Here is a 72089-nt window from a genome sequence, read left to right as displayed (position 1 = left end):
TGTGTCCCTTCTTGGCTGAGACTTTATTTTGATTTATTTTATGTTTTTCTTTCCAGTTTTATTGAGATGTAATTGACATATAGCACTGTATAAGTTCAAGGTGTACAGCATAATGATTTGACTTAGGTACACATGAAATGTTAATCATCATACATGTGGTGAACACCCATCACTTCCTATAGAGGCAAAATGAAAGAATTAGGGAAAAAAAAAAGACAACACCATGTATGAAAGCCCCTAGACTAAGAAAAATGTATGGCATTTAGTAACCAAAAGAAGATAATGACTAATATGTTATTTCATTTATAGTATTCTTTAGCAGCCAAGCAGATGAAAGTACGAACATTTTCAGCACTGTTTGACAAGATGGCTCTTTCAAGTCAAACACTGGCTTCAGTATCATCTGAAAGGTGGAGTTAATAAGGCAGTGAGTATAACCTGATTAGCTATGTCTTCCTTTTGTAAGCTGTCCTGTTGTTATATCAGACTAGGAATAAGCCAGCTAATTATGAAAGACTTTCAGCAGCTGTCCTTTATTGGTGTGGCAATAGTGCATCTCTGATTCCATGGCAGTATCTGTTTTTAAATATTTTGTCCTATTATTTTTTTTTGCATAAATGCACCTCCAAATCAGAACCAGATCTGTTTGGGTCATGTTGACCCCACCTTATTCTTTTTCCCTCTCACCTTTCCCTTTTCATCCTCCTCCTTCTGAAAGATAGTTATTACATTTCTTTGGGTAAAAATTACTGTAGTCAAAGAAGATATTGAATTACTGCATTGTACCTCTATAGGAACTCGTGAAGAAAAAAACCCGGTTAACAATGAATCATGGAAGTCCCTTAGTCACCTGGTATCCAGCAGCCTTGGATAATCATATATTTTGAGATACTTCTATCAAAAATACTCCTTGAGATCTGCCCCCCCACTCTCTCCTGGTCGTTGAGTTTCTTCCATAGAAAACAGGCATAAAACTCAAGGGGAAAGCAAATTGGAAAACATCTGTGCTGAATCACACAGTAGTTTTGAAACCTATAAAAGCACAAAGCAGCTGAAATATTTGTCTCTTAAGAGAGTGTCAAGATAACTTTCATTAGAACAGGTTTAGTTAATTGGGAGAAACCAGTTGAATACCTCTGAGAGAATTACTAGAGAAATCTCCTTTATTTCCTCCTGGTCCTTTGTGTATAACAAAAATAATAGTGATAATAGCTACTAGTGATTACATTCCTATTATGTTCCTGGCCTTATTAAATTTATTTCCCCCAACAAAGCAGTTGTTTAGATAACATTGTTTTGCTACAGCCCTGGTCAGGAACAGGTGGAGGGTCAGTGACTGGATGAGATTTGTGGCTCTGATTACTACTTTACAATAGGATGATTATTTTATTTATTTATTTTATCTTCTCTGTCTTTTTAGGGTCACACCACGGCATATGGGTGTTCCCAGGCTAGGGGTCAAATCGGAGCTACAGCTGCCGGCCTGCAACACAGGCACAGCAATGCCAGATCCGAGCTATGTCTGTGACCTATACCACAGCTCATGGCAACGCCAGATCCTTAACCCACTGAGGGAAGCCAGGGATCGAACCTGCAACCTCATGGTTCCTAGTCAGATTTGTTTCTGCTGTGCCACGACAGGATCTCCACAAGGTGATTAGTTTATATTGAATGAAAAATGACCTGCTTGGTTTTTATTATTTCCATTTTATAAGATGAAGAAACTAAAGCTCGGGAAGGTCAAATGGCTTTCCTCAAAGTCACACCTCTAACGAGTGACAGAGCCTAGAAAGTTCCTAAGCCCTGCTCTTCCTTGCTCTTTGCTTCCTAGAGCTGCCTTTTATCTTTCCAGAATCCCACTTGTTAATTTGTAAAAAGGCAATAATGATGGCCCCTTTACAAGATTATTTTGAAAATTGAAGAGGTAATAATTTAAAATGGATGCAGTACATAGTAGGCATTCAATAAATATTATTAATAGAATCACATTAAAGGAGTTTACCATTTTAAAGTTCTTAGAACTGTGCCTGACATATATTAAACTTGACACAGAAGTGAGCTATTAATCAAACTTTGGGGCTAAAAGATTTTTTTTTTGTCTTTTTTGTTGTTGTTGCTATTTCTTGGGCCGCTCCCGCGGCATATGGAGGTTCCCAGGCTAGGGGTCTAATCGGAGCTGTAGCCACCAGCCTACGCCAGAGCCACAGCAACGCAGGATCCGAGCCGCATCTGCAACCTACACCACAGCTTACGGCAACGCCGGATCGTTAACCCACTGAGCAAGGGCAGGGACTGAACCCGCAACCTCATGGTTCCTAGTCGGATTCGTTAACCACTGCTCCACGACGGGAACTCCGGGGCTAAAAGATTTTTGAGGCCACCAAGTTCAATGCTGTTTTATTATACTGAGAAATATTCTTTTATTTAAATCTAACCACACCTTTTACATTCCTGTTTTTATTTAGTAATTATAGTAAGAAAATGAATTTCTTACTATATGAAATGAAAGTAAACTATTGAGTAGTATACACTTCATAGGAAAAAAAAAAAGTCAGAGTTCCAGTCTTGGCTCAGTGGTTAACAAACCCAACTAGCATCCATGAGGACATGGGTCGATCCCTGGGCTTATTTAGTGGGTTAAGGATCTGGCATTGCCGTGAGCTGTGGTGTAGGTCATAGAGGCAGCTCAGATCCTGAATTGCTGTGGCTGTGGTGTAGGCCAGTGGCTATACCTCTGATTGGACCCCTAGACCGGGAACAGCCATATGCCGTGGCCATAGCCCTAAAAAGATGGAAGACAAAAACAAGCAAAAAAAAAACCCCAAAACCCCCCACCAACTTGTGGGATGTGCATTTATACTAAATGCAATAAAACTCTGTCATTTCATTAGTTTCTACTTTCAATATCACTTTACTATACCATTAATAATTCAAATTACATGAAATTTCACACTGGTGTGTTCTTTTCCTTTAAGTACAACATGTCATATTTATAATAAGCCCTCTTTTATTTAGTCTAGTTAAATTTGGAGAACAGATCGATGTTAGTAAAAAAATTTTTTTTTTGGTCTTTTTTGCCATTTCTTGGGCCGCTCCTGCGGCATATGGAGGTTCCTGGGCTAGGGGTCGAATCGGAGCTGTAGCTGCTAGCCTACACCAGAGCCACAGCAACGCAGGATCTGAGCCACGTCTGCGACCTACACCACAGCTCACGGCAACACCGGAACCTTGACCCACTGAGCAAGGGCAGGGATCGAACCCGCAACCTCATGGTTCCTAGTCGGATTCGCTAACCACTGCGCCACAACGGGACCTCCTATGTTAGTAAAAATTATGATTAATGGCTTGTTTGAAAAGCAGAGTTTTGGGCATCATCAGGACTCAACATACATTGTTCCCAGCTTGAAGACCAACTAGCAACTCCTCCTAGACAAGATATGTGAAAATCCTAGGAAGCGGTGATGAGAATGTGGCACCCTCTTGGACCACAGGGACAAAGAAGGACAGTATTAGAGGGTAAGAGGAACAGCTCCATTCTGACAATATTGCCCCTACCCCAGGATGGCTTATTTCCACACTGATAGGGTCTCCTGGGGCCTATGGTTCTTCTAGTGGAATAAAGAAAGACCAGGGTGAACATCCAGATCTCCCAAGCCTGAAGGCTTGATTCCGTAGAGGCCCACTCAGGTCTTGTTTCACAGAGATCATGGGGAATTAGGCTTGATCACTGAAGATCTAAATGAGATGGGGAAGGGGGTGGGGCTTACTGCAATAAAGGCTGTATGTGACGAGCCCACAACTAACATCATCATTAGCCCTAAAGATTCCACCAAAAACCTGTTAGATGTAATCAATTAATTTGGTCATTGCAGAACACAAAATCAATAAACAAAAATCAGCAGCATTTCTGCACACTAACGACAAAGTATCTGAAAAAGAGATAAAGAAAACAATCCCACTTATAATAGTATCGGAGACAATAAAATACTTAGTAATAAATTTAACCAAGGAGATGAAAGAAGTCTACACTGAAAACTATAAGATGTTGATTAGAGAACTTGAGGAAGACACAAGTCAATGAGTGATATTCCATGTTCATGGGTTGGAAGAATCAATGTGATTAAAATGTCCCAAAGCTATCTATAGATTCAATGGAATCCTGGTTAAGATTTCAACGGTACATTTTTTACGGAAATAGAAAAAACTATCTTAAAATTTGTTTGGAATCACAAAAGATACCAAAAGCCAAAGCAGTCTTGAGAAAGAATAAAGGAGAGGCATTACATGTCCTGATTTCAAACTATGTTACAGAGCTGAAGTAATCCTAACATTATGGTACTGGCATAAAAGCATGAAGGTGGAGCCCTCATGCTTGGGATTAGTGCTCTTATAACAGGGACCCTGGAGAGCTCTCTCCCCTCTTCCATCATGTGAGGACATCTATGAACTAGGGCACAGGCCCTGACCAGATAGCAAGTCTGCTGGTGCTCTAATTTGGACTTTTTGGCCTCTACAACAGTAAGAAAAAGTATCTCCTGTTTGCAAGCCACCAGTCTATGGTCTTTTGTTATAACAGTCTGAACAGATGAAGACACTGTGGAACAATACATTCTTTTCAAAGGAAAATAGATACTTAGGCTCCAAGACACCAAATGTACAAATGAACAATGGCCAGAACCTATTGTGACAATGGACACAACCTCTGCAGCAACCAGTCCACAATGGGCAATATTTGGTCAAATACTGCCAACTTCCCTATTTTTTGCCCTGAGTTCCAACTCAGGCGCAACCAAAAAAAGCCGACATGTTCCCTAAACCAGTCAAACCCGATGACTCACTTCTAGGTAGCCTCCCTCTCGTTTCCCCATCCAGCAGCCTCCAGACATATCATACCTGAGGCCATTCTCTTTTTTGCTACTATAAAACTTTCACATTCCCTTGCCTGTCTTCAAGTGCCTTCTAAACACAAGTGATGGTGTTGACGCCCTTGCTAGAGCAAACTTCGAAAAAATAGCCTATGTTGGCTCTCATTTGGGTGGTCTTTGTTTACTTGTTGGCTCCTTTTTTTTTTTTTTTTTTTTTTGAAGTCCCACCAAGCTACAGTGTGCACTGCTTAATGCTGTAGACCCTGGCTTTGAACCTGGTGCAGTACCCACAGAGGATTCTCGTGCCTTGCTGCTCACAGCTTGTCTGGTCCATGCTGACACCCTAAGTCAGCACCCGGTCTGAACACTGCTGACTTTGCATTGCATTCTTGGCTATTTATTCAGTGTGATACCCAGGTTTTGTTATTGGTTTCCACTTGTTTGTCATGCTTGGTAGAGTCGAGCCATTCCTTTGCAACCTTTTCTGCTCTCTTTGTGCTTCCCTTGTGTGTTCTCTGATAGTGTTCCTTGTCATAAGAAGGAGAGGCAGAGGGTGGAATACAAACCTAGGCTCTATAGCCTGTTATTCCAGCTGGCCTCACACGTAGTTCAGTTTGAAGTTCTCACTGGACTGGTGTCCGCTTAGATGAATTTCATTGTGGGTTACCAATAAAACTTGATAAGGTTCTCCTTTTGTCTTGATTTCTGTCCAGAGAACTTTCGATCAGAGAGAGTGTTCTATCTAGTTTTCCACCTGCCAGTGGAGGGTGGAGGAAACGCACATTGTCAGATCTGCATTCAGACAAAACCCAGCAAGTTAGAGACTCAAGACACATCACACAAGGGTTCGTTTTGACTGACTGCCTCCAGCTCTCATTGCGTCGTCGGAGTCTACATTTTCTGCTCTTTCGGGGGACACTCCTGTGTCTTCTTTGTACTCTCATTGCCATTATCGTTCATGCTACTACATTGCTAAATGGCATAACTTCACCGAGGATGATTTGGGCCTTTAGTGATCACTCTGGGGAACATTTGACATGAACAAAATTGTTCAAGAGACACCCTAGAAAAAAAGAGAATAAGATCTCTTAGACCTGGTGGGCAGTGTTTTTCATTTTTGTACAGGGGCTTCCTAATCAAATTCTTTTCTTTAAAAACGAAATAAAATCTATTTTTAAATAAATCGTCCCTGAGGTTAGTCATGAAAGCGTAACCCTAAAATCCACAAATCAGAGGGCCGAATCCTCTGGAGACTCAGCTTACCTTCCCTCTTACATAGTTTGCCACAGGTCACTAGGCTGTTATCCTTAAAACCCTTGCTGAAGACTCACACCGCCTCCACGTGTTCTGATCTCTTTGTGAGCATTCTTCTTTATCCCAAACACCAACTTTATAACAAAAAAACAGATTCTGGCATTGTAGATAAAAATACTTTAGTGGTGCACAATAACGCTGTCAATCAAAACACGCTGAAAAGAAAAAGGTAAGTTATGGGGGATTCAAATTTAGGCAAAATACATCTTCCTTCAAATCCCAATATGCTATTATTTCTATGTGTCCATTTTCAGGAGAGGTTGAAACACTTCCTTGCCCCAAAGTTGAAAAAGCCCTTACTGTTGCTAAAAGGCTGCTAAAGTGGACCAAACACTTGCCATCTGTAAGCGAGTAGGAGAGATTCAACCTTGGTTCTGACCTCCTTTTTTCCCCTGCTCTCCATATGCCCTTACTTGGATACTGCTTCTTTTGTATCCAAAATGCCTAGTCCTGTTGGCCTCAGACCAACAACTCATAAACTTTAGGAGGATGCTCTGGGACTTGTCTGTACATAGAGACCCTAATTCTATAAATCCGCAAGGCTGGAAATTCGGATTCAGACACAAACTCCCAAACAATGCCATCCTTGATGATTCACGTATTCTACCTGGGGGAATTACTGTCTCATTGTTTAGGCAAACAATCAGAGCAGTGTTCCCACCTGTGGGAATCATACAAATGGAAAAGATCATAAGACACTTATCACTAGCTTTGGCAGTGGTATTAATGATACTACCTGTGCTTTAGATGGAATAGAGATTAGTCTCCACGCATTCCCATGAGTCGTGATGGACAAGTGCATCGCTCTGGGTTTCTTATTGGCTGGTCATGGTGTCATCTTTGCCATTGCTCGTTCTGGCTTTATTTGTATCAGTGACAGAGCATGATGGAACGGGTTATACATCACCATAACAAAAAAGATGCTCATTACTTTAAGGTTGACACTCATGGTGTAAGAAATTTGCTCCTGGCCTGAGTTGAGTGATGGGAATTCCTGGTTCAAGCCTTTTACAGGAACTGTTAATTATTGTTTTTGTCATAATGGTCATTATGTTGGTCCATTGCCTAGAAAAACTGCTTTCTCATCATATGATAATCATGATTATATAATACAAAATTCAATTCAAGACAATCTTGCTATGCAACTGATTATGCTGTTGGCCAGATGATCTCTGAGAAATGAAGGTTGGATCTTCTGCCTTCCATGAACTAGTTAACCTCTCACAAGTAAGATACCAACCAAGAAGGAGATGAGAAACTGAGTATATGACAATGACCAGACCGTACCATATATGACAATAGAATGCTGACCCACAATCTCTGCAGCAACCATGTTAGGAAGTCAAACTACAGCTTCTCAAGCAATTGTTCCACAGTGGGCTAGGCATGGTCAGTTGCTGTCCGCTTCTGTATTTTTTACCTCTGCTTCCAACTTAGGATCAACCAGAAAAGGCCAAATGTACTCCCCAAACCAATTACATTTGATGCCTTGCTTTTAGTTTTCCCTTCTCCAGCGTCCTGATGCCAACATCTCCCATCAGATCATACTTGAAGCTCCCCTCGCCCCCAACTATCATGCTACCTCAGTTCCCTGTCCATCATCTTGGAGTCTCTGCTAAATGCAAGTGACAGTGGCTGACGTCCTTGCTATTCTAAGCTGTGACTCAATAGCCTCGTCTGTCCTGATTTCAGCAGTCTTTGTTTCTTTGTACAGTTTCCAATCAATGGTTTATTTTTGCTTTAGGATCTCTAAACCAAAGAGCATGAGGATAGTAAAATTACAAAATCAGTCTCAGACATGAAAGGTAGCCACGAGGGATTGTGAGGGAAGGTTCTTTTCTTAAAATGAAGGAAAAGTGGTTTCTGAAAAATTGCCTAGAAATCTGAAAAATATGAAGGGAAAGAAAAGAAGTGATTTGTTTGGCTGTGTAAATGGCTTGATGGGCTGAATGGAGTCCTTATTTTTTACAATAAGGGGAAAAAAAGGGAAAAAATGCTCAGTGCTTTGTATCTCAGAACAATCGTACCCAGATTCTAAAGGCACTTTGCAAAAAATCATCTGGTGTCGAGTATTATAAATCCTTTTTCAAAAATGAGAAGTGAAAACGCTGTGGCCTTTTCCAGGAGAGGAGAATAAAGATTTTGTACTTTCTCATTAAATATTCTAATAATTATCTCAGTGCCATATTGTTCCATAAACTGGTCTGTACGGCCAGCTTTTATATATTATGTATGTTGGTCAGCTCCTAACAATACAGCAAAACGTTTAACAGCTTTTTGACTTGTAAATTTAGTCTGTTTCTCCCCACCATGTAAAGAAAGCTGGCATGAGAGTTACATATTTATATGGAGTGTTTTCATGGCTTCAAGTAATTCGCACCTCTCACCTCTACTCTGTCTACAACCCTTTCTATCATCGTGGATTTACTCTCCTTGCCTTTATTCTCTAAATAAAGAAAATGAGACCTTTGCTTTAATCTTCATTTTTCTGCTTTAGTCTGAAGAGTGCTAAATCAAATTCTTTGAAGTGAGGTTTATTGCTTTAGACTCCACCAGGGTGATATGGAAAAAATGATTTAGGTGTATGAAATGCAAATTGATATATATTATTTTTAAATCACAATTTACTGCTAATATAGTGGCTCTTAATTTCTTAGAATGCCTCCAGGGTTATCTGAAAATTTCCAAAAGCTTAATGTTAAAGCAATAGCAGATGTGCGCCAGGTGTGGTTCTTGCCACAGAGAGATGGGTAGTGAAGTGAAATACCCACAGGGCTTTGCACTTCCAGGAAAGTTGGCAGAGGATCATCTGAGTTTTAAAAGCAGTCTTTCCTCTGTACTCTTGGTTTTCTCACTGTTAGCCTGAGAGTAGCAAACGGGGCTTGGACACTGTCACTGGCTTATGGAACGCTACAGACCAGCACAATTTGTATGTGTGTGTATATGTGTGCATGCCTCTGTGTGTGTGTGTGTGTGCGCGCGCGCATGTGCATGCACGCACCTCTGGCTTGCTCTTGTCGAGGTGTTGCTACTTTTTGCCTTACTGAGATACTATAAGAATAAATAACACACTGTATTGTGGGGGCTAAGCTTGTCAGTCTGGTCCTTATTTCTTTCCAATGATCTTTGCTCACTTCTATTCTTTCATAAGAATTTCATTTCCCCTCTGTTTTAGCTTCTTTCAATAACTGCATGTTATTCCCCAGCTTTACTATTCATACTTTTTTTTTGTCATTTTTGCTATTTCTTGGGCCACTCCCGCGGCATATGGAGGTTCCCAGGCTAGGGGTCGAATCGGAGCTGTAGCCACTGGCCTACGCCAGAGCCACAGCAATGCAGGATCCGAGCCGCGTCTGCAACCTACACCACAGCTCACGGCAACGCCGGCTCGTTAACCCACTGAGCAAGGGCAGGGACCGAACCTGCAACCTCATGGTTCCTAGTCGGATTTGTTAACCACTGCGCCACGACGGGAACTCCCTACTCACACTTTTTAAGAGTAGTGCCTGACATAGAAGTTTATGAGTCGCTCTCTTGTTATAGGTCTTTGACCATGCAATTTAAGATTTGCTCTGCTGCTTTTTGATGCTTTCTCACACCAAGAAACTATCTGATCTTCCTGCCCTAATTAAATAGAGTTGTTTTTTTCTACATGAATTTATTTTTTTTTAATTTTATTGAGGTTGGAGTTCCCGTCATGGCGCGGTGGTTAACGAATCTGACTAGGAAACATGAGGTTGCAGGTTTGATCCCTGGCCTTGCTCAGTGGGTTAAGGATCTGGCATTGCCATGAGTTGAGGTGTAGGTCACAGATGCGGCTTGGATCCTGCGTTGCTGTGGCTTTGGTGTTAGGCTGGTAGCTACAGCTCCGATTAGACCCCTAGCCTGGGAACCTCCGTATGCCGCGGGAGCAGCCCTAGAAAAGACAAAAAAAAAATTATTGAGGTAGAGTTCATTTACAGTGTTGTATCAGTGTCATGTTCACAGCAGAGTGGATCGGGTATACATATACATATATCCATTCTCCCCCACCCCGAATAGGGTATTACAGAACATTGAGTAAACCTCCCTGCACTAAACAACTAAACAGTAGGTCCTTGTTAGTTATCTGTTTTATAGATAGTAGTGTGTGTGTGATAATCCCAGCCTCCCCATTTATCCCTCTCCCATGTATTTAAAAGATACTTACAACTTACTATATATGAAAAGTAGGATGGATATATAATCATATGTGCATTCCACGTAGCAGCTGGAATCCCCTTTCCTTGACTATCTAGAAAAAAATGTTCACTTACTGCACATCTTAGAGGAAGCAAATTTTTGTTGCTCTGCTGTTGGATTTCATGGGCTTATATCTCACTGTCGCCCTGCTCTAATTCCCTGATGATTCCAATGACTTGATTTCCCTTGTGTTCCACCTTCCATGGCTATTCTGCTTCCTATGCCGTGAATGGACCCAGATGTGGAAGTGAGAACTTTCCCCCTAATTTCCTGCAAAACATAAGGCATTCTTGCGTGTAGTGTACTTCAGTAAAGGTTTGGGGTGGTATAATGACAAAGGACCAAATAGGAAATAATTGAATGTGAATGCTACCTTAGTCTTTTTAGAATTTCTTTCTCTTGTTCTTTTTGTTTTGTTTTGTTTTGTTTTGTTTTTAGGGCTGCACTCGTGGCATATGGAGGCTCCCAGGCTAGGGGTTGAATCAGAGCTGTAGCTGCAGGTCTACACCAGAGTCACAGCAGTGCCAGATCTCAGCTGCCTCTGTGACCTACACCATAGCTCACGGCAACACCGGATGCTTAACCCACTGAGCAAGGCAAGGGATCAGAAACCGCAACCTCATGGTTCCTAGTTGGATTCATTTGCACTGCACCACAACAGGAACTCCTTCTTAGAATCTCTTAGGCCACCATCACTTTTGGGCACCAGACAATTTCACTCTACCAGCCCGCCGTTTATGGAGGTGGCTCGTTCTTTTGCTCTCTTAATAGTCTCCTTACATTTTCCCCTTGTTCTTCTTAGATCTCCCCAAATTCCTGCTCATTTGAAATGCAAGGCGGCTTTATTCTCTCCTTGTTTGCCCAGACCATTCCATACTGAATTGTGGAGGTCACGGCCACAATGGACTATGTCCCTGTTTTGTTTAATAGAAGATTCACTACCCTATAGAGGAAAGCTGCCACTTCCTTAGGGCAGAAGTGGCTGCAGGTAGTTTTAAAAAGCGACGTCGTTCTCCCTTTCCTGACTTGTGTAAACTACATACTGTGAGAGCGATTGCTCTGGAGATCTAGGTGGAACATGGTGTCATGGTCCAGAGGAGACACATTGGAGAAAGACTAGAAATCTTCACAGAGATGTGAGCTGGTTTAAAGTATGAGAACAAATGTATCCGTCAGAAAAATTGGGAACACCGGTGTGCCCATCGTGGCTCAGTGGTTAACGAATCCGACTAGGAACCATGAGGTTGTGGGTTCGATCCCTGGCCTTGCTCAGTGGGTTAATGATCCGCCGTTGCCGTGAGCTGTGGTGTAGGTCACAGACGTGGCTCGGATCCTATGTGGTTGTGGCTCTGGTGTAGGCTGGCGGCTACAGCTCTGATTCAGCCCCTAGCCTGGGAACTTCCATATGCTGGGGGAGCGGCCCAAGAAATGGCAAAAAGACAAAAAAAGAAAAAAAGAAAAATTGGGAACAGGGACAAGGGAACCACTTATTCCAGGTTATTATATAAATATTAGTATAATTAAGGGAACCTATTCCTTGTCATCAGCAAAAGTATGATGTCATTTTTTTCACCCCTCATATTTAAAATATTTTGTCCCCCTTGTCTCAGCTCACCCTCCTATCATTTAACCTTTTGGAACCCTCACTCTCACTGAGTCTACTCTTTACTTCTCTCCCCCTCCTTTCCTTCTTTTAGTCTGTGCATCTTTTCTGTCTTGATCTGCCTTCTTATCCTACCATCTCCTATTTCAACTGTGTTCTCTTGAACAGGCTTGCCTGTGTCACCTCCCTCATCAGGGCTTGTTGTTCTTAGCTCTAGATAAGCCCATACTTCCTCTTTCACTCCTGCCTCTTTCTTGCCATCCCCAGAGAAAATTAGAAATGAGAGCTGAAGCCCAAACAATTTCCTGTCTCTATGCTAAATAATAACTGGGGATACTTTCCTGTCACTATGTTAAATACTACTGAGAAAAACCACAGAATAACTTAGCCTCTTGTTCCAGGAACTCTTTGCTCCTGAGAAATAAGATTGGCAGGTTTGGAGTTCCCATTGTGGCTCCCCAGTAACGAACCCTAGTATCCATGAGGATGCAGGTTTGATCCCTGGCCTCGCTCAGTGGGTTAAGGATGAGGCATTGCCCTGAGCTGTACTGTGGGTGGAAGACTCAGCTCTGATCCAGTGTTGCTGTGGCTGTGGCATAGATTGGCAGCAGCAGCTCTGATTTGACCCCTAGCCTGGGAACTTCCATATGCTGTAGGTGTGGCCCTAAGAAGCAAAAAAAAACAAAACAAAACAAAACAAAAAACTGGGACTGGCAGGTTGATCACCAAGATTCCCTTCAAGACTCGTGCCTCTGGGTCCACATCATCCATAACACTGCACAATGCCAAGCAACTTCTTGCCTTGCAAGACTTGCCTAAAAAATCATCCATGCAGGTTCTAAGGCCTACAAACATCCTTCTCTGACTTCACTTCCCTCTTTCAAGATGTTACCAAGACTCTATCCAGGCACTCTTCTCTTTTATTGAAGTCTGATAAACTTAGCTTTGCTTGATGAAGACATTTTCCTGATGATCTTTCAGAGAATCAACAAGGATCTTTCCCGTTTGATGTTCCATAACTGCTGTTATTTCTGCTCCAGCCTGCCCACTGTCCAGCAATCCTTTCATTTACCCAGATTCTTTTTTAAACTTTTTTCCCTCTAGATGTTCATAGCAACACTATGTCTCAGTTTCAGCAAGTGATCTGATTTCATCTTCTCTGTCCCCGGGAAGATAGTAATGAGCTATAAGGACCATTGCAATGCAGTCTTTTCTCTCCAAACTACCTTCTCTACTGGTTTCTATAGGTGGTCTTCACCTCACCACTGCTCTTGATCCACTTTCTAACTTGTCTTTCATCCTTAAGTAAAAGTATCCCACAAAGGTTTCTTTATGTTCTCTCTTTGAGGCCAATCGCATTCAGTTTCATAGCTTCAACCATGACATTTCTGCAGGGAGTTTGACTAATCTGTGTTTCTAGCTCTAACCTCTTATCTAAACTTCAGGCATAAAACGGTGACAAGAGCACACTTCAGTTTCAACACCGCTCACAATCTACCCCTCTTATTCCTTCATCTCGCTTTCTTCTTCCTGCCCTGCAAGACTTGCCTAAAAAATCATCCATGCAGGTTCTAAGTCCTATAAACATCCTTCCCATCTCAGTTGATGACCAACTTACTGGCCATCCTGATGGCCGTTCTCTGACAAGGAGAGTGTCAGAGAGATGGTCTCTGGAGTGAAGTGAGAACACTTGCGCATGTCCCCTGGTGGAGCAGGAAGAGACAGAGATGGCCAACAGGAAGTTCCCTCCATCCCAGTTTCTCAGCTTTTCCTCCTTTGGCCTCTTTCTCCTGGTTTTCAGAGAAGTGACTACAACCTTAGCCTGTGGCTCAGCAGTTCCTCACAGATGCTCAGTCCAGAACAGTGCTTAAGGGTGGGCACAGACCCAGATTAAAAAGACATAAACCAACTTGCTCTGTTATCATGGTTTATCTTCCCCAGAAGGAGTTTTTCAGGAGTCTAAATTGTGAAATAAAATGTCATCATTCACTGCCCTCAATATCTAACCAAACTGATTTGTTCGGTTCAGGTAGCTTCCTGGCCATCAGTCAGTGTCATTCCATTCTCTGGCTGGAAGGTACTCTCTGCTATCTGGTCCTGCCCTGTTCCCTGAGCCCGGGGACACTAGGCTGGCACAGACCTTTGGGTTCTCTGAAATCGATGCTGTGGAAATTATCAGTGGAACTTAGGAAATTTGCCAGGCTTTAAAACCTTTTCTTTGGACAGCTTGGCTAACCATAAGTTTCTCACCTTATCTGATTACTGGGTGCCTGGTAACTCTGTTGTTGGGATTTTAGAAATGTAGTTGTCTTCCAAAGAGGAGTTGAAAGGCCCTGCTCCTTGGTCAGGCTGTCAGATTTCATTATAAAATATGGTCAGTGCAGCTTCCGATGTGGTAGGGCAATGGCATACTAACAGAATGTAGTGTTTTTGCTGTATTACCATATTTAACTTATTCTAAGACTTACTATCAACCTAATAACACATTTTTAGAAAGAAAATAAAAAGATCACACTGTTCCCATCATGTTAAAGCTGCGAATTAATTGCAGGGCGTTTCCTCATTTCAGAAGCATCCTACGGACAGGGAAAACATTTATTTACTAATCAAGGCAAAGAAAGACCTCCTAGATATATAATCGTCCATTAGCCAAGCTGAACTCATGGAGTATGATTGAGAAAACAATTTTATTTCCCTTCTGTGCAGCTCATTCAAGCCCATTTCGAAGTTTTTAGGGGGAAGCTCTTTCCCAGCCACTAAAATAAAACAAACCAACACTCATGAATTTTGGGCTCACCCTTTTGTTCCTAAACACAGTTTCATTTCAGGATTTAATATGTCCAAACCAAGGGAAGGGGGAGAAGCATTGGGCATTTCCATTAAATGGGATGTCTTGTCTGAAGTCCGTTTGGCATAAGGAAGGTGACTCCTCTCTGGATCCTAATGACCTCAAGGCACCCTTCTAGATTCTTTGGCCTCAAGTCCCCTGAAACGTTCAGGCAGTCTCTTAGACAAGCTCTGTGAAGACTTGGCACCAGCTTTCTGTGCATGAGCCGTGTCTCATCTACAGGAGTCATTCCAGCTTTTGGTACCCCCAAAACTCTGGGAACCCAAGCCAATGCCATTGCAGCCCCAGCACCCCCACGTCCCCCTCAGAGCAGTAAGCAGCCACAGTCTCATGCCCAGTGGATTTCTCAGCGGTGATTCCGACAGCTGTCCACAGAGTCCACCCTCTGGTGCCTGATTTGAGGAAAGCAAGGTTGACTTTTCCTCCATGAGATGGGGGCTCTCGGCACAGAGGTGGGGAGTCTCTCATGTGGCGGTCCTCCAATACCTCCTTCTCTCAGCCTCTCCAACCTCTTAAAATAGGTTAGAGCTAATGGTCAGCTGAGAGTCACAGAATAGGTTTTCGGAATTGCCTTGTTAGCCTTTAATTTTTTTTTTTAATTTTTCTTTTTTTTTAATTAGAGTATAATTGATTTACAATGTTTCGTCAAGTTCTGTTGTATAACAAAGTGACCCAGTCACACATATTTCCCTGGGCTGTACGGTAGGTTCCCATTGCCCAGCCATTCCCAAGACAACAGTTTGCATCCCCCAAAAACCCCAGAATGCACATACATCCCACTCCTCCCTTTGCCCCCTTGGGAACCCCAAGCCTGCTCTCCTTGGCCATGATCTATTTCTTTTTCTTTTTTTTCTTTTCTTTTTTTAAGATAGGATCATCCTTGTTAACCTTCATGGTGTTACACTGTGGTAGCGCTACACAGCTTTCATTGTTTTGAGGACCTTGACTGAAATCAAGACTGAAAAAATTCTGTTTTAAAGTGTAATTTGCATTTCCTGGGTCTCACCAGGCTGTATAGTTAAACTGGTATCAAACTATATTGTCCTGGCTCTAGAGCTTTTAGCTATTTATCACCACGGCTATAGATACAAAGGATAGAAAACCATCTCACACTGGTTGGCCAAATTATGGAATTTGGCTCATGGCATGGAACAGCTCATGAACGGGAGTAGCACGGTCCAGGTCCTGACATGCAGGAGTCAGGACTTGTTTTCTATTTCCTTTTTCCCTCTTCAGCTTTTGTGTTCAAGTCCAGTCTTTTAAAACGGAAAGTCAAAAAAAAAAAAAAAAAAAAAGGAGTTCCCGCCGTGGCTCAGTGGTTAATGAATCCGACTAGGAACCATGAGGTTGAGGGTTTGATCCCTGGCCTTGCTCAGTGGGTTAAGGATCTGGCATTGCCGTGAGCTGTGGTATAGGTCTCAGCCACAGATGCGGCTCGGACCCTGTGTTGCTGCGGCTCTGGTGTAGGCTGGGGGCTACAGCTCCGATTAGACCCCTAGCCTGGGAACCTCCATGTGCCACAGGTGCGGCTGTAGAAAAGACAATAAATAAATAAATAAATAAAGTCATGACTCAGGCAAGTATAAAACAAACCCATATCAAAGAGTTTATTGAATTCATTAAGGAACTAAAGAAACATAAAGATATTAAAAGAGGTCCGAAAGTCATTTGAGAATCTAAGTGTTTATGGGTAAGTTAATAAAGGCATACTAAGATTGCCGGATGGATATGTAAACTGGCTAAATCCAATAGGGCCATATACTATAAGATTTAGGATGATCTGCTCCATCAGACAGACATTATCTGCATTTCTGAGACAAAGACCTACCAGTTAACATGGGACTTTACTACTTCCGGATCTTTCATCAATAGTGAAGAGTCAAACTCAGCTCATTTCTCTAGGTAATCCTTGGGAAGATCTTTATTCCTGAAAGGGCATGTTACTTAACATTTTTGCCCTGTCTCCAAATATTATGTAATTTTTCATCACACTTGGCTCTCCTTCTGTCTACATCCATCTCTTTCCCAGGCAAGTTTTTGCCAAGTATCAATCTCTGGCAGCTCGAGGCATCTGTTTTCCTTATTGTTTACAATCCCAGTGGAAAAAAAGAGTATTTCTTTTCCAAAAATTTCATAGAAGTCCTGTACTTTTGTTTCACAGCCTGATTTTGGTTGGGTTCCAGTCCATGATACAATCACAACAGCTGAAAGGATGGGATATATCAATTTTCCTTTCCTGGGGCACGCTCATCCATGGAGCTGGAAAATGGTTCATTTGCTTCCAGACCACAAAGACCAAGAGTGAGATAGGAGTGGTTTCCTGAAGAAAAATTAGGATAGGATTCCATTAGTTGGAGAAGGGCAAATGCATGTCGTGTGGTCCATCAGAAGTGACATTTGTGCACGTGGTTTGTGCCCACTCAGGTCCCGCAGGCTTTGTCTGAGTCTTTCAGAGGTCAGCGGGGATCCTTGGAGATATTTCGTTAACAGCTCATGAACTCCCGGGAACTGCCAAGTTCAGGGGCCATTTACTGGGCAATGCCATGTGTTCTGCCTGCTGCAACCATTACTGCACCCTCTCTGAGTGCACCTGCGGCTCCACAGTGCAAAGCCTCAGAGGCCTCTAGGGGGGATGCTTCCTTGGCTGTGACAAAGTCAAGAAATGCCTACTTCCCTTTTGTGACAATTTGTTAGAAAGGTCATAACATTCTGTGTTTTGACCTTTTTTTTGGTGTTTTTTTGTTTTGTTTTGTTTTTAGTGAATCCAGTCTTTCAGTTTTTGTTAATTTATTAATAATTCATTAGCTCTCCACTGAACTTATGTGGAGTTAGGAGACAAATGAGAATAATAAACACAGTTACACGTTCAAAATAACCATTTTTGTTCCATTGAGGCTTGGTTTCCTGTCAGTCCAGTGTTTTCTCGGGGTTGAGTTCTCCCAAGTTCTCCCACTGAGTCGGCTTGCAGAAGCCAGCAGGCTGGCACCGCAGTCATCTTCCAGACACGTCCACACACGGCCGCACAGTCAGGCTGGGATGTCCAGCTTCCAGGAACAGTTATTAGGGATCATAACAAAAGAGGAGCTAATTTGGCCAAGATCATCTAGTTCATTAGTTCAAAATTAATTGTTCTCTAGAAAAATTAAGACTATTCCAAACCTCCTGATACATTTTCTGTGTGTGTGTGCATATGTGCTCGCATGCGTGTGTTTTTAGAGCCCCACTCTCATGTGGAGTGACATATGGAGGTTCTCAGGCTAGGGGTCTAATTGGAGCTGTAGCTTCTGGCCTGCACCACAGCCACAGTAACGTGGGATCCGAGCTGCATCTGTGACCTACACCACAGCTCATGGCAATGCCAGATCCTTAACCCACTGATTGAGGCCGGGGATCAAACCCACATCTTCATAGATAATAGCTGGGTCTGTTACCACTGAGCCACAGTGGGAATTCCCAGTCCTCCCAATATCTTGACAAGCACTTTTTCCACTTCTGATTTCTGCCTGTCCTTATCAAGGTAGTGATATACTAAAATTATCAAAAGAAGACGATATGTTTAAAAAACTACAAGTAACATTATATACCTCATACGTATGTCTGTGGAATTTAATTCAAATGTGTCCTATTGGGGATCCTAAAGGGATGGGGGCGGGGAGAAGTTTGGAGTTTGGGATTAACAGATACACAAAAAGCACTGTTGTAGATAAACAACAAGAAGTTACTGCATAGCACAGGGAACTGTAGTCAATATCTTCTAATAAACTATAATGGAAAAGAATCTGCAAAAGATATATATAATCTTTTATGTATAACAGTGCTGGATCCTTAAACCACTGAGTAAGACCAGGGATGGGACTGGCATCCTTATGGATACCAGTTGTGTTCCTTACCGCTGAGCCACCATGGGAACTCCTAAATATCTTTCTTATGTATCTATGTCTGGATGACAGAAGCTTTAAATAATGAGCATTCAAACCCATTTAAATAAACAAATCAACTGTTTTGAAGAAAACGAACCACTGTAGCCTCCACTATCTTAAAAATCAAAGAGCGTGCTTTTCAAGATGAAATCCATATTTTTTTGTTTGTTTGTTTGTTTGTTTTTGTTTTTGTCTTTTTGTCTTTTGTTGTTGTAGTTGTTGTTGTTGCTGTTGCTATTTCTTGGGCCGCTCCCGCGGCATATGGAGGTTCCCAGGCTAGGGGTCTAATCGGAGCTGTAGCCACCGGCCTACGCCAGAGCCACAGCAACGTGGGATCTGAGCCGCGTCTGCAACCTACACCACAGCTCACGGCGTCTGCAACCTACACCACAGCTCACGGCAACGCCGGATCGTTAACCCACTGAGCAAGGGCAGGGACCGAACCCGCAACCTCATGGTTCCTAGTCGGATTCGTTAACCACTGCGCCACGACGGGAACTCCAAAATGCATATTTTTTTAATACCCAAATGTAAATCTACCTGAGAAATGGGAAGCCTCAGTTTTGTGTTCTTAACTTCGCTGCCATCTTTTCAAGTTGGCCTCAACCTTGGTCCTGTCCTGTCTTTGGCCTTCCCAGCCTGGTCTTCGCAAAGAATTCTGCTAAGTCATCTTATGACATATGACATTTGACCCAGTTCCTTCATGTATATGACCTTGCCCCCTGCCTCCCTTAGCAAGAGTCTATTTGGGTCAGTTTAGCAAGAATTTCCCCCCACCCTTGATATCTTCTTTTAGTGATTTTCCATCCCCTGATCCCCTCATTCTGCTCCTTGGCTATAAATTCCCACTTGTCCTTGGTGTATTTGGACTAAAATCCAAGCTCTCTCCCCTATTGCAAGCCCCGATTTCGATGGCCTTGAATAAAGGCTTCCTTACTATTTTGACAATGTCAGAATCAGTGTTTTTTAAAAATAGGACAGAGGAGAGCATGCAGACTCAACGCATCTCATCTCCCCAGCCAACCAGTGCAAGGATGCTACGTTAACTTCCTAAATACAGATGCCAGCTGGGATGACAGGAGGGGGTAAACCTTGAGTTCAAGAAAAATGAACCCAAAGAGCCTTGGAACCGAGGAGGACCCCATGGAGCCTTCCCAGGGCAGGCCTCTCTCCCATATCTTCTGCTTTATCTCCTCTCTGAAGTATACCTAGGTCATAGTATCTGATGCACACTCTGGAGTTGTTTTACAGAGGCTAAAACTGTCATCAAATGGCAGAAACTAACTACTCGATGACCAGGGGCATATAGCTCTGGACCTACGGGAGCCTAAGGATTGGTAAGCTTAATCCTGTGACCCTGGCCTGTTACCTCACCACCAGCCAATCAGAGAATCAGCACAAGCTGATTACTAACTCTGATGTCCCCTCCCTCACCTAGCTTTTAAAAGGCTTTATAGGAGTTCCCTTTGTGGCTCAGTGGGTTCGGAACCCGACTAGTATCCATGAGGATGTGGGTGTAATCCTTGGACTCGCTCAGTGGGTTAATGATCTGGTGTTGCCATGAGCTGTGGTGTAGATCGTAGGTACAGCTAGGATCTGACATTGCTGTGGTTGTGCCCTAGCCTGGGAACTTCCATATGCTGCAGGTGCAGCCCTAAAAGAAAACAGAGAGAGAGAGGAAGGCCTTTACAATTTTGGTTTGGGGAGTTCAGGCTTTTTGGGGGACACAAGTCTCGTGTCTCCTAGCATGGCCAGCAATTAACCTTTCTCTGAAGTTTTGTTTTTGTTTGGTCTTACAGTGCGTCAAGCACATGAACTTGTGCTAAGAGCCTTAGGAGTAAACCCCAAGAATTATGTTGAGATAGTACCAGCAAATCTCTGTTTGCAATGAAAATTGGAACTGGTAAAGCCAAATTCAAGTATAGAAAAGCAGAGAAAATCATATGGCTTTGTATACCTCAGCAGCTTTATTTCATTTAAGAACTATGTGTTTCTGAAAAATAGCACCTCTGGGATAATTTAATTTTTTTGACACCAGAAAAATAAAATGTACTTTTTGCAGAGACGGATTACTGGCTATGAAGAGAGCTACTCCCCTTCTCACATTGTCTCTCTACTTCATGAGGAGTCAGGGCGGTTTCTCAAACGTAGTTATTTCTAGGAGTCCTTTCCATTGAGCGTTTCTCATTTATTAAAAAAATGAGACACTTAACAGCCTCAGGTAGGCTATGCTTCTCCACCACATAATTTGCATATACTTAATCAGTGCCTTATTTCTCATTTTTCAAAAATCCAATCCAAATGCATATCTGGGTTTATGAACTCTCCAACTAATAGCCAGAGAGCTCTGTCATACACACTCTAGCTCTCTGCAAAGTGTCGTGAGCTAGTGGTCATCAGGCAGCACATGTCACCTTGACAAATTACTAAATCCAGAGAGGCTCTTCTCCCAACGATAAGCACTTTTCAGCCCGTGTTGATTTTGAGGTTTTTTTTTTTTTTTTCTTTTTAGAGCTGCACCCGTGGCATATGGAGGTTCCCAGGCTAAGGGTTGATTTGTAGCTACAGCTGCCGGCCCCTGCTACAGTCACAACAATGCCAAATCCCAGCTGCATCTGTGACCTACACCACGGCTCATAGCAACCTTGGATTCTTAACCCACTGAGTGAGGCCCGGGATTGAACGTGCAACCTCCTGGTTACTAGCTGGATTTGCTTCTGCTGCACCACAACAGGAACTACTGATTTTAAGGTTTTTTTCCCTTTTTTAAAAATTTGTTTTTTTTTTTTTTTTGTATTTTTAGGGCTGCTCTCATGGCATATGAAGGTTCCCAGGCTAGGGGTCTAATCTGAGCTGTAGCCACCGGCCTACACCACAGCCATAGCAACTTGGGCTCTGAGCCACGTCTGCAACCCACACCACAGCTCACGGCAATGCCAGATCCTTAACCCACTGAGCAAGGGCAGGGACCAAACCCGCAACCTCATGGTTCCTAGTCAGATTCATTTCCACTGCACCACAACAGGAACTTCTGCTTTTATGGATTTTCCCCCCTTTGTTTTTAATAGAAGAGGGAGAAGGGAGAAAAGATAATCATGTACCTTGCTTGGTCTGATTTAGTTCTAAGTCAATAGCTTTCCATGGTACAGAGAGTATTATTCCCCTTGCAGCTCTGAGGCTGATGTATTTCTGGAAGGCCAGGAAACAAGCATGCCAAAGAATTCTGCCTCACTTTGGAGGCATTTTTCTCTCGAAGGACGATGGTAGTATTTCAAAAAATTAAGGAGTGAAATGGTATGTCTTTAATATATTTATTACTATCTTTTGCATATTGTGGAAGGCTAGCTCTCTTATATTCTAACCTATTTTCTGAGACTTTCTGTATGCAATTCGTCAGTGTATATTTATAGTTACAAACATTCTTTCTTTGGAAAAGGCCTCTTTGTACTAGAATCTGAAGGGAAAAAAAAAGAGTTTAAGTTGGTCTTATTTAAAAATAATCTGTATGAATCAACATATGTGGAACAATGTGTCATTGAATATTCTTTATTTTCTCACATAGAGGCAGATAATCAAGGGAAACTCTGAGGCCATGGAAATACCTTCAACTTGAGATGCAGTCAAGGACAAGGCCCCTTGCACTGTTATGAAATTCAACTGAACACCTAAAAAAAAAATCACTCCCAAATTGGAAACTCACTTAAATAATGTAAGCTCTTAAATTTTATTTGGCATTAATTATTTGACTAATTCAGTTGACAGCATTTTAAGCTGTACATATCATTCAAGTTCAAAGTCATGCTTCATTTCTAGCTTTCTGGTGCTGGATGGATTCCTTTTCCCATATTTCATCTACGATGGAGCCTGGAGATGGTGTTGGAATTCTACCAGCCTATCGTGCTTCTCACCCATGACTTTTCATCCTTCAAGAAAAATCTTTCCCTCTCTTGAGGCTCCTACCCTTGGATTTTATTACCTTCCTTGGTGTCATTCAAGTCCGCTCAACTCCTGGTCTTTCTTGGTCTCTGTTTTCCATGTTATCCCCTCAAACCATGTAATGAATGACTTTGGCATCCATGGCATTAATAATCCATCAAGCTGGCTTCAAGTTTCCCTGATATCCTTACCTTCAATAATTATATCTAGGAGTTCCCATCATGGCTCAGTGGTTAACAAATCTGACTAGGAACCATGAGGCTGCGGGTTCAATCCCTGGCCTTGCTCAGTGGGTTAAGGATCCAGTGTTGCCATGAGCTGTGGTGTAGGTTGCAGATGTGGCTCAGATCCTGCGTTGCTGTGGCTCTGGTGTAGGCCGGTAGCTACAGCTCTGATTCGACCCCTAGCCTGGGAACCTCCATATGCCGGGGAAGCAGCCCAAGAAATGGCAAAAAGACAAAAAAAAAAATTATATCTGGACTGCAGAGATCTATAACCATGGGCACACCTGTGCTCTTATGTCTACAACTGTTCCACCTCTGGAATTCTAAATGCCATGTACTCTAATCTCCACACTCACCCTCTGCCTTTGACCTCATTGAAATTCTTGACTCAACCATTTCATTCCAGTGTCCATCCCCTTGATACCTTCATTTCCTTGCCTTTCTGGATCTCTTACTTAAGACTGCCTTCCACTACGGGAAATAGAGAATTGAACCAGTGGTTTATTTTAAATAAGTAGGTGCTTATTTTTCACATGTAATAGAAAGTTTAGAGGTAGGAGGTTACCACAGGGATTTTAGGTGCTCCGTATTAATTTTCTAGGGCTGCCATAACAAAGTACCACAAATTGAGTGACCTGCAAAGCCTGGCATGCAGTTGTAAGAATGGATGAATGAATTCCTGTTTAGTGGAGTAGAAAAGTATACTGATTTAAAATTTAAAACAGGAATTCTTCCTGTGGTACAGTGGAAACGAATCTGACTAGCATCCATGAGGATGCGGGTTTGATCCCTGGCCTTCCGGCGGGCTGTGAGCTGTGCTGTAAGTTGAAGATATGGCTTGGATCCTGCATTGCTGTGGCTGTGGTGTAGGCTGGCAGCTGGAGATCCAATTCGACCCTTAGCCTGGGAACTCCATATGCCATGGGTGCGGTCCTAAAAATAAAATAAAATAAAATAAAATAGTAAAATACAATACAGTACAATAAATAATTAAAAAATTTAAAAACATAAAATTTACAATGTGGCTCAAGTATTGGCTTTACCAATCATCATCCATGTGACTATGGGCAAGTTACTTAAACTTTCTGACTCCCTGTCTTACAAGAATATGTTTGAGTTCTTATCTTGTGCTAACCTGTGCATTTAAGCCAGCTCATATTGTGAGCCTCTGGAGATACAATGTAGGTGAAAGCCCTTTGTAGTTTGTTAAGTGTTCTTCTAATGTCAGCTAGTATAACTGCTGTGATCCAGGCTTAGACATTAACAAACAATGATGAAAATAAGAGCACTGATGAGTAACTTTTGGGCAACAGCCTGTATTTGCTGCTAATGAGAAAAAATGGCATGTATTTATTTTCATTAGCTGAGTAGTGTTTGTAATTCAAGGTTAATAGATATAGGGACTTGTTTTTTGTATATGCCTGAGCAGACAGGCATATTTGATTTAGTTTTCTTTTTAGAAATCAATAGATGAAAAGAAGTGAGAAATACCCCTGAAACACTAAATTACATTTATTTGTTTGTTTACAGTTAACATCCAATTACTTTGCGATTCTCTTGTTTGGAAGTGTGCAAAATTCTCCCTTCTCTCTTCTTAACTCACTTCAGCAGACATACTCCATCAGAGCCAATTTGCCTTGGATCCTGGCCATGAGAGCATGCATTTATATATTTCATATGGTATTTGGTGTTTCATTTCTCAGGCTGATGGCCTAACATTCTGCCTTTTGTGCTGTTGGTAGAAGTGGCTTCCCTGTATGTTGTATGTCCTGTTGTTTCGTTTGCCCATGAGATTGTGATATTCTTCAAACCCTTTTCTGCAATCGAAGGTAGAACCTCTCCATGCTTGAATAAATTCTTTTTTTTTTTTTCGCAAATTTTGAGGTGGGCAGGAAGTATTTACCTGAGGTCTGTTAATTTCCATTTTTCCTCCTCTTGAGCTCCCCTCTCCTAATTAGCCCCACTCATCCTCTTCCCTCGCCAAGTGTTCTGTACCCTTATTCACTTCACTCTCTTCCAAAGCCTTTTCCTATGGAGGAGGCAGAGAGAAAGCCCTTGTTGTAGTTTGAATTATTGTCTTTCTTCCCAAATTCCTGTGCTGAAGCCCTAGCCCCTGGTATCTCAATATGAGTGTCTTTGGAGATAAGGTATTTAAAGAAGGATTGAGTTCAAACGAGGCCATTAGATTGAGTCCTAATCCAGTCACTGGTGTCTCTATAAGAAAAGAAAATTTGGACACGCTGAGAGTCACCAGCGATATGAATGCACAGAGGACAGACTATGTGGAGTCACAGTGAGAAGATGGCCCTGTGTAAGCCAGGGAGGGAGGCCTCAGGACAAACCAACCTTGCTGACACCTTGATCTTGGACTTCTAGCCTCCAGAACTGTGAGAAAATAAAGTTCTGTAGTTTAAGTCATCCTGTGGTCTGTGGTATTTTGTCATATCAGCCCTCCTAAGCTGATATAGCCCTGAAGTAGGACACATCTGACATCCTGTGTGGTTGGAGAGTGATGGTTAAGGAGGCTGGAGAAGAAGATAAGAGCCAGGGCCTTTGTTAGACCGTGTATTATGAGGAATGGGGAGCCACTTTCTGTGTAAATAAGGAATTAGTTGGCTCAGATTTATACTTTAAACTCATCACTTAGGCATGACTGAATTGAATGGAGGTGATAAATATAGGAGGAGACCAGCTGAGGGCTGGGTTTACTGCTGCCTTGGCAAAGACTGTGATCTAACCTAGAAAAAAGGACACATTTGAAAAGTGCGAAGGAGAAAGATCACAGATCGGTCCTTTATTGCTTCATAGCAATCATCTCCCAAATTTAGTGACTTAAAACAGCACACATTTATTGTCTCATAGGTTTTGTGGGTTGGAAATTCCTGAGCAGCTTAGTTGGGTGGGTCTAGTTCAGAATCTCATGAGATTGCGGTTAGGATGTTGAATGGGGGAGTTCCCGTGGTGGCTCAGCAGGTTAAGAACCAGACATAGGGACTGTGACATGGGATGTGGGTTTGCTCCCTGGCCTCACTCAGTGGGTTAAGGATCTGGCATTGCAACAACCTGAGGCGTAGGTCACAGATGTAGCTTGGATCTGGTGTTGCCTTGGCTGTGGTGTAGACTACAGTTGCAAGCTCCTCTTTGACCCCAAGTCTGAGAACTTCCATCTGCCACAGATGAGGCCATAAAAAGAAAAAAAAAATATGTTGACTGAGGCTGTGGTCACCTGAAACTTGACTGGGGCTGGAAGACCCATTTTCAAGACGACTCATGTGGTCTGTCAGGAGGCTTGAGATTATCAGAGGCTTTGTTTCCACATCTCTTGGACCAGGGCATACAGTCAGCTTAAGGGTTTTCAAAGCGTGGCCACTGACCTCCTCTAGATGCAGGCATCGAGGAGGTACCATTACTAAAGGGTAATGGTGCCTTAATGACCTGGACACACCTGGTGACTCCCACTGTTTTTCATTCAGGAGAAATGAGACAGTCCCCGAGTCCCATCTACACTGGAAGATGTGGAACTGGGTTCCATCTTTTGAAGGGAGGAATGTGAATATGTTTTATAACGATCACAGGCAGGATGCTGTTGCTTGGGATGGTACGGCGGCTGCAGGATAAAGTGGGGGAGGAGAAGATAAACTTAAGAACTAGAGTTACTAGGACTTGGTCATAAAGAATGTTGTAAATGAGAGAGATGGGATGTGTATTTGGATGTATCTGGGTTTCTGGCTTGAGCAAAAGGTTAAATTCTGGTGCCGTGAAGGGAAATGGTAACTAAAAAAGAAGAGCAGTGCAGTTCAATGGTGTGACAGTGGGTGCGAGGAAGGGGGAGGCTGGATTTTGCTGGGAACAGAATCGGTGGAGCATAGGTGCAGGTGTCCAGCCGGCATTCGTTTATATCAGTCTGGCCTGGACATCTGCATTTGGGAAGCTAGTGCCATTCAAAGGGTAATGAGGTCTGAGGGCCGTTTCGTTCATCAGGGATTGCTCCGGGCGAAGGAAGAACCACAGGCACCTAGGGAGACACCAGCGTCTAGGGGATAACCACGGGAGACACAAGTAACCACTCTGGTGACAAGAGAGTGAAAAGAGAAAGTTTCAGCATGGAGATGGTGGTCCTCTTTTCAAAGTATTGAAATTTGGCGGCTGTGTAAAGAGGTGCTTTTTCCTGCACAGGTATCTCCCCAGAATTCTCATAGTCACGCTGTGGAGAAGGCTTGGTGTCCTTTCCTGGCTCTTAATCCTGATTCTACTTGACTTCAGCATCGTACTCTCTCCCTCTAAGAAAGCTTATCAATACCCTTTTTTGGCAAAACTGTGTGAGTTCCCAATGCTTGTCCTCAGAGGCGACTCTCCTGCCCAAGGCTTTGGTCCTGCCTTCCGGTTTAACAATCTGGTAACTTGTTATTCTTTAAGTCAAGGTAATATTAGTACTCTCACAACACTTGTCTCTTTAAGATTTCATTTTAAAACTTTTCCTTTGGAGATGATCATTTATATCCGTAATATTATAAATGCTTCTATATGTCTATATGTTATAAGCTATGTATTATAACCCATAGCATTATTTATTTTCATTCTGTTGTACATAAATCAGAGTGGCTCTCTGAATAATATATATTATATATAATATATAATATTATATACACTTGTGTATGTGATATTTGAAATTCTTCATTGGTTCCTAGCCTTTTAAAGGACTTGTAGAATCTTAGAGTTGGAGAGAACTTCAGGTATCAGCTTTCTTCTGGTTTAGGAATCTTTTAAAAAATATTCCTGACTAGATCATTTGGGTTGTTAAAGGCTTTCAGGAGCTCATTGCATTTCAGGCAGCCAGTCCATTCTTGGTCAGACCTACGGTAATTTTTTTTTTTTTTTTTTTAAAGGCTGCACCTGTGGCATATGGAAGTTCCCAGGCTAGTGGTTGAATCGGAGCTATAGCTGCTGGCCACAGCCACAGCAACTCGGGATCTGAGCTGCATCTGCAACCTACACCACAGCTCATGGCAACTGCGACCTGCACCACAGCTCACCGCAAAGGTGGATCCCCAACCCACTGAGAGGCCAGGGATGGAATCCGCATCCTCATGGACACTAGTCAGGTTTCTGAACATCTGAGCCACAATGGGAACTCCCAGACCCATGGTCATTTTTGAACATGGCCTTGACTAGCCCAGAGTGTGCCTTCGTGGGAATTAGAAACGGCACTGCCCTTGGGACTGTGCAAGGTTGGGCAGGCTGGAGGTACCCACGTGAGGAACTGTTCATCAGGAGGCTCCCCCGGGCTGTTCACATGGTGCGTGCAGAGTTGGCTGCCCTCTAGGCATCTTTGTGTGAAAATAAAGGTGAATTGAGTGAGACAGCGGCCTCGCCTCATCCTCTGAATTAACATCCACTTGTAGCACAGATTGCAGAGCTTGGGAGCTCTGGCTTTGTCCCCGCATCGATCTCCCTGTGACTTTCATGCGTTGCTTCCAGTTCTGTGAACTTGAGAGGATAAGGTAAATGCCAGTGCCTTTTTGATACAACAATCATTCGGTATTTGAAGAGAGAGAACTATCACACTGCTGCCGAAGGCTTCTCTTCAGGGAAACTCTCATTCTTTGGGGAAAGGACCTGCTTTTGAGACTCTGATTCGTTCTCTCCCCTGAAGATGGAGGCTGTTTTTTTTTTTATCTCCTCTCTGATCAGAGCAAAACCCTCCATGTGTGTTCTGGTTCATGAGGTAGACATTTCCTTTAGCAGCACATTTACTGTATTGCTATGAATGAAGGCAAAGATAGATGCATTTATTTATTTATTTATTTATCTTTGCCCGCTGCATTACCCAATTGTCAGCTAAAACCCTCAGGCTCGAGGCACTTCTCGTTATGTACAATTTAGTAGTTTCAATAACCAAAGAATTCAGGACTTTTTCTTTATCCCTGCTTTTTTTTTAAACATCGTGTTTGCTTGTTATTCAACCGATGTTAGCATGCTTATCCTCAAATAGTGGGCCATCTACTCTTTGTGCATATTTTTCATGTTTTTATCATACAAGCACCAATATGAATAATCAATCCTTTTAATTTCCTTCGCATCATTTAGACTAAAGCCTCGGTTCGTTTTCATAGCGTTGGCACAGTGTGAGGCCGCCTTGAGTTTTTTCCTTTTTATGCATCTTTTGCTCCCAGAGCTGCGTTCATACATCAACTAGATTTTCCCGCCGCTTTTGGCTGGTGCCAGCAGTGGCATCACTGTGTCAGCTAGAGCAAAGCTTTCTGCGTGTACCAAGCATCTTGCGAGCAGCTCTACATCTCTTGGGAAACTCCAAGTGCATTAGAGTGTGGCGCACGCTTTTCTCAGAGACAGGACAAGGAAGCTGGGAAGCAACCCTTGACACGGAGGGGCATTGCCTCGTGGCCACTCTACCTTGCTTGGTGACACTTCCTGTTCAGCTACTAAATAGAAGAGCTCAAACATATCAAATTAAAGTGTTTGATTTTACCCCAGGAGACATGGCTCCTTGTGACCTAGTGAAACAAGTTTATGGGTTGGCACGAACTGTTTCGCTGCTTCCAAGGAAACTAATACATTTGAAAAGATTCAGCGGCGAGGCCCATGTGTGAAGAGAGTTTTAGGGAAATGTAAAGCAAAGTAGGTGAGAGGTCCTAAACCTGAGGTCCCTTGAAAGACATCAGATCCTCCATGGCTTGATCTAAAGGACGATGGCCATCTTTTTTTTGTGTGTTTAGTTGGTAAAGCCCCATCTCCCTAGCAGGGTAGGCAAGCGTTTAAGGCTAGAAGTGGAGTCCCCTCTCCCCTGGCTTAGTCTCCTTGGGTTTGCCCTGTTCTAGGCTGCCATCTGGTGGTCATGAAGGATCAACCAGTTGCCCCGTCAGGAAAAAATTCCATCCAAGCAAAGGCATGGCCATTTTGTGGTTAGCTCTTGCCAGTAAATATGCCACAGGATTATTTATTTTCATTTTCTCGTGTGCATAAATCAGAGTGGCAGTCTGAACTTGACCACGCTTATCACAGTCTTTAAAAATACTTCAAGTATTTTGACCTAGCGCTACCATTTTCAAAAATATATTTCAAAGAAAGGCATGCAGACAGATTTATGTGTCAGCATGTTCCACCAAGTGTAATTTATAATGGCAATTTTGGAACTAATCCAAAAATCAGGATTGTTAAAATTAGAGTGTTTCATTCCGTGGTGCACTCATACTTTAGAGGAACGTTTAAAGACATGGGAAAATGTTTATGATAGATTATGAAGTGAACAAAACCAATGAAAACTCCACGATCCTGGTTTTGCTTTTCTGAATATTTCCTCCTTTCAAAGTCATGAAAATGTAATACTTTTGGAAGCAGAAAGCCAAAAAAAAAATCATAGCAAATATATAAATATGGTTACATGCACAGCAGTGTATCTGTACCAACTTTTTTCAAAGTAACAAGTCCTTTAAGATATCTCTCCTGAAACTTTGTTCAGTAAACATGTTCCTATAGAAAAATCGGTGCAAGAGGTCATGAACAATTGCCTCACTGTTCTGACAATCTTAAGTAATAATCCAGGAAGCTTGAGCCTGCAGCTGCCACTTGAAGTTTGCTAATGGGTCTTGTGGCGGAGACAAAAAGCATGTTATTTCTTGCATGACCCTTGACTCATTAACTTGTTCTAAGGCTTATATTTTGCTTCTAGGGGTTGTTGGTGGGGCTGTGGAAGAAGATGCTGTTTAAATCACTGTGCAGCGTGTGCCATCACTGGGGCTCAGTTTTATAATTGGACAGAGTCCATTTAAAGCTTTTTCGAGACGTAGCTTTGAGATTTTTCTCTGTACCCTGCACAGGTATAAATAGACTGCTTTGCTGGCTTCGCTGGGAGATTTGCCCAGAAAGAGAAGGTTAAAGGGATCTCACAGGTTTTCTTAAATAGGAGCATCTGCCCTTGGCTCTTGGGAGCAGCCGCAGGGCGAGCCAAAGCCACCTAGGTGTCCCTTTCATGGGGTTTTACATTTAATAGCTGTTTGCTTAATAAACTCGGGCGCAATTTCCACATACATGGTTAACATGCTCTCAGGCACCAGGTGGCAGGTCCAAGAAGAGGAAGATCATTTTCAGAGCTCCCCGCTGGCTCAATAAACACTTTCCAGTTCTCCTAATGAGATGGTGAACCTCTTTTTATCATTTAGCCCTGGGCTCAACAAACCTCTCATGGATGTTACCGGAGCAGTTTATATTTTTCACTTTTATTAGTGTCAACACCATTGCTGTTAGATTGACAAACAGGAATTCAACTAATCCTTCAGCTTTACAGTTGGAAATAGATCCCCTTCTGTATCTTTTACTGCATGAATTCTGCTAAATTCCTGGCTGGGCATAGCCAGTGTTGCTACGTAGTCATTTTCAAAGAAATAGGAGTGAAATCTGTGTGTTGTACATTAACCTATGTGTGTTTTTAAAATAGGTGCCAAGATAAATTGACTTATTCCTCTGACTGCTGTCTCACTTGGCTGGAAATATGAGTGTGTGCAGTAGACTATGGTTAAGTGAATGTAAAACATTTTAAGTTATCGAGTAGTTCTTCCTCTCCCGTTGGTCACATTTTGGGAAGGAATTCAATAACTACCCATTGGCTGTTTTTCTGTATTGGTGGTGTTTTCTTTTCTCTAAGTAAAACATTCTCAAAATAACATTCCCTGGGAGATAGGATTCAATGCACACATATTCACTTTATCCATAGCCCTTTGTATATAACACAAGTCATGTTCTATTGTCATCAAAATCTTTAAGATGAGGTGGACGGAGGAGATTAGTGCCAAAGTTAACAGAAAATCAAGGACAGAGAATTTGCTTTTCAAAGTTAGACCTTTTTGTGTGTGTGTGTGTGTCTCTTTGCCTTTTCTAGGGCCACTTCCTGCAGCATATGGAGGTTGCCAGGTTAGGGGTCCAATCAGAGATGCAGCTACTGGCCTACACCAGAGCCCCAGCAACGTGGGGATCTGAGCCGAGTCTGCGACCTATACCACAACTCATGGCAACACTGGATCCTTAACCCACTGAGCAAGGCCAGGGATCGAACCCTCGACCTCATGGTTCCTAGTCGGATTCATTAATCACTGTGCCACGATAGGAACTCCGAAGGTTAGACATTTCTAAAGTCTCATGTGTTTTAACTTTACGTAAAATTTTAACCTTTAAGAAATTGTTCTCACTATTCCTTCTGCTTAATGCATTTGGCTACTTTCTGAGATTTACCATTCATCTGAACATTAGGGGAAAAAAAATCTTCCCTTCTTTTTTGGATCAAGGAAGATGAAGGAAAAAAACGATCTTTTACTTAAGTGTGTTGAGTCTAAATAGTTAGCCTAGAATTTCAGATATTAGAACTCCATGGTTTAGATGTCAAGAACAAACTACATGTCATTAGGTCTATTTCTAAGCTTTATAAATTGAGGAATAAAGTGAGAAGAAAAGAATATAGACTCATCAAATATGTTAAAATAATATTAGTTCTAATTATTGAGTCCCTACTACAGCTTGTTTTTTCAGAGCATGGAATATATATATGTCATCTAGGAGTTCCCACTGTGGCACAGTTGGGTTAAGAATCTGACTGCAGGAGTTCCCGTCATGGTGCAGTGGAAACAAATCTGACTAGGAACCATGAGGTTGCAGGTTCGATCCCTGGCCTTGCTCAGTGAGTTAAGGATCCGGTGTTGCCGTGAGCTGTGGTGTAGGTCCTAGACGTGGCTTGGATCTGGTGTTGCTGTGGCTGTGGCCTCAGCTGGCAGCCGCAGCTCCGATTAGATTCCTAACCTGGGAACTTCCATATGCTGCAGGTGCAGCCCTGAAAAAAAAAAGCAATTAAAAAAAAATAATAATTTGGCTGCAGTGACTTGGTTCTCTGTGAGGAACAGGTTTGATTCCTGGCCTGTGGCAGTGGATTAAAGGATTCAGTGTTGGTGCAGCTGAGGCATAGCTTGCAGATGCAGCTTGGATTCAGTCCTTGGCCTGGGAACTTGCATATGCCATGGATGGGGCCATAAAAATTTTATATATAGTTATATATATATATATATATATATATATATATATATATATGATCTAATCATCTAAAGTAGTCCATTGCCCAACTTCTCCTTATCACTCTAGTTTACAGCACTATCCAATAAAACTTTCAGTGATTCAGTGATGATGGAGAAATTCTGCATCTGAGTTGTCCAGGATGGTAGCCACTAGCTGCACATGGCAAGGGAGGACTCGAAATGTGACTGCTGCGATCAAGAAGCTGAATTTTTAGTTCTAGTTAATTTTAATCAATTCAACTTACTTAAATAGCCACCTGTGGCTACTCTATCTGAGTAGAGTAGCCCTGGTCCACAGCTGCTTGTATTATCCTCATGGTACTCAGCCCAAACTGCAATCACCTTTTAAATTTTATTTCTTTCCCTGGTAATTGTGTACCTTTTCTTCACTGGGTTGTAAGGCCCCTGGGAGACCTGGTCTATCTCTTTCTCAGCTGTTATCTTTACTACCAAGAATAGAGAATTGAGCAAAGTATGCACTGGTATTCAAATCAGTCATTAAAACATTCAAGAATGTTATTGTTGTGCACCTTGCATAGGTGATCAGGAGCAAAGAGGGAACATACCTTGTGACAGGTGGCAGGGATCTGAACTCTGGACTGACTCAATCTCAGAGTCCTTCCCTTTTACCAATTAGCCAATCATGGCTTCACTTGAGGCTCCAGAGAGACGAGCCCCAAGCATGGAAACTGTTTCGGTTGAATTAACACAAAAAACCTAGTAGGCCATCACTGGCTTTGGTTGTTGGTATTCTGGCCAGAAATCTTTCAGGCATTTGGGTTAAGGCACTATCCCAGGAGCATATATATTTACAATTGAGGAATCATATATATGTTTTTTAGGGCTGCACCCGCAGCATATGGAGGTTGCCAGGCTAAGGGTTGATTTGGAGCTGTAGCTGCCGGCCTCACCATAGCCACAGCAACATGGGATCTGAGCCGTGTCTGCAACCTACACCACAGCTCAGGGCAAGCTAGATCCTTAACCTACTAAGCGATGCCAGGGATTGATGCATCCTCTTGGATACTAGTCAGGTTCTTAACTCACTGGGCCATAACAGGAACTCCATAATATTTTTAATCTAGAATGTCCCAGACTGTTCATACCTCAAAATTTCTGGCACTCCTTGAGTTGTTATGAATTACTCTACTCTGTGGAGGTAAAAGTTCTGGAAATGTGTTTTTCCTAAAATATGTTTACTACATCCGTGTGAGAGATACATACAATACATTTTCTCAGCTGTACTTGTTGTACCGAGATGCTACACTTAAGAAAAAAGTGAGTCAAAAGTCTAAAGAAGCTACATGTCTGAACCCCAGAGGCTGGCCTGCACATTGATACACACTGAGGACTTATTACAACTGACTTTCAGGGTAACCCCTAGGCTGTCAACATGCTATTTCTGTTTTGTGTCCTCTGATATGGTAAACTTAACAACCACACATTTATTTGTGATCTTATCTTGTTTACTTTTTGGTAAACACTTGTACTATACAAATGTTTTTCTTATGTATCTATGTCTGGAAGAGAGAAGCTTTAAATAAAGAGCATGCAAACCCATGTAAATAAACGCGTCGACTCTTTCTAAGAAGAACCATTGTAGCCTCCAGTTCCTGAAAAATCAAACAGTGTGCTTTTCAAGATGAAATATATACTTTGTCAATGTCCAAATGTAAGTCTACTTGTGTATTGGGAAGCCTCTGTTGTATGGTCTTATCTTTGCTACCATACACCTGTGCAAGACAAGATTTTCCAAGGATGTTGTAATAAAGGATTAGACAAATAAAGGAATAGACTTAAGATTAAGTCTGATACCCGGTCTGACATGGCAACATATTCCTAATATGAAGCAATATATAACTGACACAAAACACTGTATTCACTTAAAAAAAGGCAAAAATGTAGTTAATGTTGTCTTAACTTGAATATGCACTTTTTTGTTAACAGAATCAACATTACTGTATTTCACTGCTGTTTTTTCTTTGTTCTGTTACAAAGAATAAAGAAATGCAGAGTTCCCGTTGTGGCTCAGTGGTTAAGGAATCTGACTAGGAACCATGAGTTTTCGGGTTCGATCCCTGGCCTTGCTCAGTGGGTTAAGGATCCAGCGTTGCCGTGAGCTGTGGTATAGGTTGCAGACGCGGCTTGGATCCCATGTTGCTGTGGCTCTGGTGTAGGCCAGCGGCTGCAGCTCCGATTAGACCCCTATCCTGGGAACCTCCATATGCCGGGGGGTGTCTCAAGAAATGGCAGAAAGACAAAAAAAAAAAAAAAAAGAATACAGAAATGTACATGAACTGATTGTACTCACTTCGCGAAGGAAATAATGAAACCGTTGACTTTTTTTTGCCCATCTTTTAAATTGAAGTGTATGTTACATCTTACAAACTCCTTTTGACATTTCGTCCATGTATTAAAAGTTTCAAGGTGCCTTATAGTCAAATACATTTAAGAAACTGCATTAGCCCTTTCACACCTTAAAGTTCAGCAATCCAGGTTCGTCTTTTGGCCAGTGTTCTCTCATCAGGGAGCTTGACTCCACAAACCAGGATGAATCCATTGGGACTGAGAGCCAGAGGACATTGACTGGCAAGTACTGATGAGAGGGGACAGTTCTTGGTGACATTTCCCAGTGGGCACCAGGGATGCCAAGAGGGCAGCATGAGGGCACTTGAGGGAGAGCTGGAAAGAAAGCTCAGCCTATGTCCTAATCCCTCCGATGAGGCAGCAGGGGCCAGATCCAGGCTTGGGGGGTCCTTGGATGCTGATGTGGAGTACATTGCACAAGCAAAAGTTCGCCAAGAGTGTCTTTATGGCTGGAGGCGACTCTCAGCCAAAGTTCTTACAGTGCGTGATGAGTCAAGCAAGAAAAACCAAGAAGATTTGATAAGGTCAAAGGTAAGCGCAGACCCCAAATTGAAGAAAGCCAAATGTGTGAGGCAATTCAACGTCATAAGAGCAAGGTTAGAAATAAAGCAACTCCAGAGTTCCTGTTGTGGCTCAGTGGTTAAGGAATCCGACTAGGAACCATGAGGTTGTGGGTTCGATCCCTGCCCTTGCTCAGTGGGTTAAGGATCCAGTGTTGCCATGAGTTGTGGTGTAGGTCTCAGATGCGGCTTGGATACCAAGTTGCTGTGGCTCTGGCGTAGGCTGGTGGCTACTGCTCCAATTCATCCCCTAGCCTGGGAACCTCCATATGCCGCAGGAGCGGCTCAAGAAATGGCAAAAAAACAAAACAAAACAAAAAAAACTTGGTGGATACATAGGGTTGATAAGTACCATTTTTTTCTTTTATTTTTTCTTTTTAAAATTAAACTCCTTTTGTATTCATTTATTTAAATTATATTTCTATTAACTTGTTTTTGCAAAGCATTGGTCAGAATATTGCTTTTATTTATTTATTTTTTAATTGTATTTTTTTTATTAGAGTTGATTTACAGCATTGTGCCAATTTCTGCTGTATGGCAAAGTGACCCAGTCATACCTGTAGATACATTCTTTTTCTTATATTATCTTCCATTTTTTTCTTTCATTTATGTCAGGAGGTTCATGATTTAAAAGGACAGAATTAGCTGGGAAGGAATCACGTAAAAATGTGATGAGTAGTTTGCTAGAGACAAAATCTCTGGTGACTAAGGGAAAAGACTCGTTATATCAGACATTCGATTTTAGAACTTCTCATCTGTGGAAGGTCAGAGAACTCCACCTTTGAGTATGTAGGCATGTGGAAAAAAAAAAGGGTATGTAATTTTTCTATTAACCCCTCAGTTGAGGAAATTCACTTGATCATTCATTCAGATGTTTTCAGATAGGCCAGCCTTCATATCTTTTCTGTCTCTGCGATTGTTTACCTAAATCGTTAGCTTGAATATTATCAGTGGCATGACAGCCTTCAATTGTGGTCAAAAGGTACAAACCTTCAGCTTTAGGATAAATCAGTAGTAGGGGTGTCATGAACCACATGATAAATATGATTAATACCACCATATGTTATAGATGAGAATGGTTAAGAAAGTAAATCCTGAGAGTTCTCACCATAGGGAAGAAAAAATTGGCCTTAATTTTGTATCTGTATGAGCTTGTGGTAATCCTTTCATGATGCATGTTAATCAGATCATTACTCTGTACACCTTACACTTATACAGAGCAATACAGCAATTATAGCTCAGTTTATCAGAAAAAAAAATCGGGAGTTCCCGTTGTGGCTCAGTGGTTAATGAATCTGACTAGGAATCATAAGGTTGCGGGTTCGATCCCTGGCCTTGCTCAGTGGGTTGAGGATCTGGTGTTGTCGTGAGCTGTGGTGTAGGTTGCAGACTCGGCTCAGATCCCGTGTTGCTGTGGCTCTGGCATAGGCCGGCAGCTATGACTCCGATTCGATCCCTAGCCTGGGAATCTCCATATGCTGGGGGAGCGGCCCAAGAAATGGCAAAAAAAGAAAAAAAAAAGGAAGAAAAAAGATCAATCTGTTTTTTGTGTGCCATATTTTGTGTGACTAAATTTTTAAAAACCATTTTTTTTAAGGACACCCTTTTTTGGCTGCACCTACTGCATGAAGAATTTCCTGGGCTCAGCCTCAAACCTGCACCAAAGCAGGGACAGCACCGAATCCCTACTTCCAGGCCACCAGAGAACTCCTTTATTTTTTATTATTTTTAAAAAAAATTTTATGGCCACACCCTCAGCATATGGAAATCCCTGGATCAGGGATTGAATCTGAGCCACAGCTGTGACCTGCATTACAACTGCGGCAACACCGGGTCCTTTAATCCACGGCTCAGGGCTGGGAATCAAACGCACAACTCAGCAGTGACCTAAGCAGCTGCGGTAGATTCTTAATCCATGGTGCCACAGAGGGAACTCTTACTAGATTTTTTTTTAAATAAAATAACTCTTCTTCCCCTGTCCCATCTTTTCAAAAACAAACAAAAAAACACCACCAAAACTGAGTAATGCAAATTAAAGAGTTTTAGTAGCTTTAATTTTTTTTTTGTCTTTTTTTGCCACTCCTGCCACCTGCAGAAGTTCCTGAGCTAGGAATCAGACCTGTGCACTGCAGTGGCCTGAGGCACAACAGTGACAGCACTGGATCCTTACCCCCTGAGCCACCAGGGAACTCCTAGTGGCTTTCTAATGTGTTGGTTTGTCTAGGTTGAATGGTATTTCCCACAGTTTGATTTCCTTCATGCTTCTGCTTTGGGTGGCCTCTGGAGGGATTCCTGTGTGAGGCGTGGGGGGCAGAAAAGAGCCCTGAATTTGTAGCTCATACATGGGGTTGCCGAGCTGCTGATTCACATCCTTGGTGGGGGCAGCGTCTGGACCTGTAACTGCTTCCCCATCCCCCATATCTTCCGGAGGCTCCTCAGAATTTGAGGACAGTTATATAAACACAAACACGTGTTTAAATGTGTGATAAATGTCTGAGTTCTGTAGGACACCTTTGCACAGAAGTCAGAGGTAAAGGGTTCCAGTCTGTCTAGCTTGTACTTGTGATTCCAGCTCGCTCTTGCTTTTCCTTGTCTTACTTGCATCTTCCGTTCTGACCGCCAGGTTAGACAGTCATAACCAATCCACATATGCATGTGTGTGTATACTTACACGTATGGAGATTATATACACATAAGTATGTATGGAGAACATACATACATAATTATATATACATATACATACACATATACATGTGTATATGTATATATTATTTTTTTTCTTTTTTTTTTTTTTGGTCTTTTTGGCATTTCATGGGCCACTCCCTCGGCATACGGAGGTTCCCAGGCTAGGGGTCGAATCAGAGCTGTAGCCACCGGCCTACACCGGAGCCACAGCAACGTGGGATCCGAGCCGCGTCTACATCCTACACCACAGCTCACGGCAACGCTGGATCCTTAACCCACTGAACGAGGCCAGGGATCGAACCTGCAACCTCATGGTTCCTAGGCGGATTCGTTAACCATTGGGCCATGACGGGAACTCCATCTTTCTCCTTTTTTTCTAGTGCTCTCCTTTTCTGATTGAGCCCTGACTGCTTCCTCAATGCCCATCCTAGGTTTTCCTCCAGAGATACCCATGGTTGCTAATGTTGTGCCGCAATCTAACTTTTTCCTGTGGACATACCTGGACCTCACAGATCACACTGAACATGTGTCTCCTGTGTGCTGGAGCTTTCATATGATTCAGAAAAAAGAATGGAGGCTCAGCCTGCTTATGCATCTCTTTCGAAGTGTCATTTTATTGCTATCAAGCTAGCCTTCTAATCCTCAGTTTTGTTTGTTGAGGTGACCGTGATTATTCCCTTTTCTCTTAGTGGTTAGTCTAATTATGGTTTTTTGTTTGTTTGTCTTGTCTTTTGTCTTTTAGGGCTGCACTCGAGGCATATGGAGGTTCCCAGGCTAGGGGTTGAATCTGAGCTGCAGCTGCCGGCCTTCAATTGTGGTCAAAAGGTACAAACTTCCAGCTTTAGGATAAATCAGTAGTAAGGGTATCATGAACCACATGATAAATATGATTAATAACTGCTGTATGTTATAGATGAGAATGGTTAAGAAAGTAAATCCTGAGAGTTCTCACCATAGGGAAGAAAAAATTGGATCCAAGCTGCCTCTGAGACCTATATCACAGGTCACGGCTACACCGGACCTTTAACCCACTAAGTTAAAGGGATCGAACCCATGTCCTCGTGGATGCTAGTCTGGTTCATTAACCACTGAGCCACGACGGGAACTCCTAATTATGACTTTCTGTTAATAACTTAAAGTTTCTCCTTCCTCACTTGAGTTTTACAGTTACTTTTGCAACTGCTGAATAATATGTCACATAGATTCAGAATGAGGATTAAAAAAATAACACATCCATCTACATGTTAGCTTTCTCTTTTTGCTTAGAGATTTATAGGGCTTTTTTAGGTCAAGGGTGGACATTCATAATTTTAGACCAGGAACAAACTGTCATTCATGTATTTCTCACTTTGATTTATATTGTTTTCAGTTTTGTCAACCTCAGTGGAGTCCATTCTTTGGGTGCAACATAAAACCAAATGATTGAAAATCTAAATTATGCAATGCAAAGTAACAGGTATTGTGAGAAGATGCAAGAAATTATAAGAAATAACCTATATTTCTTTCTTTTTTTCTTTTTTTCGGATGCACCTGCAGTACATGGAAGTTCCTGAGCCAAGGATCGAATTCAAGCTGCAGCTGCGACGTTTGCCACAGCTGCAACAATGCGGATCCTTAACCCGCCGTGCCATGGCAGGCATTCTTAACTGCTGTTTTCTAGTTTATAATCTAGTTAGGAAGATAAACATAAATATGTTAAAAATTAATTATAGCAAAAGACCTAAATTAAGGCTAAAAAAATTGATGGGATGTCAATTACTAATATCAGAATAGTATATGATGAATTGTCACATTAGAGCACAAGATTCAGAGAAGTCGCCTTCGCCTGGGGTTGGGAGGAGGGATGCACAATGAGGGTGAGAATAAGCTGAGAAGTGACTTCCAAACTCTCCATCTGCCCGTCCTCTTCCCCAGCCTAAGTGAGAAGCATTGCTTGGAAGAAAACACATCAAATCTTTTTTTTTCCCCCTCTTCTCTTAGCAAAATTAAATTTCTCCTTTTGAATTGTCTCATCACTACTCTGGATCTCTCCACAGCCTCCTCCTGCATCCCGGGTCTTTTCTTTGGGGTTTCTGTCCAAACCCCAAAGAATATGTTTCAAAATCACTTTCACTTATATTCAGCAACGGAATACATAGCCACTTTCTTCTAACGTATTTTCTTCTTCATGCGTATTCTAAACTTGCTATTCACACTTTGAATGTGTATAGCCCCCCCCCTTTTTGATTTAATTATTTCTGAAGTCTGTGGCCACAGCATTAATCACAAGTTCTTGGGTGGTTTTTATATTATTTTAGTTTTGTTTTTAGGACCGCACCTGCGGCATATGGAAGTTCCAAGGCTAGGGGTCGAATCAGAGCTGTAGCCGCTGGCCTATGCCACAGCCACAGCAATGCCAGATCAGAGCTGAGTCTGCAACCTATACTGTAGCTCATGGCAATGCTGGATCCTTAACCCACGTGAGCAGGGCCAGGGATGGAACACTTGTCCTCATGGATCCTAGTCGGTTTCCTTATGCTAAGCCACAACGGAAACTCCTTGGGTGATTTTTATGTGTGACCAGAACTGAGAACTGCTGTGCTATGCAGGCTTTGAGAAAAGTTGTCCTGACTTAGAATTTGTAGTTTACATGCCTTTTACCTTATTCCTTCAGTTAGATGGCAAACTTGTCAAATAAAGGGATCCAAGTCTTGCTCATCTTTGTGACTAATGCGTGCACTTTGGAAAAGAGAGCTACTTGATTAACCTAGGGCTGTAATTTACTACCCATGATTCCCAAATCTCAAAGCTCTGCAAATGAAAAATATTTCTTAACTCATTTGGGAACAAAAATCTGACCTTGCCTGAAATAAGTCTATTTATAGATTATTTATGGATGTTTATTTTTTTCATTACAGAATGTTAATATGTTTGATTACAGGTGCTGCTGCAGACTCTTCTGAGGGCATTGCATATTTTAATACACTGCAGTGCATGTGCGCACATGCGCACACGCGCGCGCGCGCACACACACACACACACACGCAAGGTATACAAGAACTCTTCTGAATTGTGAAACACATCTGACCCCAGGTACAATATTGTAAAGTCATATTTCTTTATGTTCTGCTTAAGGATTTAAGAAAGCTGAGATCTTGGAGGACGAGGTAAAATTTAAAATTTAGGCCAGTGGTTTTCAAAACTGACAGAATCATCTGTGAAGCCTTTAAAATCTCACAGTGCCCTGGTACCATCCCCCGAGATTCTGCTTCAATCAGTCTGGGTTTGCTCCTGGGCATCCTTTTTTTTTTTTTTTTTTTTTAACTTTCCAGGTTTACTACTATGCAGCCACATACCATCTCCCAAGATTCTGCTTCAATCGGTCTGGGTTTGGGCCTGGACATTTTTTTTTTTTTAACTTTCCAGGTTTACTACTGTGCAGCCACAGTTGAGAAGCTACGACACAGACTAATGATCCCCGGCTGAGAGCTTGCATACCCCATACCCTCCCCTTAATCTTAGGAGTGTTTTCCGATGGCTAGTGGTCCTTTGGAGACATGTGTTCATCACCTCACACTGTTAACATGAGCCGTCGTCATACAAGAGAAGTGGGTTGAGGCCCTTCATTGCACCTGTACAGAGAAACTGAGAATCCCTGATGGAGAGATGAGACAGAGAAAGGGAGTTCTGGGTGCTGAGAAGGGCTTGGAGAAAGAAATGCAGGCTGGCAAGCAACGTAGCCTAAGGAGAAAAGAAGACAGTTTGGACTGACCGAGGGTAAGGCTGAAGAGGCATTTTTAGGACCTTGTTATGCTTATTGTATTGTCACTAGAATACCTTTGTTTGTCTCTTTAGATACTTTATTTTTTACTTAGTTTTTTGCATTTTTAGGGCTGCACCTGAGGCACATGGGAGTTCCCAGGCTAAGGGTCGAATTGGAGCTGCAGCTGCCAGCCTACACCCACAGCCACAGCCATACAAGATACGAGCTGTATCTGCAACCTATGTTGCAGCTCGCGGAAATGCCAGATCCTTAACCCAATGAGCGAGGCCAGGGATCGAACCCACATCCACATGGATACTAGTCTGGTTCGTTACTGCTGAGCCACAGTGGGAAATCCTCATTATACCTTTAAATTGGCCTTTCTATACTCATTTTTTAAAATTAACTTTTTCAGAGAGTTCCCACTCCAGCGCAATAGAAACAAATCCAACTAGTATCCATGAGGACGTGGGCTTGATCCTTGGCTTCACTCAGTGGATTAAGGATCCGGTGTTGCTGTGGCTGTGGTGTAGGCCTGCGGCTACAGCTCTAATTGGGCCCCTCGCCTGGGAATTTCCATGTGCCATGGGTGCAGTTCTAGAAAGCAACAACAAAACAAAACAAACAAAACAAAACAAAACAAAACAAAAAAGCAACTTTCTCTGTTCTCCTGCTTCCTGGCAGTGAATAGACTCCAGTTTGTTTTTTTGGTTTGTTTGCTTGTTTTGTTTGTTGATTTTGTCTGCAGCATATGGAGGTTCCCAGGCTAGGGGTTGAATCGGAGCTGTACCTGCCAGCCTACGCCAGAGCCACAGCAACACAGGATCTGAGCCACATCTGAGACCTACACCACAGCTCACGGCAATGCCGGATCATTAAGCGACTGAGCAAGGGCAGGGATCGAACCCGCAACCTCATGGTTCCTAGTCGGATTCCTTAACCACTGCGCCACTACGGGAACTCCTAGACTCCAGTTTTTAAGATTCGTTTAGCACCACTTTCCATTTCCATGGTGGCCTCACTGTCAGCCTCTCTGGTACCAGGTATGGGGTCTTGATGAAATGCTATGAAAATTCGAAGCGGAGGAGAGTGAATTACCCCCTGGAGAGGATGGGGGAGGTGTCTGTATTGAGAAATAGTGTGCCAAAGAACACATGAGGTTATCATACACAAAGTCGTCGCGTGTCATGCTGGCTGCTTTCCACCTGGAGACTTGGTGCCTCGTGGGTGGACCATCCCTCCTCTGACCCATATTGGACACCCACCCTGTTTTAATTGATAGTGGCATGCCAGAGCCATATGTTATAAGCTTTAAAAACCAGCCTTAATAAAGACAAATGAATTGGGTCATGTCATGTGTATTATTACCATGTCCAGGCTGTGTCCGCCTCCTGATGGGGTGAAAACAAAACAAAACAAAACAACACCTTACAAAGGTGATTTTACCTCCCTTTTTGGAATCTTAAAACAATGAATCAGTACCTGTAAAATCTAACCCAAGTGCTTGATTCAGAATAAATGTTCAAACATGTTAGTAATTATTATCATTCATGGTACCGTTGCCCTAATGGAAGTGTTGGGAGGTTGGTGGCTGGGGCTGTAGCACTCCATGGGCCTTGGGGACTTGATGAAGTGTGTTTCTCAGATGGACAATCCTCTCCCCATGGCTGTCACACTTGTTTGCCATGTCGTTCCCATCCATCTTTGAATTGGGACGGAATAATCAGGTTTATCTTAGGGATGCTGGAGTATTTCAACTTGAGTCCTTTGATGCTGGAGTATTTCAACTTGAGTCCTTTTTCATTTGAGAAGAATGAATCTGTAAGAGACACCATGCTTTAGAGGAAAAGGTCTCAGATTAGGAGTTTAAAGAGCTGGGTTCTTGTTTGATTCTGCTACAGACTAGAGCTAAAGGCCTGAGCAAGTTGCTTCACAACCCTGGGCAATTGCCTTCTGGGTAAAGCGAAAAATCAAGCTGCCTGCTTGCTGTCAATCTATCTTCTCTTTCAGTATTTGATTAGGAGTTTAAATAAAACCACTATTAAGCTTACATGGTAGACTCTGAAGGTTTGAAGACCTATACCAGCGGTTAGCAAACCACAGCCTGAAGCACAAATTCAGATTTTCATCTGTTTTTGTACAATGTGTAAGCTGAAAAAGGGTTTTTTTAATGGCTTATATAATTATATTTTAAAAAGTTATATAAGTCCCTACATAATCTCCTCAATTTTGCCTCTTGGTTGCAAAGCCTAAAATATCTGCTTTCTGGCCCATTACAGTAAAAGTTTGCCAACTCTGGGATTATTCACATCCTACACAACAAGTTAAAATAGAAATCCTTGTGAAGAGCTTTAGATACCAAAGATAGGTTTTACTCCACCCTTCTCTTCAAGGTGGATGCTGCTGCTATATTTTCCCATGAGTTAAATTAACTTTTACTTTTGCTTTTTAATTGGTGCTTTAAAAAGCATCACTTTGTTGGAGTTCCCGTCGTGGTGCAGTGGTTAATGAATCCGACTAGGAACCATGAGGTTGCGGGTTCGGTCCCTGGTGTTGCTCTGTGGGTTAAGGATCCGGTGTTGCCGTGAGCTGTGGTGTAGGTTGCAGACGTAGCTTGGATCCCACGTTGCTGTGGCTCTGGTGCAGGCCGGTGGCTACAGCTCCAATTATCTGATTAGACCGCTAGCCTGGGCATCTCCATATGCCGCGGGAGCGGCCCTAGAAAAGGCAAAAAGACCAAACAAAACAAAACAAAACAAAAAGCATCACTTTGTCGTTTTATCAGAAGGATGGCAGTCATTTTTACAAATAGTTATCAAAAATTGAAAGCCAAACAATTTCTGTTTGCCTCTAGATGGGTGATGGCCTCAGCATTTTCTCTTTCCTTTTGGTCATCTGAGAACATATTTTTTCTTTTTCTCATGATGGCACAGCTCTCTTTTTCTGGGAAAAAGTCAGCACGATTGGTTCAGCCCTGGGATTTTCATTTCTGGAGCTGGGCAGTGTGCCTTTTTCTTTTCTGACTATGAAGATATAAGGAAATGAGAGCTGGTGCTGTCAGTGGTCCATAGTCTTATGAAGAGAGGGAGAGAATGAGCTGGCATGGAAGTACCGGAATAAAAGTGTAATCCAGAGGGAAAAAGAAGCTGGCAGTATTGAGCCCCTGCTCCCTACAACTGCCCTCTCTGCTTGTGTAAGTCCTCATTTCCCCCTTTTGCCAAGCTTAGCTCAAGGGGGCTTTCTCTCACTTGCAGCCAGAGTTGTTCCTGGCTAGGAAGACCATTCATTTTTTTCTCTGAAAATGAACATTAAAACTTCAGAACATGACCGTACTCAGAAATAGGGTCTTTACAAATATAATTAGTCAAGAATCTGGAGGAGAAACTCTCCAGCATCTAGGGTGGGCTCGAAATCCAATGATGTATGTCCTTAAGCAATCTTAAAACAATGAATCAGTACTTGTAAAATCTAACCCAAGTGCTTGATTCAGAATAAATGTTCCTCTCCTTGGAGGACATAGAGAGACACATGTAGAAGATCGCGTGAGTGGAGTGATGCTGCCATAAGCCAAGGGAATCCAGAAGCTACCAGAAGCTGCAAGAAGCAAGGAAGGATCTGCTGAAGAGCCTTTGGAGGGCCTGCTCACCCCTTGATTTCACACTTCTGGCCTCCTGAACTGTGAGAAAGTGAATTTCTTATGTGTGCGTGTGTGTGCGTGTGCGTGTATGTGTGTGTGTGTGTGTGTGTTTTCCCCACACTTGTGGCATATGGAAGTTCCCAGGTGAGGGATGGAATCTGAGCAGCTGCTGTGACCTACACCACCACTGCAGCAACACAGGATCCTTTAACCCACGGTGCTGGGCCAGGGATCAAACCCACTCCTCCGCAGGGACCTGAGCCACTGCAGTCGGTGAATTTCTATTGTTTTAAGCCACTCAATTTGTGGTAGTTTATGATGACAGTCTTCAGAAATGAATGACACCTCTAGTATCCAGTCAAAGAGAAAAAAAGCATCTTTAAAAAAAATGTATTGAAGTATAGTTGATTTACAGTGTCATATTATTTTCTGCTGTACAGCAAAGCGACTCAGACATAAATATATATAAAAATATATATGCAATATATTTCTTTTTCATATTTTTTCATTACTGTTTATCACAGGATATTGCAGGATATTGAATATAGTTCCTGTTCTATGCAATAGGATCTTGTATTTTATCTGTCCCAAATATAATAATTTGTTTCTGCTAGTCCTAAACTCCCAATCCTTCCCTTCCCCACTCCTACCCCTTTGGTAGCTACAAGTCTGTTCTCTATATCTGTGAATCTGTTTTTGTTTGATAGATATGTTGCTTTGTGTCATATTTTAGGTTCCACATATAAGTGATATCATTTGGTATTTGTCTTTCTCTTTCAAATGTACTTCACTTAGTCTGATCATCTTTAGGTCCATCTACGTTGCTGCAAATGGCATTTTTCATCCTTTTTGATGGCTGAATGATATTCCATTGTTTATATGTACCACATCTTCTTTATCTATTCCTTTGATGATGGACTTTTAAGTTGTTTCCATATCTTGGCAATCGTAAATAGTGCTGCTGTGAACATAGGAGTGCCTGTAACTTTTCAAATTAAAGTTTTGTCTGAGTATATACCCAGGAGTGGGGTTGCCGGATCATATGGTAGTTTTATTTTTAGTTTTCTGAGGTGCCTCCATACTGTTTTCCATAGTGGCTGCACCAATTCACATTCCCACTAACAGTGTAGGAGCGTTCCCTTTTCTCCATACCTGCTACGGCATTTATTATTTGTGGACTTTTTAATGATGGTCATTCTGACTGGTGTGAGGTGATATCTCCTTATAGTTTTGATTTGCATTTCTCTGATAATTATCTAAGTTGAGCATCTTTTCATACACCCTTTTTCTATCTGGATATCTTCTTTGGAGAAATGTCTGTTTAGGTCTTCTGCCCATTGTGAAAGAATCTCTTGCTTTTCTGAGTACATAGCGGAGGTCAGAGCTCTTCGCCTGGATTACAGGTGTCATCATACCGCACTGTAACGACAAGCTCACATCCCCCTCTTCTCTACTAGAGGCTGTCTCCTCAAGAGTGAAGATCCTGGGTGGGCTTTCAGATCTTTCGCTCTCCTAGCCCATGGCCTGGCCCTGGCCCATCGCTAATACCCAATACAGATTTGTTGCATGAATGAATGAATGATGTCCAACCCTGTACCAATCAGGAGGGGAAGGAATAAAACTACGGGCCTTCCTCAGCAGTTTCAAAGCCTAGCTGGGGAGGGAAAACTAGCCAAAAGCAGGTATCCTGCAGCAGCCACTCATGAAAACCAGTCCAAGCATGACTCAAGGAGAGGCTGAGGATCTATTCGATGCATAAAGCTCTTTTCACCTGTCCCCTCCCTCTGGCCTCCATGGCACAGCATCTGCTCTGGAACCAGGCTGGCCGGCGCCATCAGCCTGCTTCTGCTACTTGCCAAGCTGAGCGACTCTCCCAGCCAGTTTCCTCACTGGGATTTGATCTTTTAGGGGGTTTATGTGGGTCAAGGAAGATAATATATGTAAAGTGCTTAGACAGTGTCAAGCAACTAGTAAGTGCTCAGAAACTGTTGGCAGGTGATTACTATTATTATTCTAGTCTTTTCTCTCCAGGCCATGCTGCCCTTTTCCACAGACCACTCTGCTGTCATCTTGAACATGACACTTCTAAAACCCAACATTACCTCCTCTGCACACTGGCCCCTTTCTCTCTCTCTCTTTTCCTTAGAGTGTCTTTGCCCAGACGGCCTTACTCACAGCCTTAAAGTCCTGCTTCTCTTCCTGCTCCTTTGAATACATCAGCAAATTCGCTGTCAGGTCTCCCCCACTCTCCTTTCCCTGTCCCTTTAATTCCTGCTCCTACTCATCCTAATTCAAATTAGAATGTCATTGGCAATTCACGCAGGCCTCAGAGTATCTGTACTCCTTAAGGTAGTTATAAATCACGGTTAAGATGTTGTGTGTGTGTGTGTGTGTGTGTGTGTGTGTGTGTGTGTATGAATACAGGCATAAAGCTTTGTATGTACTGTATGCATAAACAGTGCTAGTTCTTATGTAATAGTGAAATCTTCAATGTTTCCTACAAGATTTTAATTTTCTTTTGTCCTAAAGCAAAGACTGTTTCACTTGAAAATTTTAGTTTTCTTTGGCAAAGTTTCAATAGAGGGAAATGTGTCATGTTTCTTGTCTCCCATCGAGCAAGTGGCAGTTGTTCAGGCCCAGCTCTAAGGCGTCCCCTTCAAGTCCTTGGACCTGCAAGTCTTCCCCCAAAGCACAGCAGCTGCTGCTGGCTCAGCCTTCAGAGACAAGTGAGCCCAGTCTCCCTTCTGCACTGGGCACTCAGGGTCTAACTGCCACCCTTTCTTGCCTTGACTGCTGGACACATCTCTTCATGGAAGCCCTCCCCACTCTGTCACCTTTAATTCCATTCTTTGCTCAGGTTTGGACCAATCTTTTAAAAACAGAAAACTTAAAATCCTATCTCTTGTACTTAGAAGACATTTCAAACTTGAACCCTTTCGAGTGACCTCTTTTCTAAGTTAAATTTTTTAAATTAATGAATGAATTAGTCTTTCTAGGGACATACCTGCAGCATATGGAAGTTCCTAGTCTAGAGGTTGAATTGGAGCTGTAGCTGCTGGCCTATGCCACAGCCTTAGCAATGCCAGATCCGAGCTGTGTCTGTGGCCTACACCACAGCTCATGGCAACGCTGGATACTTAGCCCACTGAGTGAGGCCAGGAATCAAACCCATGTCCTCATGGATAATAGATTCTTAACTCACCGAACTACAGCAGGAACTCACTATTTTTTTTTTTTTCTTGGAAACAGTGAAATTTAGGATGAGCAAGAGGTCCTGGGGTGGGAGAGAGAGTCCAGGGGGCTTCCATAGCGGACACTTTTCAAAAGCACTTTCCCTTCTTGCCTTGTGCCCCAGTTTTCTCCCTGCCATGTGTTCTGCCCAAGCCATTAATGCCTTTTCTTATTCCACCAACATTCAAGCTCCTCTCTGTTGCATCAGTCATGTTTCTCTTGCAATGATGCTGTGTAATGTCCTGATCTTAGCTCCTTGAAACAAAAATCTCTTGCTCATGACTGTGTGGGCTGTTGGGGCAGCTCTGCTTGCGGCTGGGGTCCGGTTGGGGTGTGCTCCACTCATGTCTCATCTAGGGAGTGGTGGCCACCATGGCCTGGGCTTCAGATGACAGCAGATGGCAGGAACACTGCAGACCGAGCCAAATCACTCAAGGCCACTCAAAACTTCTGGCAGGAGCAACATGGAGGGAACTAGAGACTCTCATACGAAGTGAAGTAAGTCAGAAGGAGAAAGACAAATCCCATATGATGTCACTTCTTTGTGGCATCTAATATGAACTTATGTGCAGAAAAGAAACAAACTCATGGACATGGAGAACAGACTTGTGGTTGCCAAGAGGGAGGGAGAGGGAGTGGGATGGACTGGGACTTTGGGGTTTGTAGATGCAAACTATTGCATTTGGAGTGGATAAGCAATGAGATCCTGCTGTATAGCCCTGGGAACTATATCCATTTGCTTGTGATGGAACATGATGGGAGATAATGTGAAAAAAAATGTGTATGAATGTATGGCTGGGTCACTTTGCTGTGCAGCAGAAATTGACAGAGCATTGTAAATCAGCTATAATAAAAAAATTAAAAAAAACTCAAAAAACAAAAGAAACTTCTGGGCAGATATGACTTTATGACATCTGCTCCTGTATCATTGGTCCTATAACACAATACACACCTAAGCCTGAGGTTGGTGAGGGGAGAAACTGCAGAGAAACTGCACCAGGGGTCGGGGGTGTGCAGTTTCTGGAGGCAGGAGAGGTGAAACACACAGTTCTCTCCCTGCTGGCCTCAGGGACTTTGCTGCTGCTGCTCCTTCTGTCCCGACTGCCCTTCCATCAGTAACACAGTCATTCTCTAATGCTTATCTGTTTCATTTTCATTCCTGGCACTCACCTCCCCCTGAAGTGATCTCCTCTATTATGCATCTACTCCTGTGCACCCGCCCTGCTGTGTGGAGGCAGGAGGCGTGTTGAGTCCATCTCTGTGTCCTCAGCTGGTGAAACAGTGCAGGACCCCTCGGTGCTTAATGAGTAGTGGTCGGATTATGCAACTCACATAACACTAATGACTGCTTTTCTTTTCCTGGAAGGAAGATGAATTGAATGGGTAAAATTACAATAAGAACTTGTCACACCAGGAAGACGACATAATTTTCTGTTAGGTTTAAAGCTGTGTGTGTGTGTGTGTATTTGTGTTTGTGTGAGTGTGCATTTGTTTTCTACTTTTATTGGAAGGCTACTTTAGTGCATTCTAAGTTTCCATACAAGCTTAGATGCCTTAGATATGCCTAATTAATAGAACATTTACAATTTTGTAAGTCCTAAAGCTATTTTACAATCTTTGTCTTCGAAATCAGCCTTTTCTCCTAATTTCCCTATTTTCCTTTAGTGAGACCCCTTCTGCTACCCTTAGAACTCTAGAATTATGTTTGACATTTAATTTTCTCTTTTCCTCCTCATTTAATCACTACCTCCCCATGAAGGTGCCCCATCCCAAAGGCTCACACAGTTCCCTCCTTGTCTCTTTCTGTTTCTGTCTCTGTTTTCAGATTTCTCTCCTACCTTGAGTGAGATCTTGACTGGTTTTGCTGATCCACAAATGTCGTGGGTATTATGGGCTAGAACCCTTGTCCTAAAATGAAGTTCTGAGTACCTGACTCCCTTTAGAAACCTTCTATTCCTTTTAGTCACCACTATTTTAAGAAAAAAAAATCTATGTTGAAAATGTAGGTTTGTTGCTGCTTTAAAATATATCATTCTGGGAGTTCCCCACTGTGGCTCAGTGGTAAGGGACCCGACTAGTATCCATAAGGATGCAGGTTTGAACCCTGGCCCCACTCAGTGGGTTAAGGATCTGGCATTGCCATGAGCTGTGGTGTAGGTCAAAGATGTGGCTTGGATCTGACATTGCTGTGGTTGTGGTGTAGGCTGGATGCTGCAGCTCCAATTCAGCCCCTAGCCTGGGAACTTCCATATGCCAAGGGTGCGGCCCTAAAAAGACAAATGTATATATTTAGAGAATATCTTTAGAGAACTATTTGCTCTGGAATAGAGCAATAAATCAGTGATCAACACCTCAAAAAAGCTAGAAATTATTTATTGTTTATCTGAAATTCAAATTTAACTGTGTGTTCTGTATTTTTGTTTGCCAAGTCTGGCCACTCTACCTTGAAGGCAATTCCTTCAGGAATTCTTAAAAAATAAAATAAAATAGAATAAAATAAAATAAAATAAAATGACACTAACAACCCCCCCCCCCCATGTAAATCTATCACAAAATCCCAGCTCCAAAGGTCCCGTAGTTATTTGATTTCTGAATTATCCGTCTTGGCCCTCATATTTATCCTGATGAATTACATACATAGAAAATTCTGGTCACCCTCCATCTGGGTAACAGTGTGTGGAAATTTCTGTGGTCCCACTGTGAGCATGATCATTTGCCTTCTACCTTCAATTCAAATTGACTAATGCCTCCCAGGAATTCCAAGAATAAGTCAAATGGGTAAAATGTCCTTATGCCATCGCACAGTTCAATCTGTCCTGAATCATATGAGTGGGACATTCACATAAATTGTTCCCCTTTTACATGTGGCAGAGGGCCCACAGGGTCAGGAAGGGAGCATAGATGTCTGGCTTAAGCGCTCCCCTCAGAGGCTTCTAACACATTGCTTCTTGGACTGTGCAAAGGGTACCTTTTCAAAGCACAAAGCACGAAGGGTACCTTTGCTGAGTGTGCTGCTCAGAAGGGAATGGGTGACAATGACAATGACAAAGCCTTGCATTTCTAGGTTGCTGACAAATGTGATCGCACTTGACCCTCATGAAATGTTCCTGAGGTAGCCATTACTTCCTTTTTACAGGGGAGGGAACTGAAGTCACATGGGAGAAATATAGTCCAAAAGTCTCTGGACTCAAAACCTATGTTATTTTGCAAGGCAAAGCAAGTAAGTGATGAATACTAATTTCCTTGAAGCTGAGGCAACCTTTCCCCTATATAATGCTAGTGACACAGCTTCCGTGCCTTAACGGAGGATGTCCAATTTTAAATTTGCCAATGAGGAGTCACAGAAAATTATACAGATCTAGTAAGCACATTCAAATACAACTAATTTTAGGGGGATGCTCTACTACTTGTCTAATCGTGGCACTAGTACCCATTTTTTGAGCACTTCTATGTGCTGGATGCTGCCAAGGGCTTTATAACGAATAATCAGAGCAAGTCTAAAGGAAAGGTAAAACTTACCACTATTCCATTAAATACTCAGTACTTCTGCCAGTATGGTCTGTTGCATCGGCTTCATAGAAATAATCAGCCGTATTTCTTTTCTTTTCTTTTATTATTATTATTTTTTTATGGCCGCACCTGCAGCACATAGAAGTTCCCAGGCTAGGGGTTGAATCGAAGCGGCAGTTGCATCTGTGAGCTGCACCACAGCTCATGGCAACACTGGATCTTTAACCCACTGATTGAGACCAGGCATCAAAGCTGCATCCTCATGGACCCTGGGTCCAGTTCCTAACCCACTGTGTCACCACAGGAACTCCTAATTTCTTTTATTTTCCAAAGTATGTACTGTAGCTCTCTGATGTTGGGTAGTTCATTCCTGATCCTTTGTCTCTTCATCATCACAGGCCCCATTCTCCACTCCCACCATCTCTTATAATTGTTCCAGAATCCCAAGGTCTTATTTAGTTTAATAAAGGCCAGTCCAATTCTCATAGGCCAAGCAGGAAGGAAAAAACTACAAAACCTTGTTTGTGTTTCAACCTCACGGTGCCTACTTTGTTGAATACGGGTTCTGAATGGTCCATGTATAGGCATCCATTCCATGGTCAAGGTTTCGTTGACGCATGGTACGTTCAGCCTGTGGTCTTGCCCTTGCCTGGTCTATGGGGCTGTCTACACTCACAGGGTTGTTCCTTATGTTATAGCACCACGCCAGGAAGCCTAGAGGGCCTGATTTAGAGAGGTTTCCAGGCCCAGCCACACACTGGGCTGGAATTAGCCTCTCCCATAAAGTCTCAGGGTCTTATGTTGATGCTCGGCCACCAGGCTGCACTCACCCTTCCCTCCTGGTGAGTGGTCCATACCTCTCTGGGGTCTCCACCAACCAGCAGATCTCAGTCAAGGCTTCCCTGTGCTGAGAGACTTTCCTAACTTGGATTCCTGGAGAGTGGCTTTGTCCATGCACTCATGAACTCATTCATCTATGCAAAAATATTTATTGTGTACTTACTTTGTGCTAAGTACTGTTCTTATCAGTGAACAAAATAAAGTCTCTGGTTCATTGACTTATATTTTGAGCAAAGATGGAAAGTTGGAGTTCCTGTGGTGGTGGAGTGGAAATGAATCTGACTAAGATCCATAGGTTGCGGGTTCAATCCCTGGCCTCACTCAGTGGGTTAAGGATCTGGCGTTGCCAAGAGCTGTGTGAGACATGGCTCAGATCTGGCATTGCTGTGGCTGTGGTGTAGTAGGCTGGCAGCTGTAGCTCCGATTCGACCCCTAGCCTGGGAACCTCCATATGCCATGGGTGCAGCCCTGAAAAGACAAAAGGCAACAACAACAAAAAAAAAGATGGAAAGTAAATTGAATAAGATGGAGCACACAGCATGTCAGATTTTCATAATGCTATGGAGAATAGCAAAGCTGGTGATGGAGGAAGAGGTGGCGGTACTGGTGGTAGTTGCTGTTTTAAATGGAAGGGTCACTGCAGGAATCACTGAAAAGAGGATAGTTTATGAAAAGCTTGACGGGGCAAGAGGGGGTTAGTACTGCAGCTCTCTGGAGAAAGGGCATCCTGGGCAGAGGAAACAGAGAAGAGAAACCCTTCATGTGAATGTGCTTCGTGTGTTCTGGGAACAGCAAGGAGAACAGGTGTCTGGGGCTGAGTGAGAAGTGTGAGAAGTGGCAGGGGAGATTAAAGAGGTAGTGGGGAGCTCATGGGGAGCTTGTAGGGCTATGTAAGCATTAGAGGGATTTCTTATTTTACTCACAGGGAATTGAGACACCACTGGAGGGATCTGAGCACAAAAAGCATATCTCTGACTTAAGTTTCAACAGGATCACAATTATATATATAATTAAACCCGGTGGGCTGATATGCAGATTTCTCCTGAAATTCAACTAAAATTGCAGTATGTAAGTAAAACAATTATAAACTCATAATTAGAAAGAGAAGGAACAGCCACTTCAGTTTTATATATATATATATATATATATATATATATATATATATATATATATCAGATACAGCAGTTCTGCCAGGCTCTGTTCTTTGTGGTGAACAAAAGAGAGTTCCTTCTTTCATCAAATTATATTTTGAGGAAAGGTGGAAAATGATTTTTTTTGTCTTCGTAAGGCTGTGCCCATGGCATATGGAGGTTCCCAGGCTAGAGGTAGAATCAGAGCTGTAGCCACTGGCCTACACCAGACACAGCAATGCCAGATCCAAGCTGGGTCTGCGACTGCACCACAGGTCAAGGCAACACTGGATCCTTAACCCACTGAGCAAGGCCAGGGATCGAACCTTCGTCCTCACGGAGGCTAGTCAGATTCATTTCTGCTGAGCCACAATGGGAACTCCAGGAAAATAATTTTTTGAAAAAGTAAATACAGATTAGATCTTGCAACTTAATATAGATCTTGCAATTTATCATCTTGCTGACAAGGATAAGTACCAGGAAGCCTGTTTACTCCAGAGAACCACAGAGAGGCTCATGTGTTGGACGTACCAGTTGCATCAGAAGGTTATGGCAAGGAAGAATGTTGAAAAGAGTGTACATTGATTGAAAGACTCTATATGAAGCAAATGGATGCCTGCATCCTTCCTTCACCCCCAAAGGAGAGCATGGGTTACCTCTCTAGAGAAATTACAGATGAGAACTAACAAGAACTCTGGACACATCAGAAAGCAGGAGTGAAAACTAGAAAATAAATGAATATCTACAGGCTAAATGGTGACTCCCACCACCATCCTTCTCCGGACAACCTGGAAAACAAGGTGGCCCACTGTCTATCTGTCCTAGAGTGAAAGTGAGCAGTCTGGAAGCCCTGCCTGTGCACGGCAAGTTCCCACTGGGTGTATATTTAGTAGGTTTGCTGTGCAGGTTGGGACAAAGAGGACCAGTGCCATCAGGGATAGCTTCATGCAAATGTTCATCCTAGAACTGGGTGAGGAAGGAGAGCTGGCATTTCCATAGCCAATAATAAGTGGGGGCGGTGGGGGTGGGGGAGTGTTTCAGGGAGAGAGAACCATAGGAATGAAACAACGTGCATTTGAGATGGCGAAGAGATTAGTTAGCCTTGCTGTCTAGAGTGCCTCCCATAGGAAGGTGAAGAAGGAGGAGAATTTTGCATGGACTTAGCTACATAATAGAAAGCCTTATAGACCATCTGAAGAATTTATACTGGATGTAATTTGAAGTTCAGTGGACATTTATTGATCAACCAGTTTGCTTATATAAATGCTGGCAAGAAAAAAAAAAGGTAGGTCAAGTGTATTCTCTTCTATAAGGAGCTTAAAATCTAGGGAGGGAGACATGCTTATAAATAGCTGAGAAAGTTTCCATACAGCGTGAGTGTAGTCAGAGGACATGGTGCCACAGGCACTCAGAGCAGGGCTTGCCAAGCCTGGGAGGTCAGAGGAGGACCCCAGGGTGGGAGGTGGGGGTTATTCTATGTTCTGAAGGACACTGTCATGGGAGGTGGGGACAGGGTATTCCTGGAAAAGGGAACAATGTGAACAAATGCTAGAAAACATGAAAGAGTTTGAAGACCCTTGACATGTTCAATTTTGGTGTTTCCCTACTCTTGGGGAGAGGACTCATGAATGTGGCTCCAGAGGCCGTGGGGACCAAATCAAGGGGAGGCAGGCATGCTATTTCAGGGGTGACAGGAATGCCCAGGGAGGGTTTTTGAAGAAGAATGATGTGGCAAGATTTTAGGAAGATGACTTTGATCTAGGTGAACCCTGGGCTGTGGAGTCCAACAGAACAAGATGAGGAGCAGAGATGAGTTAGGAGAAGTTGCAGTTATCTAGATGGCAGACTGGACAGAGCAGAGGTCACACTACCAGGAGAACTTACTGATTGCCTGCATCTGAGGAGCATTATCAAGACACTCTAGGGTGGGGTTTCCCGACGTGGCTTAGTGGTAACAAGCCTGCCTAGGATCCATGAGGGTGTGGGTTCAATCCCTGGCCTTGCTCAGTGGGTTAAGGATCCGGCATTGCCGAGAGCTGTGGTGTAGGTTACAGATGCAACTAGGGTCTGGTGTTGCTGTGGCAGTGGTGTAGGCTGGCAGTTGTAGATCCAATTAGACCCCTAGCCTGGGAACTTCCATATGCCTCAAGTGAAACCCTAAAAAAAAAGCAAAAAAAAAAATGTCTTTTGTGACCTGACACCACAGAGCTTTGCCCAGCCTCCTTGGCTGAGATAACTCAGCCTGGGACATCACTGGTGAGTGCATTTTTCTCTGAACCACTCCTAGGAGCCACACCTCTCAGGTGCAGTCAGCTGTCTTCTGAAATTGACTGTCACCCTAGAACCATAAAATAGCTAATGACATACTGCTATCCCATATGCTACTCAAGTCAGTGTGACTTTAATTATTTCTCCTGGGACAGGCTCAAGGGCTCCGGGAGTCTCAGAAAACTTGGAATAAGACTGTGACTTAATACGCAGCAAGACAGGGTGTGATGGATCCCCAGTAGGGCTTAGCAGCTGTGGCCCATCAGCATTGAAGCAGTGATGTACACAGATGTTACTATGGTAACCATCATAACTCAGAAGGTGTGGGAATTTAGGGATTCCCAGGGGAATTCAGCAGTTCCTCTCACCAGGCCCCCGTAACCTAGCACTCACAGGCTTTTGAATACAAATGTACAAATTCAGACCTCTAAAAATTTTGTCCCCTGGTCGGCACATGCAATAACCACATGAACCTTACTGGGAGAGTTTTGTAGGTGTGTATACATATGGGTATGTTAGGAAAATGTGATGCAAATTTCATAATGTTTGTTTCAATGTCTCACAAGGCAGAACACAACCCATGCATCTCATCTCATCTACATTTCCTAGAATCATAACAGTTTCCTTGGTAGCCAGTTAACTACCAGAAGGCCAGAGTGTTTTTTCTTTACATCTGCTGTGACTTCTTTGCAACAATCTCTACTGCAGTGTTCAAATTTCAATAACGATTTAACTGGCTTGTCTCACACAAATTATGAATACCCACTCTGTGTTGAGTTTTGCTTTCTGGTTGGATCTTATTTATAAAAAAAAAAATGACATGGGAGAAGAAGAATTAATTTCTACTGAAGCTGTGCTACCTAGTGTTTCCTTGTACTGTTTCATCATTTAAAATCTGTACCTTGAAAAACCAAAGGGCTGGGTTTAGTAATGTGGATGTCCAGAAACCTTGTGAGTCAATTTATAAACCCTGAAAATGAAGAAAATTCTTTAACAGGTTGATAATAAATTGGTTCTCAGATCTAGATAATCAATTGGTCAAAAAGCTCATTCATTCATTCAACCCATATTTATTGAATATACACTCTGTGCTGGGCATGCAATGATGAATGAAAAAATTAGAGTCCCCTTTGCATGAACTTAGTGTTTGTGAAACACTACATTCGAGTGGAGGCTAGTGGAGGAGGAAGATACTACGTGCATAAATTAACAGGAATATGTTATTGAGACTTGAAAAGCACACGCAAAAATTAAACAGAACAATGTGATAAAGGATACCTGGAAAGTACATGAAATATGGAATGTAATTACTTATTAATTATGTATGATTAAGAATGTGGCATACTCAGAGACTTCTCTCTGCAGTAGAGAGGAAAGGGAATTTTGTATTCAGATATTACACATGCTTGGTGAACATCATGTTCATTTATGGCCTGAGAATTTAGTACTTGAATAAGATTAGGAAGATAAGAAAGGAGAGGCATCAGTCTTTGGTTTCTTTTAAGACCCAAATGAATTTTATTTGCTCACTTGGGGGGTGAGAGAAGATGTTTGGAGTGGGGGTGGTGGAGTTGAAGATGAAGCTACCCTTCTCAAAGAAAGATGCTGGAGAATGAGTCAGTGTTTTTATGGAGCAGGTTCCCAAAAAAAAATTTTTTAAAAAGAGATGGGACGCTGACATTTGTCAGATACCCATCACGTGCCAGGCATTTTAAACCTCATCTCATTTTTGAGTGGTTATTGTCTCTGTCCAGGAGATTAAGAATTTAATGCACAAGAGATTAAATAATTTGCTTAAATTCCTACAACCAATGAATAAAGCATCTGGAATTCAACTCCAGGTCTGCCTGACTCCATAACTTTCTACTATACACTGTATTTCACACCTCTATGCTCTCTAAGCCAGAGAGGAGCATAATTCCCTCTTATAATTTATGCAGAATACATTTTGTTGTATCTTTCCCACAAAGAATTTGATTTACAGTAGTTTATATATCTCTTTAATATAACAGGTACTATAATGGTTTAACTTATTTTAACAATGTTCTTAGAAAAGTCTTAGGAAATAAAATATGGAGAAAAACCATGTTCATGAATTAGACAAACTATATTGTAAATATTCTCATTTTTCCCAAAGTTAATCTATAAATTCAATGTAATTCCAATCACAATATTAGTAGGATCTATTTGAGAGAAAGTTGATTAATTCTGAAGTTTACATGTGTGAATGAAGGTCTACAAATAACTAAGAAAAACATTAATTTGATGAGTAGAGATTCACCTTTCTAGGGTATTTCAGAACAAGTATGGAATAGAGTCAAAAAACAGATCCATGCATATTTAATATGTATCAGGGATCCTATCACAAATTAGGACAAATTGGCTAACTATATGGAGAGAAGTAAATTGGGATTCCTTTCACAGCATGAAAAAATAGATTCAAGATTTAATTGTGAAAAATAAAATTACAAAGCTCTTGTTGATCTCATGACAGGTTAAGTATTCTTATTAGGACCTCAGAAATTCAAACATGAAAGTCAAGAAAACCCCAAAACAAAACAAAAAAGCTAGTGAGGCTAACTAAATATAGCAAAATGAAATATTTTTGTGCAATGGGAGACTCCATAGACAATTAACGTCTGGGCAACAGATTGGAAGGGAATATCCAGTACTGATAAAGATTAATATTTAGTGTATGAAAGAAACTTTTGCAAGTCAATAAAAAGAAAATTTTTTATTTTATTTTATTTTATTTTATTTTATTTTATTTTATTTTATTTTATTTTATTTTATTTTATTTTATTTTATTTTTTGTGGCTGCATCCTTAGCATATGGAAGTTCCTGTGCCAGGGATCAAATCTGAGCTGCCGTTGCATCCCATGCCACAGCTGTGGCAATGCACGATCCTTAACCCCCTGTGCCATAGTGGGAACTGCCAGGAAAGAAAATTTTAAAGAAAAGTGCCCGGAGATATGAAGAAGCAATTCATAAAGTAGGGAACCGAATGGCTGATAGATACACAACGAAATGCTCCATCTCCCTATGAGCCAAGAAACACTAATCAAATGACAAAGTACTAGCACTTTCATTCCTAATTTTGGTAAAAATTAGAATGTTCAAGATAATACTAAATGTTGACAAAGCTGTGGATAAAATACACCCCTCATGCCTGTAGGTGGAGTGACAGCTCGTTCAGGCATTCTAGAGAGCAATCTGCTAGTACTTAACTTAGTAAAACTGTGTGTGAAAATACCCACCAACACCGAAATCTCACATCGGGGCCTACACCCCAAAGAAACCCCCTGCACAGATCTATAATTCCACGCCTAGCTATGTGAAAACAAAAACATGCATCTATGTTCCACAAAAGGTTTGTACACGAATATTCATATAGACACTATACATATTACCAAAATAATATGTGTCCAACTACAGCATAAACAGAGCAAGTTAAAATAAATTAGATATATTAATAGCATAGAATATTATACAGTAATTAGAGTAAATAAACTATAATTACAGGTAATAGTAAGGATGACTCTCAGAAATATGCTCAGGGAACCAAGCAAGAATTAGCACAGTATGTTGATATGATGCAATTTTAAAAGGTCCCCAGACAGGCAAAATAAATCGATGGTGTTAAGAAATCAGGACAGTGATTGCTGGGGGAGAGGAGTGTTTGAAAGGAGGCACGGCGGCGGGGCTCTAAGAGGTGTGGAAATATTCTGTTTCTTGGTCTAGATGGCAGATACGGCTGTGCTCATTTTGGGGAAGTCATTGTGCCAAACACTTAGGATTTGCCAGCTGTTCAGGGTGTGTGATGCCCTTGAATAAAATGTATACCCGAAAATAAATACATGCACAAAACAACATGATATGATTTTCAAGTATCCATGTCAGTCTAGGTAAGCATTGCATAGGTAGAGAATTAGAAAACGTTGACCACTTCCAATGAGGTCGGATGCCAGATCATATACAAGATGCCCGAGCGCGGATGGCTTGTGGGTGGCGAAGAAATGAGGATGGGGTGGGGACAACCGGGGCGGAGTCAGCGCTCTGTGGGTTGGGAAACGCCATCGGCATAAACTAAAGAAAGGCTTGGCCTGGGCCAGTTCTGATGGTGTACCCTGAGCTGAGGAGAAAGATAAGCTGATTCTGTGCACCTCCGTCTGGGGGAAGAAAACAGTTTAGTGCCGGACCTTGAATACAGCAGAAAACACGGAAAACACAGCCCCTCCCTCGGAGATCCATAATCTGATAGGGAGACGGACATGTAGCAAATAAATGCTCAGCCCATAAAGAACTACAGTTCTGGGAAATGCTATAGAAAAAAGATAACAGGTGCAATGGAATGAGAAGGGAGGAGAGAAGCTAATAAAATAAGGTCCCCTTTCTCAGGAGGACTGGAGGAGCTGGGACTAGGGAATGGAACTGAAGGCAGGTGACTGGAAAATGGGCCCCCCTGGGTGCCCAGGTACAGACACAGCAGAGGAAGGTGAGACATCACAGGATAGCAACACTCGAGACACCTCTGGCCAAATAGGATTTCTGTGCACTTTATTTCGTATAATATGTAGACGTCCGCCTTCTGGTTTTACCAATACGGCAAAAAAATACCTGATTTTATTTGACCTTGGGAGTGAGGTAGGAGAGAGAGCAGAAATACCATCTCATTTTAATGGCGATTCGCTCTCTCTTGTCTGACTACTGATAATATAGTGAACTGTTTAAAAATTGTTAAGGGGACAAACATCAAAAATTATCAGTATTTTGGAGTTCCTGTTGTGGCGCAGTGGGTTAAGAATCTGACTGCAGTGGCTTGGGTGGCTGCAGAGGTGTGGGTTTGATCCCCAGCCTGGTGCAGTGGGTTAAGGATCTGGCATTACCGCAGCTGCAGCGTAGTTCGCAGCTGCTGCTCGGACTCAGTCTCTGTCTTGGGAACTTCCATGTACCAAGAGTGCGGGCATTTAAAAAAAAAATAGTATCTTAAAATTAATTTTAAAACTACTTGATACTATGAGTATGATAATATGATAAATACTAAATTACTATTCACATAAAAGCAACTGTGAGAACTTAGATGTTTCTAGGAAATGTTAGACACAAGGTCTGATTTAAACATTACATATTTTCCTATCTCCTCTATATGCTGTTATGTATGCCTTGTGGACTTTTGCTGTAAAATGGTCGTGACCTGTGATCAAGGTCTCAAAATAGAGTCAGATGCTAAGACATTCAAGACACCAATATGTCACCTAGGAGCAAAGAAAGAGAAAGAAAGAAATACAGTTGATTCACAATGTGCCAATTTCTGCTGAAAGAAATAATGCCATTTGCAGCAGCACGGATGCAACTAGAGATGCTCAGACTAAGTGAAGTAAGTCAGAAAGAGAAAGACAAATACCGTAAGAGATCACCTGTAATGTGGGATCTAAAATATGGCACAAATAAACCTATTACTAAACAGAGACAGGCTCTTTCTTTTTGGTGGGCGACAAAGGGAGAGAATATACTTGGGGCCACAGAATAAAATTATTAGTTGAGCCTAGTAGTTTAAGACAGGAATTCCCAGAGGAAAATCTTCTGGGCAGTAGTTTATTGTACTTGAAAATGATACAATCATTATACTGACCTTATAGAAAGATCACCTATATATCATGACACAAAACCTTTTCTTGCCTTTGTAAATTAACTTTTGGCATTTTCAGATGCATATTTGTTAGGTCGAGCTCTGATCATATAGATAAGCTTGTGCTTTATCAGCCAAGTTTTGAAGAAAGGAGGGTTTTCAGGCCAGCTATGGTGGTGGGTATGGTAGTGGTGGAGCACAGAGGTGTCATTCCAGAGGAGAAAAGACGTGTGCAGAGATGTGCAGTTATACCCAAAGTTAGAAAACAGTCATCAGGAGCCTGATGTATATTCCTAAAGTGCAATGTATTATAAAAAATCTGTTGAGTTCCCGCTGTGGCTCAGTGGGTTAAGAGCCTGTCATAGTGTTTGTGAGGGTGTGGGTTCGATCCCTGGCCTGGCTACACATGGTTGTAACAGAAATGATACCCCAACTTTATCATTACATACTCTCTTTTTTATTGAGGGAGGATTTATATCTTTTCAAGACTATGGATCTTGTGATATAACTTGTTGCTGCTACACATCCCCTTTCTGTTTAGGTGGTGATAAGGATTTTATAATGTGTTAGCTTGAGTTGCTTTAACAAAATACCATAGAGGCTTAAACAACAGACTTTCACAGTTCTAGAAGCTGGAAAGTTTAAGATCAAGGTCTGGGTGATTTGGTTCCTGGTAAGCCCTTTTTCTGGTTATGTTCTCACAAGGAGGGGGAAGAGGGATGAGGAGGGAGAGAAAGAAGAGAGAATCTTGTGAATCTTCTCTCTCTTTTTCTCTTTTTTTCTGCCTCGCCTATAGCACATGAAAGTTCCCAGGCTAGGGTTTGAATCAGAGCTGCAGCTGCCAGCCTGCGCTACAGCTTCAGCAACGCAAGATCGGAGCCTCGTCTGTGACCTACACCACAACTCACAGCAACACCGGATCCTTAACCCACTGATCGAGGCCAGGGATTGAACCTGCATCCTCATGGATGCTTTGTTGTGTTCTTAACTTGCTGAGCCACAATGGGAACTCCTTGTGTCTCTTCTTAAAAGGGCACTCATTCCAGAATGAGAAGCCACCCTCATGATCACATCTAACCCTAATTACCTCTCAAAGGCCCCACCTCCAAATGCTATCATAATCCAGGTGAAGGCTGCAACATGTGAATTTGGGGACAGGGGTGGGGAGGTGGGACACAAACGTTCAGTCCATAGCCCAGTCTCGTCTCTGCTGAGGCCTCTGGGATGAAGCTGTCTGTTTGGCCCATGGCGGCATTCACAGGGGCATTGGGAAGGCATCTGCAGAAGAGAATGCACTCTGAGCCTTCTTGTGCCCAAATTCAAAGTAATTGCACAGATCCACAGACCCCAGAGCTGTGCCTGGTTGCGTGTGGGCCGTTTGTATTTCATAGCAGTCACAGCTGGGCTGGAGGTGATGCCATCATTGTCTAACTCTATTCTAGCTCTAGTCATCTAACAGGGACAGCTTCTAGCAGCTACACAGAAGGCAAAAGGTAAAGAAAAGGCAGAGAACTGGGCCTCTCAAATACTTCCTACAAATAATACAATTATTTTGGCCAAACCATAATCCCTGGAACTCCTACTTACAAAAGTCTCGAATTAAATTTGTTAGATTTTCTTTTTTAAATGAAAATTAAATGTTAAAAACCCATAAGAAAATATTTATAACATCTATGAAAAATAAAGAATCAATAAAGTGAGCACCCATGTTCCAGACCCCAGCTTAAGAAATTTAAAAAAATGTGTATTTTTGTATATTTGTCTTTTTAGGGCCGCACCTGCAGCATATGGAGGTTCCCAGGCTAGGGGTCGAATCAGAGCTGCAGCTGCTGGCCTACACCACAGCCACAGCAACTCCAGATCCAAGCTGCATCTTCGACCTACACCACAGCTCATGGCAATACGGGATCCTTAACCCACTGAGGGTTACGTATAAATGTACCAGGGATGGAACCCGCGTCCTCATGGATACTAGTCAGGTTCATAACCAGCTGAGCCTCAACTCGAACTCTGAGAAATTAAATATTAATAACACTTCTTCTGTGCCTCTTCTGGTCCCATTCCTGTTCTGTTCTCTCCTTAAAAGTAACCACTGGCTGGAATTTTCTCTTTTTTTACCCTCTTATTTTGCTTTATATACTTTATATGATTTTCTACTTTTAGAACTATATATATATAAATAGGAAGCACAATTTTTAGCTATTTATTATGATTACATGTTCTGCTTAAAAATATTGTCACAGATACAATTTACAAAAGAGTACTTCAAAGACATCTTATTTCCCCCAATTTTCCCTTTGGTTCTTCCGTTAAGTGTAAATTGGAAGAAAAAGAAGCAACAGCTATGCTCTACGGTGTTCACTGTGATTATCTTCTATGATGTCTTCCTTGAGTCTGCGTAGTATGTGTGAGATTGAAGGGGGAAGGGCAATGGGCACAGGGGATCAGACCTTCACACTGGCTCTGTGATGGTTGAGATGAAACAGAACTGACCAATCAGAGTACTCCATCCTCTGGGCCACACTATGATAGGTTCAGGGTAAGCATGTGATTAAAGTCAGGTCAGTAAGAGTCCAGTCTCTATCCTTTTTACAATCATGCTTCACTTTGTAAGCCTTCAGATTATCACTGGCAATAAATTCTGTGGATAATCTTTTTTTAAATTAAAATATCTTTGACACGTGTCTTTCTGTGAATTTGAGGTGTACGATATGTTAATTTATATATTGCATTATGATTGCCATTGTAGTGATGATTAGCATCTCTATCACATTACATAATTATCCTTTCTCAGGGTTCCCTTCATGGTGCAGCGGAAACGAATCTGACTAGGAACCAGGCGGTTGCAGGTTTGGTCCCTGGCCTCACTCAGTGGGTTAAGGATCTGACATTGCCATGAGCTGTGGTATAGGTCACAGACATGGCTCGGATCCTGTGTGGCTGTGGCTAGCAGTTGTAACTCCGATTTGACCCCTAGACTGGGAACCTCCATATGCTATGGGTGCGGCCCTAAAAAAAAAAAAAATCTTTTCTTTTTATTGGTTGTAATAATTAATTTCTGGTCTCTTAGCAATTTTGATGTTGTCTATATCCACTATACTGTGCCTTAAAGAACAGGTGTCCTGTTCTCCCATCTCTAACCCCTGGTAACCACAATTTTACTCTCTGTTTTTACAAGTTTTGCTTTTTCCAACTTCGCATATAAATGATATCACATAGTTCAGGTCTTTCTTGTCTGACTTATGTTACTTAGCATAATGTTTTCAAGATCTATCCATGTTGTTGCAAATGGAAGTATGCACTTCTTTCTTATGGCTGAATAATAATCCATTATATATGCATCACAGATGGTCCATTCATCTGTTGATGGACTCAGGTTTTTTTCTGCATCTGGACTGCTGTGAATAATGCTGCAGTAAACATGAGAGTTCATCTATTTCTTTACAATTCTGTTTTCCTTTCCTTTGGGCATATATCTAGAAGTGGAATTGTTGGGTCACATGGTAAATCTGTTTTTAATTTCTTGAGGAATCTTCATATTGTTTTCCATTAAATTGTGTGGATATTTTCCATTAAATTATGGGGCTATTATAACAATGTAATTAGTGGTTTTGTTGAAATCAAGGCAAATAGGAAAAATAATCTTAAAGAATAGATATTAATAATTTATAAATTATATGTCTTTATTTTGTTCCCCAGCCTCAAACACCAGGCCACCCACATTGGGCCACTATCAACAGAGCACATAGACTTGTGCAATAACAATTCAATTCAGTCATCCTCACTCAGGTACACAGAGAGGAGCTTCACACACATTTTTATTTGTTGTTGTGGATGTGTATTTGTTAAGCTAGGAGGATAAAATACATTCTATGGGATTTTTGTTTTGTTTTGGCTGCACCCAGGGCATATGGAAGCTCCTGGGCCAGGAATTGAATCCTAGTCTCTGCTGTGACCTATGTCACAGCGGTGGCAACACTGGATCCTTAACTCACTGTGCCACGGCAGGAAATCCTCTATTGGATCTTTCAGCCTGAGTTATGGTTTTACAATATTTAGAAGTATGATATATAGGCCTTTGCTTTTTTTTTTTTTAATTCTTACCTTTTTCTAGGCCCAGCAATTGTTTGGGATGGCAGAGCTGGCACCTGTTTCCATCTTAAGAGAACCCCTAGCTTCAATCTTTAGTTTTCTCCAAATGTGTCTGTTCTTTCCTTTCCATCTCCTTCGATCTATTTCTTCCTTTCTTTCTCTCTCTCTCTCTCTTTTTCTTTTTTTTTTTTTTTTTTGCGCCATGCCCATAGCATATGGAAATTCCCAGGCTAGGGGTCGAATTGAAGCTGCAGCTGCCAGCCTACGCCACAGCAACACCAGATCCCAGCTGCTTCTGTGACTTACACCACAGCTAAGGCAATACCAGATCCTCAACCCACTAAACGAGACCAGGGATTGAACCCGTGTCCTCATAGTTACTAGTTGGGTTCGTTTCCACTGAGCCACAATAGGAACTCCCCATCTCCTTCTATTTCTATTAACAACTTCTGGTTATCTGACAGCAGGATGCCATTCTCACAAGTCTAGCACTGGGTCTACTCTGTCCCCTCTAGCAACGTCCCACATCCTCTGTTAGGTGATGCTGGCCCTCTGAGCACTGCTGCTGTGGCAGAGCTGCAACACTTCGTCTTGGAGAGCCGAGGCGCAAGAAGATCGTGTTGTGGCCACCGTGTGCGTGTGCGTGTGTGTGCATGCACATGTATTGGGGGATGAGCATGGGAAAAAAGGTAGGAATAAAGAAATGAAAATAAAAAGGAGGCGATATCTTTCGGGAAGAAGTAGAAATAAGATGTACCTGTGCACCAAATGATAATGGATGGGTATTTGTTTTAAAATTTCAGAAAGAGAAAGATGATGGTGAGCATAGGGTTCTGGGGGTCATAAGAGAGGGAACCATCTCTTCATCAGTAGCCATGGCAAGCTGACTTTGAGAGCTGCAGATATTTAGAGTCAGAACTTCTTTAATTTAAAGGGCAAATGCAAACCAATGAACTTTAATGGACAAATAAGAATTTTACTTATTTTTTAGCCAAAGCCTAGTCAGAGTCATTAAGAGGATTTTACACTGCTTTATGAAACTCTGATAGTGCTTGGCCCTCTCCTCCATCTACCCAAGGCTAAACTTCCCAATGAGGTGTAACCCTCTCTTAATTAATTAGTCAAGCTAGCTGTAGCCTCATGAGTCCAAATGCCCTCTGATGATGAAAAGCTCACTGGCAGTTCTGGGCAATGGCTCCGGTGTCCAGAAATGGATCAATAGGAATTAAAGGCAGTTAAAGATGAAAGGCAATTCCTATACTCTTTCCTTAATACCTATCGACCCAGTTGGCTTCATAAGAAGAAATTGGGCAAAAGCAGCTAAAGTAAAGGGAGAAAAAGAGTTCAGGTGAGTCATGGATTCAAGACACAAGCTGCAAAGCAAGGGGTTGGGGAAGCTTTATTACATGGTCCCCTAGCGCTTGTGGCTCCAGTGTGGGACCAATTGGAACACCAGGGGACACCCTTCCTGGATCTAGAGGAAATGGAATTGGATGATAATGCTTTAAACCATAATCAAACAGTAATTTGCAGCTCCTGCCTAGGAAAGGCGAAGATATGGGAGATGAATGGCCATCTCTCCTAGTATGATCTGAAAATCAAACACTTGTGTCAGGGCCACCTGGGTGCCTGTCCTATCCTTGATCCTGGGCCTCACTGGAAATTTACTAAAGCAGAAGCTCTGCGATCAGGGTCTGGGATATGTATTAGACATCGAAACCTCACAGGAAGTTGACACATTGAACCCTGAGAATTACTGGCTTCAAGGATAACCAAGGACACGCTTTTCTTTGACCCATTGTTCTAACTTGTGTTTTGATTGGTGGAAAATGAAGTAATACTGAAGCATTCCAGGGCAAACTCAGAAAATCTCTGTAAAACAGAAGCTTGCTCTCTTGGCGTCTCACTGCATGAGCCAACCACCACGTGGAGGGCTGGTTGCACATCCTCAATGGTGTGATCTTATCTAAGTTGGAATTTGAATTACGAGTTACAGAGATAAGTAAGCTCATGAATATAGAAGAAGAATGAATGTAAATAAGATCCACTGAAGTCTTAAGTTAAAAGGACAGTATAAGCTCTGAATCAATAATGTTTGGATCAGAGAACCACAGGCATTCTTTTCTATTTATTGAAGTGGAGCAATGGTTACATAACAGGATATTAAAAGAGATAACTAAGTTATGAGAGAGAATGTTGATTTGAATTTGAAAAATATACATAGCCAAGAATTAGTTGACTTGTAACAAGAAAACCGAGGATTTGGGTAGAAGAGGACTTTTTGGAGAGGTCTATTCACGTGCTGAGTCCTACCTCCTCTTAAAGGGGAGGACCAGTCGGGTTTTCCCCTTCATCTCAACCCAAAAGAAAGATGCTCCGAGAAGACCATTGAAAGTTCATTGAGGAGTTCCCATCGTGGCTCAGGGTTAACGAATCCGACTAGGAACCATGAGGTTGCGGGTTCGATCCCTGGCCTTGCTCAGTGGGTTAAGGATCTGGCGTTGCCATGAGCTGTGGTGTAGGTTGCAGACGTGGCTCGGATCCCGCGTTGCTGTGGCTGTGGTGTAGGCCGGTGGCTACAGCTCCGATTCGTCCTCTAGCCTGGGAATCTCCATGTGCTGCCAGAGCGGCCCAAGAAATAGCAAAAAGACAAAAAAAAAAAAAAAGTTCATTGAGGAAGGTCTTTAGGTCTTTTTGAAGGTCTTTTTGAATTGGTGTTTTGGGGGGTTTTTTTTGGATATATTGCCAGAAGTGGAATTGCTGGGTCATATGATAGTTCTGTTTTTGAGTTTTTGAGAAACCTCCTCACTGCTTTCCTCATTGTTGAAGCAATTTCCATTCCCACCATCAGTGTACCAGGGCTCCCTTTTCTCCACATCCTTGCCAACAGTTGCTGTTTGTGTTCTTTTTGATAACAGCCATTCTAACAGCTATGAGGTGATATCTCACTGTGGTTTTGATTTGCATTTCTCTCAGGCTGTTGTGCATCTTTTCATGTGTCTGTTGGCCATCTGGCTTTTCCTCTTTGGAAAAATGTCTCTTCAGTTCTTCTGCCCATTTTTCAGTTGTGTTGTGTGTCTGTCTGTGATGCTGCCAGAAAGAACACACAACCGTCGAAGGATGAGCCTCCCTCCAGCTGCTGCCAGGTGCTGGGAAATCCTAGTCCAGCCTGCAAGCAGCCACATCTTTCCAGTGACTCCGGGGTCAGTAAAGGGAGAGGATACTGAATTATGTGGTTTCTCCCTGGGACGACTCACGGTGTTCCTGTGGGGACACTCCCACAGTCTAGCATCTGCATTTTTGATGTGCGAAAGCAAGGACCAAGGAGAACCAGGAAAAGGGTGATCAGAATAACATTGATCATTGCCTGGGTTCTCTAAAGAAACAGAACCAGCAGTATTTACTCTGAGGGACTGGCTCACATGATTATGGAGGCTCAGAGTTTCCACCGTTTGATGTCTGTAGGCTGGAATCTCCTGCTGGAGACCAAGTGTGTGTAGTTTCTTTTTTTTTTTTTTTGGTCTTGTTGCTATTTCTTTGGGCCGCTTCTGCGGCATATGGAGGTTCCCAGGCTAGGGGTCTAATCGGAGCTGTAGTCACCGGCCTACGCCAGAGCCACAGCAACGCAGGATCCGAGCCGCGTCTGCAACCTACACCACAGCTCATGGCAACGCCGGATCATTAACCCACTGAGCAAGGGCAGGGACCTGAACCCGCAACCTCATGGTTCCTAGTCGGATTCGTTAACCACTGCGCCACGACGGGAACTCCAAGTGTGTGTAGTTCTAAGCCACATGCAGAAGACAGATGTCCCAGCCTGCAAACAGGAACACAGGGAGAGAAACCCCATTCTCCCTTGCCTCCCTTTGCTCTATTTAGGCCTCCAAAGGATTGGATGAGGCCACCCACACTGGGGAGGCCAATCCTCCTTATTTCTTTATAATTATTATTATTATTTTCTTTTAACCAGTGCCCGCACCTGTGGCATATGGAAGTTTCAGGCTAGAGTTGAATCAGAGCTGCAGCTGCCAGCCTACATCGCAGCTTGCAGCAATGCTGGATCCTTAACCCACTGAGCAAGGCATCTGCTGAGCAAGGCCAGGGATCAAACCCGCATCCTCACGTCGGGTTCTTAACCTGCTGAGGCACAAAAAGAACTCCAGAAAACATGTGGTCATACCCGTGGCATATGGAAGTTCCTGTGCCAGGGATTGAACCAGAGCCATCGCAGAGACAACACCAAGTAGTTGTGCTCTGAGCCCAGGGGAAGTGTCAGTCCTTTTTATTCAGTCTATGGATACAAACATTATTCTCATCCAGAAACACTCTCACTGACACACCCAGAGAGAATGTTTAACCAAATATCTGAGCACCCTGTGACCCAGTCAAGTTGATACATGAAATTAATAATCACAAATATTAAGGAAGAGATTTATGGAAGAAGATTGGATGGTTTTGATGGAAAAAAAGAGTCTTGCCTAAAGAAAAGGGATGCAGTATTACTTTTGTCCTGAAAGCCTTTTCAGAAATCTTTTTGGCTTCTTGTTGTGCAAATGCTGCCTGGGCAAATTCTTCGCCAGCACTTACCATGGATGCCATGCCCACTCCCTGCCCTCTGCTTCTTCTGTAGCCTTATTTATACCTTTTCTTTATAGCACCAAGCGTACCATTTTATTAGTACATCTTTACCTGGCTCTCTACTCCTTTAAAACCTGGAGGGTTTGGGGACAGACATTTTGCATGTCCAGCATAGCATATGATTCATAGCAAATACTCAGTATATACCATCGAAGAGATGGCCAACAAGTCAGGAACAGAGGTTATAGAGGTGTGTGTGTGTGTGTGTGTGTGTGTGGTAGAGAGTTAAGGAGCGGATCTTGGGTCACTTGGTCTGTTTTAAATGCTTCAGGGTATGTATCTGGGGTCAAATCAGAGTTGGACCCTTAATCAGCCAGTTGGACAAAGGACTTCATCTCTCTGTGCTTCATTTTTGTCTCACCTGTAAAAGAGATAATGCTATTATCTGCCTTCAGAGTGTTGTTTAATTTAATATATGAATGAGTTAAATACGTGATTAATACATGAACAGTAAGGTGTGGCTGGGACACAGCACACATTCAACAAGTTTCAGCACTTGTCAAGATTCTTGTTACTGTTACTATTATTCTACTTATCGTGCTTGTTACTGTTACTATTACTCTACTTATCCTACTTTACAAGAAATGTTGATTTTTTTATTGATACAACTTAGAATAGATCTACAAGGAGATCCTGCTGAGTAGCATTGAGAACTATGTCTAGATACTCATATTGCAACAGAACAAAGGGTGGGGGGGGGAATGTATATATGTAAGGATAACTTGATCCCCATGCTGTACAGCGGGGGAAAAAAA

Source organism: Phacochoerus africanus, chromosome 10 (genome assembly GCF_016906955.1).
Source record: "Phacochoerus africanus isolate WHEZ1 chromosome 10, ROS_Pafr_v1, whole genome shotgun sequence".
Taxonomy (NCBI): Eukaryota; Metazoa; Chordata; class Mammalia; order Artiodactyla; family Suidae; genus Phacochoerus; species Phacochoerus africanus.
This window is presented reverse-complemented; position numbering follows the sequence as displayed.